The following is a 72,089-nucleotide window of genomic DNA, read 5'->3' on the forward strand; positions in this document are numbered from 1 at the left end:
CAAGACCACCGGAACCCTTAAAAACTCACTGTTCTGTCCAAAACCTACTGACCTGATGCTTTTGGAACAAACCAGTAGACCTGGGCTGTTCTCACCTTGATTTTTAGATAGAACTTTTCTAGTAGATAACTTTTCATATAAGACTCGTCTTAATCCGAGTTACGGTTTAGAGTCTACGGCCCTCCGAGCGTCACTATGTCCATTTACTTTTCTGTTTTCTGTGTACAGTTTTTGTTTTTCTGGTTTCTGTAACAGACCATTACACCTGGGCTACTGTAACCTTGATTTTCAGATAGCTCAGTTCGTGTAGATAACTTTTCATATAGGACTCGTCTTAATCCGAGTTACGGTTTAGGATTTATGGCCCTCCGATCGTCACTATGTCCTTTAACGTTGTGCAGAAATTTCTGACCTACTCGCACTTAGACCGTCGCCACGGTCAAACCAAGACGAGTTTGCTTCTGTAAATTTTACCACACTTAAGGGACTCATAGACGGAGCCATGGCCACTGGTCTCACCTTAATTCAGTAAGGGTAGAGGCCGTGGTGACTGACTGAAGTCAGACTTTATTGAAAACTACTTTCATAAACGAAACTTACTTTACGCCTTTTGTTTAATGATGATTGATGATGACCCTTAAGAACTTAAATACATACTTTTAAACCTATTAAGACGATTTACTGACTTAGTACTATTTGACTTAGGTTGAGGACTTCGGACCATTTACTTGCACACCTTTCCCGACTACTACTTTACCGCTACATATCATTGTGAGTTATAGCATTCCCTTTTTACTTTAACTTATTTTGGGAACTGAGAATACATGCGGATTTTATGTTTTACATACTAGGTACGAGTACTTAAACTTATATATGTGTGGGTTATACAATGGCATAAAGATTCCCTTTAGCTCGGTAACGTTTAATCATTGGTTTATGAACCGTGAACGCGAATCTTAGATATGGATCCATAGGGTTTGACATCCTCACTCGGGCTAGTCGCGCTAGCAGTCAACGAGTGTTTAATACTTCGTAAATATACGCACTCGCCAAGTGTACTTTCAGGGGGTATTTTAAACGTTAAGTTAGTTACCAAGTGCCCACGGTTAACATATACTTTATCATACTGTTTTGAAACGCTCTTTGTAGCACTGAAATCTCGTGGCCTACCTTACATACTGTTATACTTAAACTATAGCTCACCAACCTTTGTGTTGACATTTTTAAGCATGTATTTCTCAGGTGCTTGAGGTTGCTTCCGCTGTGTACTAGTCGTGCTGTAGAACCCGCTGCTTAGAGTTGTTATCGCATGACTACTTATCTTGCATTCAAACATTCGTACTTTTGAAACTATGTTATGTAACGACCTTTGGGGTCACGTACACTTATTTATCTGCTTCTACTTAGTGAAGCATGCTTTTGAAATGTAAAACATTTGATGTCGGTTATGACATCACCTTTTTTATCGCGAATGCAATTTCTTTAATTACAGCATATAGTACTTAACCTTGTAATGATCCTGTTGTTGATAATTCGTACACGATGGTTTTGTACGGGGCATCACAGTTTTAATGCTGAAAATGCATGAGCAGCTTCCTCTGACCAAGAAAACGCATTCTTTTTAAGCAATTTAGTTAACGGTTGGCTAATCGATGCATATCCCTTTATAAAGCGCCTATAGTATCCCGTAAGGCCCAAAAAACCTCTAAGCTGCTTGATGTTAATGGGCTCGACCCACTTCGCAATTGCCTCTAATTTAGCCGGGTAGTGGCCACTCCCTTGGGCTGAAATTACGTGGCCCAAATATTCAACACTCTTAGTCATGAAAACACATTTAGATTGCTTAGCATATAAGGTATGGTTTCGCATGGTCAGTAATATCATACGTAGATGTTCCATGTGCTCCTCTTCACTAGCACTATACACCAAGATGTCGTCAAAGAAAATCAAGGTGAATTTACAAAGGAACGGTTTGAAGACATCATTCATGAGTGCTTGAAATGTTGATGGTGCGTTAGTAAGGCCAAAGGGCATCACAAGAAACTCGTAGTGCCCTTCATGTGTACGAAATGCAGTTTTTGCAATGTCGTCTTCAAACATTCGAATTTGATGATAACCGGACCTTAGATCAAGCTTTGAAAACACTCTAGATCCACTTAACTCATCGATAAGCTCTTAAATCAACGGAATCGGAAACTTGTCCTTGATTGTATGAGCATTTAGTTGTCGATAGTTGATAATGCTAAAAACGAACATATATTTCATAGCATTATTCCTCAAGAAAGACAAGCTTTTAGTTGCAATTGTTCTATTTACAAGTGATATTCGTTTAAATAAAAAAAGGTGAAGACAAAAGACAGATTCGACGAATTGAAGACGCAAACGACCAAAAAGCTCAAAAGAACAAAAGACAATCAAAAAGGTTCCAATTATTTATAAGAAACGTCTCGAAATTACAGAAGTACAAGATTCAAAACGCAAAGTACAAGATATAAAATTGTACGCAAGGACGTTCGAAAATCCGGAACCGGGACTAGAGTCAACTCTTAACGCTCGACGCAACGGACTAAAAATTACAAGTTAACTATGTATATAAATATAATATAATATATAATTAATTATATTAATTATATAAATATTATATATATATATTAAAAACCGTCGGCAGCAAGAAACTCCAAGGGTGTGAGCTGTAAATACATCTCCGCGACTCGCGGAGTTTTAAGGGCATTTTGCCGCGAGTCGCGGAGCCCCAATTTTCAACTCTGGCTATAAAGCCAACCGAATTCTGATCAAATATCATCTATCTTTTTTCTTCCTCTTCATACGTAAAATTTATATTTATATTTATAATTTATATTTTAATTTTAATTTTAATTCTAATAATAAGGGTATGTTAGCGAATGTTGTAAGGGTGTAAGTCGAAATTCTGTCCGTGTAACGCTACGCTATTTTTAATCATTGTAAGTTATGTTCAACCTTTTTACATTAATGTCTCGTAGCTAAGTTATTATTATGCTTATTTAAAACGAAGTAATCATGATGTTGGGCTAATTACTAAAATTGGGTAATTGGGCTTTGTACCATAATTGGGGTTTGGACAAAAGAACGACACTTGTGGAAATTAGACTATGGGCTATTAATGGGCTTTATATTTGTTTAACTAAATGAAAGTTTGTTAATGTTAATATAAAGATTTACAATTGGGCGTCCCTATAGATTACCATATACACTCGATCGGACACGATGGGCGGGGTATTTATATGTACGAATAATCGTTCATTTAACCGGACACGGGAATGGATTAATAGCCACTAGAATAATTAAAACAGGGGTGAAATTACATTCAAGGGTAATTGGTGTAATTGTTAACAAAGTAGTAAAACCTTGGTTTACACGCAGTCGATAACCTGGTGTATTCATTAAACAAAGTATTAAAACCTTGTTACAATTCGAATCCCCAATTAGTTGGAATATTTAACTTCGGGTATAATAATAATTTGACAAGGACACTTGCAATTTATATTTATGACTGATGGACTGTTATGGACAAAAACCAGACGGACATATTAAATAATCCAGGACAAAGGACAATTAACCCATGGGCATAAAACTAAAATCAACACGTCAAACATCATGATTACGGAAGTTTAAATAAGCATAATTCTTTTATTTCATATTTAATTTCCTTTATTTTATATTTAATTGCACTTCTAATTATCGCACTTTTATTTATTTTATATTTAATCGCACTTTTAATTATCGTACTTTTTAATTATCGCAATTTTATTTTATCGCATTTTTATTATTCGCAATTTCATTATCGTTATTTACTTTACGCTTTAATTTAAGTCTTGTATTTATTTTATATTTTACATTAGGTTTTAACTGCGACTAAAGTTTTAAAATCGACAAACCGGTCATTAAACGGTAAAAACCCCCTTTATAATAATAATATTACTTATATATATGTTTGTATTTTTATAAAAGTAAACTAATATAGCGTTGAGCTTTGTTTAAAGATTTCCCTGTGGAACGAACCGGACTTACTAAAAACTACACTACTGTACGATTAGGTACACTGCCTATAAGTGTTGTAGCAAGGTTTAAGTATATCCATTCTATAAATAAATAAATATCTTGTGTAAAATTGTATCGTATTTAATAGTTTTTCCTAGTAAAATATAAACTATTTTATATACACCTCGCTTCACATCAAGTATTTTTGGCGCCGCTGCCGGGGACTATCTTAAAAGCCGGAAGCGCAACGCTAATATAAAAAGGATTTTTATCTACTTTTATTAAAATTCGTTTTTGTAAAAATACGTTTTAATTATTGAAAAATATAAAAAGAAAAACAAAAATATATGTATTTTTAAGATTTTGTTAAATATTTAAGTTTTATAAGTTTCTTTATTTCTATTTTAGTTTATAAAAATATAAGTTTTATTTTAAAACCTTTTATTTATTTTAAAAAAACAGAAAACATAAAATAAAAGAAAAAAAAAAAAAAAAAAAAACGCGTAAAAAGATAAATCTGTCAGCTCAAATTCTGAACCCCGCGACTCGCGGGGTTTTCCTCATTAATCACCGCAACTCGCGGAGGCCATCTGACACACGGACAAAAACCCTAATCAAGCATTGATTACGGGTTATTTTTAATTATTATTATTATTAAAACCTAATTATTATTATTATTATTATTAGTTTTAATTTTACTTTTACTTTTTATTTATATATTTTAGATAAATTAGTTTAATAAAATTGTAAAATTAGTAGTTTTATTAAATAAATAATATAAAAATAATATTTTTATAAAAATTGTACTTTTTACAACTTTTTGTATATTTTTATATTTTGTCCCTTTTTAATTGTTGTAGCGTAATATTTGTATTTTTTAGCTCATATTTAATTTTAAACTTAGTTTTTGCTATAGTTATTTTTACTCCTAGATTTTTAGGCTTTGCCGTAGAATTCCTTAAGTACTTTTTCTTTAGACTAAGATTTAGGTGCTTTAGAATTTTGCGACGCCTTTTTAAGTTTTAGTTTCTTTTTAAGTTATTTCCATTTGGGATTTAGTTTTTCCTGTAAGCTTTAATATTTTTAGACCGTTTACTATGTACCAATTATCATTCCAATTAGTAATTTCAATTTGCGATTATAATTTTAAGTTAGTTGTAGTAATAAGGTTAGGTTAGTTAAGTATTTTTAAGTTTTTATAAGTTTCTTTTATTTTTCCGTCACCTTTTATTTTTCAACCATTTTTTCTTTTTCGACCTTTTTCGACGAACTCTTTTTCTCTCTTATTTCTCGCTATTCTAGTTTTAGGACATAAATTTTTATTCTACTTCTTATCTAAATTTCTTAAAATTACGAAAATTTATTTTAAGTGGTTAAATTAATAGACATCAAAATTTTCTGGTTCGTAGTAATAGTTGGATTTGTACGTGGACCAGGTTATTGGAGCCAAACAGTCCTCAATTATATTGAGACCAAACGAATCCTGCCCCTCTGCTGCATCTTTTGGCTATTCGAAACGTGGGCAAAATCAGAAAAGTCTATTGATTGGATAACTTATTATAATTTTTCTTTCCTTTTTAAAACTAATAGGATATTCAGTGAATGCACCGAGCAAGACATTCATCACCTTTTGTACGTTCACCACCTATAACTCGATCAAGACATCGTTTAACAAATATAACCGCCGTTGATTTTTCTTTAGAATCGTCATCCAGTCGACCAAGTACTTCAGTTCAAATTTCCGATAATCCAGTTTTTGAAACAAACCTCACAATTGAGAATCCAGAAAATATTCAGGAACGGTTCGTAGATCCTGAACCATTAAACTTTCCTCCGGAACCACCAATCATTCAAACAGAGATTGTTGAGGAACGAACTATTAAATCAGAATCATCTAGTGATACCGAGTCAACAAATTCAATTATGGAGAATCTGGAACCTTTAAGTATGGAAGACCGAATGAGAGCTAAACGCACTGGCCAAGGTCACGCAATTACCCATCCAGACATTAATGCGCCAGATTATGAAATCAAAGGACAAATTCTACACATGGTGACTAATCAATGCCAATTTAGTGGTGCGCCGAAGGAAGATCCGAATGAACATCTACGTACCTTTAATAGGATCTGCACACTATTTAAAATCCGAGAAGTGGAGGATGAACAGATATATCTCATGTTATTTCCCTGGGCTTTAAAGGGAGAAGCCAAAGATTGGTTGGAATCGTTACCTGAAGGGGCAATCGATACATGGGACGTTTTAATTGACAAATTTCTTAAACAATTCTTTCCTGCATCTAAAGCCGTAAGACTTCAAGCAGAAATTGTTACGTTCACACAGAAGCCAAATGAAACTCTATATGAGGCGTGGACAAGATATGGAAAGTTGTTAAGAGGATGTCCGCAACATGGTTTAGACACCTGTCAAATAGTACAAATATTCTACCGAGGATGCGACATCACTACAAGAAAAGACATAGATATAGCAGCTGGTGGTTCTATTATGAAGAAAACCGAAACTGATGCTTACAAAATTATTGATAACACTGCTTCCCACTCACATGAGTGGCACCAAGAAAAAGATATCATTAGATCATCTAAAGCAGCTAGAGCCGATTCTAGCCATGACTCAGATTCCATTTCCGCAAAGATAGATGCTGTGGAGAGACGAATGGAAAAGATGACTAAGGATATTCACTCAATACGAATTAGTTGTGAGCAGTGTGGAGGACCACATTTGACAAAAGATTGTCACAGTATTGAATTAACAATGGAACAAAGAGAAAATATTTCATACATAAACCAAAGGCCTGGAAATAGTTATCAGAATAATTATCAACCGCCAAGACCGATTTACAATCAAAACCAGAATTATAACCGAAATATTCCATACAACAACCAACAAGGTCCTAGCAATCAACAAGTATCCAATAATACTTACAATCAGCAAAGACCAAATTTTCAAAACAAACCACCACAACAAACCGATGATAAAAAGCCGAATTTAGAAGATATGATGACAAAGCTAGTTGAAACTCAAACGCAGTTTTTCACATCTCAGAAACAAACCAATGAACAAAATGCTCAAGCATTTAGAAATCAACAAGCTTCTATTCAAAATCTGGAACAAGAAGTGAGTAACCTAGCAAGGTTAATAGGTGAAAGAAAACCGGGAAGTCTACCAAGCGATACAAATGCTAACCCCCGGAATGAAACAGCTAAAGCTATTACCACAAGAAGTGGTACAACACTTAAACCACCTGAAATACCTGTAACTTCTGATGAAACTATTCCTACTCCACAAGAACCACAACCTGATCAAGATAAGGAAAAAGAACCGGTAGTTGAAAAGGTTAATGAAGATAACACAGTTAAGGATAAACCTTATGTTAAACCATACCAACCACCACTTCCTTACCCAAGTAAAATGAAGAAAGAAAAACTTGAAGCCGAGCAATCCAAATTCCTGGATATGTTTAAACAGATAAATGTAAATCTTCCTTTCATTGATGTGATTTCAGGAATGCCAAGATATGCTAAATTCTTGAAAGATCTAATCACGAATAGAAAGAAAATGGAAGAACTCTCGGCTGTTACTATGAATGCTAATTGTTCAGCAGTGCTGTTGAATAAGATACCAGAAAAACTATCTGATCCAGGAAGTTTCACAATTCCATGTTTTCTGGGTAGTCTTAGTTCAATAGAAGCATTAGCAGATTTAGGTGCTAGTATAAATCTAATGCCGTATTCACTATACGCTAAACTAGACCTTGGAGAATTGAAACCAACCAGAATAAGCATACAACTAGCCGATAGATCAATAAAATATCCTAGAGGGATAATGGAGAACATGCTAGTTAAAGTTGGTACTTTAGTATTTCCAGTAGATTTTGTTGTTTTGGACATGGAAGAAGATTCTCAAGTTCCTCTCATATTAGGAAGACCATTCTTAAACACGGCTAAAGCAATGATAGACGTGTTCGGTAAGAAACTGACCCTAAGTATAGAGGATGAGAGTGTTACCTTTTCAGTTGATAGAGCAATGCAACAACCACAATCTGCAGATGATACATGTTATTATATTCAAACTATAGATGCACATGCAGAATTATTAGAAGAATTTCCAGAATTACAAGGAACAGGAGAATGTTCTTTAGGAGAAGGTAATGAACCAATTGATGAAGCTGAAATGTTAGCTACACTTATAGCTAATGGATATGAACCAACAACAGAAGAAATTCAAATGCTAAAAGAAGAAGACAGATATCGATATAAATCATCGATAGAAGAACCTCCGAAATTAGAGTTAAAGCCACTTCCAAACCATTTGGAATACGCTTATTTACATGGTGAATCTGAATTACCTGTAATAATATCGTCTTCTCTTACTGAAAATGAGAAATCACAACTCATTTCTGTGTTGAAAGCTCATAAACCAGCCATTGCATGGAAGATTCATGATATTAAAGGAATAAGTCCTTCGTATTGCACACATAAAATCCTTATGGAAGAAGGTCATAAAACGTATGTGCAACGTCAACGAAGACTAAATCCTAATATGCAAGATGTAGTTAAGAAAGAGATTATTAAACTGCTAGATGCAGGTTTGATATATCCAATTTCTGATAGTCCATGGGTAAGCCCAGTTCAATGCGTGCCTAAGAAGGGTGGCATGACTGTCATTACAAATGAGAAAAATGAGCTTATTCCTACTAGGACTGTAACAGGATGGCGTGTATGTATTGATTATAGAAAATTAAATGACGCCACCAGAAAAGATCACTTTCCCTTACCTTTCATAGATCAATTGTTGGAAAGATTAGCCGGAAATAGTTACTATTGTTTTCTAGATGGATTTTCCGGATATTTTCAAATTCCAATAGCACCCGAAGATCAAGAGAAAACCACATTCACGTGCCCTTATGGTACTTTTGCTTACAAACGCATGCCATTTGGACTTTGTAACGCCCCTGCAACCTTTCAAAGGTGTATGATGGCGATTTTTCACGACATGATAGAAGAATGCATGGAAGTATTCATGGATGACTTTTCAGTCTTCGGTGATACATTTAAATCATGTCTAGTTAATCTGGAACGAATGCTAATTAGATGCGAAAAATCAAATCTAGTACTTAATTGGGAGAAATGCCATTTCATGGTTAAAGAAGGCATCGTTCTTGGACATAAAATTTCAAAAGAAGGGATTGAAGTGGATAGAGCTAAAGTAGATGTAATTGCTAAACTTCCACATCCCACCAATGTTAGAGGAGTTAGGAGTTTTCTAGGGCATGCCGGTTTTTACCGACGTTTCATGAAAGATTTTTCAAAAATTGCCACTCCTATGAATAAACTCCTAGAAAAGGATGCGCCATTTATCTTTTCAGATGAGTGTATCAAATCTTTTAATATTCTTAAAGAAAAACTCACTAATGCGCCGATCATGATAACACCAAATTGGAATCTACCATTTGAACTAATGTGCGATGCAAGTGATTTTGCAATGGGAGCCGTTTTAGGACAAAGGATTGAAAAACGATTTCAACCTATATATTATGCTAGTAAGACATTACAAGGAGCACAAACGAACTATACAACTACTGAAAAAGAACTCCTTGCTATTGTCTTTGCTTTTGACAAATTTCGATCATATCTCGTTCTAGCAAAAACGGTGGTCTATACCGACCATTCTGCTCTTAGATACCTATTTTCAAAACAAGATGCTAAACCAAGATTAATCCGTTGGATCTTACTCTTACAAGAGTTTGATATTGAAATCCGAGATAAAAAAGGAGCAGAAAATCTCGCCGCTGATCATCTTTCTCGTCTTGAAAATCCCGAATTAGAAGTTCTGAATGAATCGGCCATACAAGAAAACTTTCCTGATGAATATCTATTGAAGATAGATTATAAAGAAATCCCATGGTTTGCAGACTATGCAAACTACTTAGTTTGTGGATTCCTTGAAAAAGGATTATCGTACCAAAGACGAAAGAAATTCTTCAGTGATATAAAACACTATTTCTGGGAAGATCCACATCTGTTTAAAAGTTGTCCCGATGGAATAATACGCCGATGTGTATTTGGAGATGAAGCTAGTAAAATTTTAAACCATTGTCACACAGGACCAACAGGAGGGCATTATGGGCCTCAACTAACAGCAAGAAAAGTTTATGAAGCTGGATTCTATTGGCCTACAATTTACAAAGACGCACACCTTCTTTGCAAATCCTGTGATGCATGTCAAAGGGCCGGAAAAATAAGTCAACGTGATGAAATGCCACAAAATGTCATCCAAGTATGTGAAGTATTTGACATTTGGGGTATTGACTTTATGGGTCCATTTCCAAAATCTCATAATAATCTATATATACTCGTAGCCATTGATTATGTATCTAAATGGGCGGAAGCACAAGCTCTCCCAACTAACGATGCACGAGTTGTAGTCAACTTTTTAAAACGTCTTTTTGCAAGGTTTGGAACACCGAAAGCTTTAATAAGTGATCGGGGAACTCATTTTTGTAATAATCAACTTGAGAAAGTTCTTAAAAGATATGGAGTAACTCATAAAATCTCCACCGCATATCATCCACAAACAAGTGGACAAGTTGAAAATACAAACCGAGCTTTAAAACGTATTCTAGAGAAAACCGTAGGATCAAATCCGAAGGAATGGTCCATTAAATTGGAGGATGCACTCTGGGCTTTTAGAACAGCCTACAAAACTCCAATTGGAACCACACCTTTTAGACTTGTTTATGGAAAAGCATGTCATCTTCCAGTAGAAATTGAACACAAAGCATTTTGGGCTTTGAAAACATGTAATCTTGATTTACATGAAGCCGGACGTCTACGATTAAGTCAACTAAACGAATTAGAAGAATTAAGACATGAAGCATACGAAAATTCGTTAATCTATAAAGAAAGAACGAAGAAATGGCATGATAAAAGAATCAGAAATTCAAAAGAATTTAAAGAAGGAGACAAAGTTCTTCTTTTCAATTCACGATTCAAGCTATTTCCTGGAAAATTGAAATCAAGATGGTCTGGACCATTCATAGTCAAAAGAGTTTTCCCATACGGAACGATAGAATTAATAAATTCAAATGGGATTGAATTTAAAGTTAATGGTCACAGAGTTAAACATTACATACATGGTCCGATGGAAGTCGACAACGAAGTTAATCACAATTTCGACACCACAGCTAACTAAGTGTGGGGAGAATCAAGTCTTTAAAGGATAATATGTATTTCTGTTAGAGTTAGATTGTCTGTTTTCGTGTAGTTCTCGAAAATGGAACACGTATGGTCTTTCCCTAGCAGACCCTAAAGAACTAGTCTTCTCCCCCCATTCTGAATTTTTATTTTTTTAGGTTTTTACAAAATGAAGACTGCCTGTGAACTAAACCATGGTCTAATGCTACACGCTTTGATCACTAAAAGAAATAATGACATACTACCGAGTGAATTAGTATCAGTAATCAGAGAAAGAATGGACGGAGTTAGAAAAGGATCCAGATGCGAAGATAATAAGTTACAATTTGGTAAAGGAAAATCAAAATCCGCAGCGAAAAGAAGAGCACGACACCTAGAACGATGTCACAAATGCGGAAAATGGTCACATGGAGGTAAATGTTCAAATAATCAAACCTATTCAAATACCGAATTTGTTACTTTATGCAGAGACGGACCGTTCATATGTTTAGAAGAAAAGACAATGAATGCTCGAGGTTACGCCTATGCAGCCATGGAAAACCAATTAAACCGACTATCTTATGAATATAATAGATCATATAACTAAGAAATCTATTTCACAGGTATGTATGTACAGTTTTTATTTTTATTTTTATTTTTAACCTTTTGATAATAAACGCTAATTTGTTCGCTAAAAAGTATTAAATTGGTATTAAATAAAATTAGGTTTGGCGACCGAAATTATTGATATCATTCAAAAATTTATTACATCACTGCGAAATTTAACGTTTATTCTTAAGGTATAAATATCTTTAATCAATCAACCCAAAATATTTCAAAAATTCGTCATGAGTTAAATTAGGTCTTGGAACCGAAATTACTTTACCGAAAAGAGGGGCGCATATTTTTGATAATATTTGATTAATTAAAGTGGGATAAAAAGACAAAAAGATTTTTAATTTTATTTTTACCATGTTTTTAAAATTAATATTTAAATCTTAAATTAATATTGTAAACTTTGTAAAAACAATATATTTAAAATTGTAAATATTTGAAAAATTAATATAAGTTTGGTATGAATTTATGAATTTTTAAATTAAGTTTGGTGTGAGTTTTTAATTTTTAAAATATGAAATTTTAATTTTATGCATTTCAAATTTTAAGTTTGGTGTGAATTTTTAATTTTTAATTTTTAATTTTGAATTTTATATTTAAGTTGTGTGAATTTAAAAACAAAAATTTACTTTATCTCATTAAGTTAAGAATATGATTTTTAAAATTCGTCGTAAGTTGAAGACTAGGTCTTTGAACCGAAATTGCTTTACCCAAGGGAGGGACGAGAACTTTTATTATCATTATTTTTAATCTTATTAATTTAAAGTATGCCAAAAACATTTAAAAAAACCCAAAAATCTTAGCTTTTAAAACAATCGCTACAAAAAGACAAATTTTAAAATTTTGTCGAAGGACGGACTAGGACATCGATCCGAAACGACCTCGTCCTAAATAAAGGGAAACAAAATTTTAAAATTAATTACTAAATTGTTTTAAGAAGTTAAAGATTATAAAAAAAAAAAAAAAGAGTAAACTCCGCGACTCGCGGAGTTTGAAGTACAAAACCTCCGCGACTCGCGGAGGGACCAAAACTCAGAAAAAAAATAAAACGCAAAAACTGATCAGTTTACTCCCCAAAACAAAAACATACTGCAAAACTGCACGCGAAAAGCTCCGCAAAAACACGAAAAAAACCCCCCAAAATCTCAATTTTTAACCGTTAATCACCAAATTTTTTGCTAAAATCATGTTGAGAAGGATGCTATCTAAGAATTTCTCAAGAAAAACGGTAAATTTCTACACCTAAACACCATTAATTCGAAATTAGGTGTTCTTGAGCTATTTTTCCCCAATTTGATTTTGATGCTTTTTAGTGTAATTAGACTTAAATTGTTTATGTATTATGCTTGTATAACCTAGATTGATGCTGTTTAACATGATTAGAAGCCTTAAACTTCAAATTTTGAATAATCTAGGGTTTGTGTTCTTGAGCAATTTGGGGCTTTTTGATATAAACAGGTTATGGTCGATTTTTGTCATGAATTGTTGCTAAATTGAGTAGTATAACATGTCTAGGTAGTTAAATGATCCAAACTTTGAGCCTAAACATGATTTTGAGAATTAAAGTGGACTTTTTCAAGTCTAAAATTCATGAACTTGGTTTTTGAAAGATAATGCCATTTGAGACTTGTTTAATTGCTAGTAATGATTATTTTGACATGTTATTTGAGTTGAATGCTTATGAACTTGGCGAAAATTTTCGTATATGCTTATTTGAAAAAGTGTAGATTTGATAAAAATGTGAAAATAAGCTTAAGTTTGATATAAATTGATAATGTCATTGTAATTATTTTGATTGATGATTTTGCTGACACTAATGCATATTTGGATGCACAAAATTTGTGTTTGATGTGTTTTGCAGAATGAAAGGGGTGAATCTTCATCCCAAGCCCGCCATGCTCCTGCTGAGAATTTGGAACAACAGGAGGTGGATAACTACTACAAGCAGGATGTACCTCATCCAGTCATGACCTTTTCCGATATGCATTTGGAAGAATTGCACCCGAACCTGAGATTTGACAGACTTTGGATAGATTATCCAAAATATCAACGGGGTTTGCATACTCTTCACTCTAAGGTTGTTGAGGTACCGAGGGTCATAGAATGGGGACCCTTAGAAGCTGTAGAATTGGCCGGGCCAATTAGGGAATTACTTGTACAGAGGTATGGTAATTCTTCTTTTAATGACTGGATATGTTTATTCACCATACGCAGACCTGTATATAAAGTATGGTGTGAAGAGTTGTTATGTAGTATAGAGTTGAATGATCGGGTAGCTAGTTTAACCGATCGTTCTTTTATTAGATTTTTGTTAGGCGGTTCGATGCGCCACATGTCTTTACTGGACATGGCTCAGGCTTTACGTATATATACGCCTGAGGAGTTAGCGTCTGCCGATTGTAGAGGATTGATACTAAACGGTAGAAGGATAGATGAGAATTTTGATACACACGGTGTGTGGAGTCAAATGACAAGCCATCACCGTTTCAAAGGGGGAAACTACTCTTATTTGGATATAGATAGAGCCGAATTAAGAGTAATACATAGGTTTTTAGCTAATTCGATTACACAAAGGGGTAAAAACAAAGAAAAGGTAAATGAACAAGATTTGTTTTACCATATGTGTATTCGAGACCCACAGAGCGCTGTAAGTATACCATATTGTGTGGGTTATTATTTATCAGCTATGGTTCGGGGGATGCGACCACATAGCATAATAGGAGGTGGTATTTTTATTACTTTGATTGGTGAATATCTCGGTGTGGATATAAGTCGGGGGGGATTATTACTAGAAGAGCCGGAACCCCGCGACACTATAGGTTTAAATGTATACCATGGTGCGAAAGTTTTGAAGCGGCGAAATAACGCCGCAGTACGATACCATGGTAGACATCCACAGGTGGAGAGAAACCAGGAACAAGGTAATGTAGGAGGGGGGAATGAGATGCAAGAAATGCATAGGTTTATAGCTTCTCAGGAATACGAAAATGCTAGACAGAGAGCATTTGAAGATTGGCAAGTTCATCAGAACCAGATCATAGCGCATTGCCAACATATAGGTAGAAACTATATTCCTACACCGAAACCCGTCTTCCCTCCTTGGTCGATAGAGATGCAGCCACCATATCCTACGTATGATCCTGCCGAAGCATTCTATAGCACTTATGGTTATGCGTGGAACCCCTATTGGTACCAATATCATCCTTAGTTTACTTATTTTTTTTTTATTTTGTAATTTGTAATTATTGATTTGTTTAATACTTTTGTTAATATTGTAATCATTTTTATAATTATCTAACTTTTATTCTTAGATTTTAATAATTTTTGAATGTGGGGTAATATACCAAACTTCAAAAATATGTATATATGTTTGCAGTTTATCTTATGTACACAACAGGGTAAAACAACGCATTTTCAAAGACTGGCATTAAGTTCAGCAAAAGCAACTAATTTTGACGACAAGATGCAAAATATATGTGAAATAACAACAAGACGGGATGAACAAATGATGTGCACCATTTATCATTCAGCAAACAAACGCCAATATATTTGGAGACTTTGGTAAAAATTTAATCATTTTCACACAAATCACCCTCAATAATTTAAATTGTTACTGATTTCTTGCAAATGAGGGCATTGCAAGATCTTAGGTGTGGGAAGGGATTAAATTCTTTCGGATTTTAAAAATTTTTACTTTATACACTTGGTTACCATTAAAAATACTAGTAAAACAGTAGTTGTATTAGAATCTAGTGCTCTCTGATAAAAAAGAACAGCCCTAGTCTTATATACTGACTACCCAATTCTAGTAAAATTTTTCAAAATTTTCAATTAAATGAATTCAAAATCATGTTTATACATATTTATGAACAATAAAACTAGGTTTTAAACACCGAAATTATTGTTACCTCAGAAAGGACATAAATTGAGAAACAAACTAAAATGTTAAAATTCATTTAAAATGGAATAGAGGACGATAAAAAGGAAAATAAAAGCCAAGTGTGGGAAAATTTACCAAATTATTTTAAACATATGTCACATATATCTGTAACAAATAACTGAAAATACTTTTGCTTTGGACTAAACTAAACTGTTTTACCCGATGAAAGAAAAGAAGAGATGGATCTACACGATGAATCAATTCCATCATTAAAAGGAAGTAAAGTCTTCCGAAAAAGAAACGCGCTTCTTGATTTAGGTCATGAAGTTGTCGTCCAGACCAGCTGTAGGTTGACGAAAAATCTAGAAAAGTCATCACTAAAATCAGCAGGAAATCCACGGACCTCAGCATTAAATAGGGTCGCCAAGTGGTTAGATTTATCCTAACCATGAGAAGGATTTATCTCGTACAATGGGGAGGCACCGTGCAAATTAGCTTGATAAGACTAATGAATCAGATCCCCAGAAAGGATAATCTCCTTAAAGATTAAAAATCAGCTTTTAAGACTGATATTACTCAATCCTAGAGATTGACCTTAAAGATTGAGAATTCAAACTCATGGAATTCAATGATATCTAAACTCGAGCTTAAACGAGAAAATATTTTGATCAAAATTACAAACCGATTTGTTTTCTGAAAACCCTATTTTCAATGCGTTCATTACCATTGAACGTAAAATCCTAGGAATTCACCTGGAATTCATTAGGTCACCTGAACTAAATCGGGTGTCAACCGTAAGAACGGTGGTTGCATAGCATGGTCAAAGACAGGACCTTGTGCCAGACCAAAAAATTATAAGGGTGAGCTTTACTATTGCTCCTACCAAGGATAGTAATTGCGTCCGACACGTTATAGACCATAATTAAAAGCATGTCACGGGACATTGCCTTAACAGTTGCTTGTTCAACGCTTTCCTTTACAACCGGACGGTAGTTTGCCGAAAGGTAATATACGGAACAAGTAAACTGGACGTGTTGCTTTCCAAATACAAGGTTAGCAAGTGGGTGACACAAAACCGCAAGTTTTGAGCTAAAATTTTCAAATCTGAAACCCACCAAACCCACAAAAATATTTTGCAAACACCGGTAAAGGGTTATTCCGGAAAACTTATCTAGGGTAAAAACTAGATTTTCAAAAGATCAAATGTTTTCATAAAGATCCAATTTCCTCAATGGATCTAAATTTTTATAGTCATGTGGGACTGTAAACCATATCGTTACTACCATTGTTTATACCGCCGTATAGAAATCACTGATGTACAAAGTGTGAAGAATAAAGAAGTGATTCTAGTATTTCAAGACGATATTGCTTGAGGACAAGCAACGCTCAAGTGTGGGAATATTTGATAATGCTAAAAACGAACATATATTTCATAGCATTATTCCTCAAGAAAGACAAGCTTTTAGTTGCAATTGTTCTATTTACAAGTGATATTCGTTTAAATAAAAAAAGGTGAAGACAAAAGACAGATTCGACGAATTGAAGACGCAAACGACCAAAAAGCTCAAAAGAACAAAAGACAATCAAAAAGGTTCCAATTATTTATAAGAAACGTCTCGAAATTACAGAAGTACAAGATTCAAAACGCAAAGTACAAGATATAAAATTGTACGCAAGGACGTTCGAAAATCCGGAACCGGGACTAGAGTCAACTCTTAACGCTCGACGCAACGGACTAAAAATTACAAGTTAACTATGTATATAAATATAATATAATATATAATTAATTATATTAATTATATAAATATTATATATATATATTAAAAACCGTCGGCAGCAAGAAACTCCAAGGGTGTGAGCTGTAAATACATCTCCGCGACTCGCGGAGTTTTAAGGGCATTTTGCCGCGAGTCGCGGAGCCCCAATTTTCAACTCTGGCTATAAAGCCAACCGAATTCTGATCAAATATCATCTATCTTTTTTCTTCCTCTTCATACGTAAAATTTATATTTATATTTATAATTTATATTTTAATTTTAATTTTAATTCTAATAATAAGGGTATGTTAGCGAATGTTGTAAGGGTGTAAGTCGAAATTCTGTCCGTGTAACGCTACGCTATTTTTAATCATTGTAAGTTATGTTCAACCTTTTTACATTAATGTCTCGTAGCTAAGTTATTATTATGCTTATTTAAAACGAAGTAATCATGATGTTGGGCTAATTACTAAAATTGGGTAATTGGGCTTTGTACCATAATTGGGGTTTGGACAAAAGAACGACACTTGTGGAAATTAGACTATGGGCTATTAATGGGCTTTATATTTGTTTAACTAAATGAAAGTTTGTTAATGTTAATATAAAGATTTACAATTGGGCGTCCCTATAGATTACCATATACACTCGATCGGACACGATGGGCGGGGTATTTATATGTACGAATAATCGTTCATTTAACCGGACACGGGAATGGATTAATAGCCACTAGAATAATTAAAACAGGGGTGAAATTACATTCAAGGGTAATTGGTGTAATTGTTAACAAAGTAGTAAAACCTTGGTTTACACGCAGTCGATAACCTGGTGTATTCATTAAACAAAGTATTAAAACCTTGTTACAATTCGAATCCCCAATTAGTTGGAATATTTAACTTCGGGTATAATAATAATTTGACAAGGACACTTGCAATTTATATTTATGACTGATGGACTGTTATGGACAAAAACCAGACGGACATATTAAATAATCCAGGACAAAGGACAATTAACCCATGGGCATAAAACTAAAATCAACACGTCAAACATCATGATTACGGAAGTTTAAATAAGCATAATTCTTTTATTTCATATTTAATTTCCTTTATTTTATATTTAATTGCACTTCTAATTATCGCACTTTTATTTATTTTATATTTAATCGCACTTTTAATTATCGTACTTTTTAATTATCGCAATTTTATTTTATCGCATTTTTATTATTCGCAATTTCATTATCGTTATTTACTTTACGCTTTAATTTAAGTCTTGTATTTATTTTATATTTTACATTAGGTTTTAACTGCGACTAAAGTTTTAAAATCGACAAACCGGTCATTAAACGGTAAAAACCCCCTTTATAATAATAATATTACTTATATATATGTTTGTATTTTTATAAAAGTAAACTAATATAGCGTTGAGCTTTGTTTAAAGATTTCCCTGTGGAACGAACCGGACTTACTAAAAACTACACTACTGTACGATTAGGTACACTGCCTATAAGTGTTGTAGCAAGGTTTAAGTATATCCATTCTATAAATAAATAAATATCTTGTGTAAAATTGTATCGTATTTAATAGTTTTTCCTAGTAAAATATAAACTATTTTATATACACCTCGCTTCACATCAATAGTCGACACACATGCGCCACGATCCATCTTTTTTCTTAACCATGACTATTGGTGCCGAAAATGAGCTTTGACTTGGTCTTATTACTCCGGTATCTAATAATTCGGCTACCATGGATTCAATCGCATCCTTTTGGGTTGCGGATGCCTATAAGGTCGAATATTTAACGGTTGTGTTCCTTCTTTCAAAGGTATTCGATGATCAAATGTCCTCTTTGGCGGTAAACTCGTTGGAACCTCGAAAATATCATTGAATTCATTTAGTAAGATTGTCAACCCTTCTGATTGTTTTTCTTCCTTTTGGACATCTATATCCATTGAACACAAAGTAGTTGGATATACACAGAGATACATGGCATTCAAATGAGCTTGTTGACTGCCCACTGACTTGTTAGTTTTCTTACCATTTAGCCATTGAACCATTGATTTACGCATACCTCTTAACTTAATTCGCTTGCCTTTATAAGTAAACAACATTGTTAACGCCTCAAAGTTCCATTTGATATCCCCTAAGGTCCATAACCATTGAATTCCCAATACCATTTCACACCCTCCTAACGGCAATAAAACCATGTAACTTTCAAAAGTTTCTCCATTTATCTTCCACTTCAACTTTTGGCATTCGGGTGTACTTTTGATTTGATTACCTCCAGGTATAACCACATTCATAGGCATAATCGACTTAACGGTACACCCTATTCTTTTTGCGGTTTCAAGATCCAAAAAATTGTGTGTACTTTTCGAAATCGATGAGTATGTGAATATGATGTGAATTAATTTGGCCCGTGACACGCATAGTTTGGTAAGTGTTTGTTCCTGTTAAGGCACTTAACGAAATATGTGGGATATATGGAGACATTACATCACTAGGTACTACTACCTCATTGGTCATTTCACCCTCAACAGTTTCATCTAAATCACAATTTCCTTCCTCTTCTTGACCAATTACTTCAATGTTGTATATTTGCCCAGTACACTTATGACCGGGTGTGTAACGTTCATCACAATAAAAGCACAAGTTTTTTCAACCTTTTTTCTTCATATTCCTTTTGAGATAATCTCTTTTTAGTTACATTTTGGTCATTTGCTTTGAAGGTACTAGAATGAGGTGTATTGGTTAAGGCTAAATGTGTATTGGTAGGTGGTAAAGTAACAGTATTTGCACTTGTCGACCCATATTGCATATGTTTAACACCATAACTAGTATTATTTCTTGGAGTTGGTAAAATAGCGTTGTACCTTTTCTTTGAAATGGCGATAGTATCTTCTTGAAATTTTGATAATCCGTAGGCTTCTTCCAACGTTTTTGGCTTAAACATTCGAACCGTTAGCTCAATTTCTTTTTGAAGTCCACCAAGGAACAAGCTCACTGCTTGTTTGACAGTCAACTCTACCTTGTTTAATAATGCCTCGAATTCCTCATAGTAGCTATCAATCGAACCGGTTTGCCTTAAGTTCTTCAATTCCGCCATAGGATCTTCGATAGTAGTACCAAATCTTTTCAAAATTGCTTGCTCATACACCTCCCAATCAACTTGACCATTGAGCTTTATGAATTGTTGGTGCCATGTTAGGGCTTTTTTGTACAAGTGAATCGATACGATGCGGATCTTTTCTTCGTCTTCTAAATTGTCGATCTCAAAAAATTGCCTGCATCTATACAACCATTCCTTCACATCACTACCGTCAAACCGTGGAAACTCCACCTTCGTAAACCTCGTCAACTGTGAAGAACCATGCCGGTTGCTAGATCCTTCGCCGCCTTTCAATTTTGTTATTTCATCCGTGAACCATTGATGTTGTATCAACACATGATCTATTCTGCCATTAATCGTCGCTATTGCTTGATTAAATTGCGTCATCACAGTTTTCATATATTCCGGCATGTTCTCGTTGCCGGCCACCGCCGATCTGGTAGAAGTCACCATTTTTTCCGATGAACTTGTGTTACTGAATCAATCGCCCAGGAAAGAGCTCTTGATACCACTGTTATTGTACGATCTGGAACTTAATCGAAATCACACAATTACACAAATCAATCTAATAGCTCAAGCTAAGAAACAGAGCTATGGAATTGAATCGTATTTACAATTGGATTGAACTGAGTTTAGGTTTTACAAGAGAGAAGAATTATTAACTGAAAAACTAACTGATTACAAAGTAACTGTACTATTTAAGCTACTAATCAAGTAACAACTTCTTGGCTGTAAAGACGGTTAGCAATTTCTGTTATGAAACGACTCCAGCAGCTCTCGTGTTATGAAACGACTCTAGCAGCTCACGTGCTAAGCTTGTGACTTAATGAACAAGTGCCAGGCACGTTGATCCTGTAACAATTCAAAGATCTAATTTAACTACATAGTATTTGGAAACTAGTCGGATCGAATAGGCAACGATCTAATTGATCTACCCAGTAATGAAAAACACTAAGCAAACACCAACAAACACAACCGAAACATCCAAAAATCGCGTCTTCGCACAACTTCAGCCAAAAGATTTGCCATAAAGTTAAACGCCAAATTGGAATTGTAGGCGAGAACTTGTGACAATTTGATGAAAAACGGGAACCAAACCTAAACAACAAGAACCCGTAAAACCCCTAACCTGTCGAACGCCTACACACAAAATAAGAGTGACCACCAAAAACTTAACACAGTTGAATTAGCCGAAACTCAAAACTCAATAGTACCCAAACAAATTTGAATATGTGATAGTAGAAAGCTAACTCCGCCTGAAATTTCAAGAGAGAGAAACTTCAAGGACAAAACAAATTAAGAGATGTATGAAAACTCATAAGGGGTGACATAAACTCACCGAGCAAAAGAATGCAGAAGAGAATGCAGAGTACCAAAGAAACCAATAATAGTGATAACGCATCTTAACCGGGTTATTTTTAATGAAAAGAATTTGGGGTCGCACATTATATATCTTTTATTCTCTGTATTTTATTATATGGTAGTTATCTTTTATTTCAGATTACGACGGATTTTATTTAATTATTCCGGTGTTGAACGTGTTTGATTTTTCACTCATTTATATGTTTTCTAACGCGTGAATTGTATTAGGCAGTATTATGTGTTGTTGGTATGAATGTGCATTCGATTCTTAAATTGTTAGATTGTAGACATATATGCTGCACTTCTTCAAAGTCTGTATACGTACTTGTATAATGTATTCTGAATTGAGTTTTAAGGTCCTCTAGGAATTGAAGTGTTGAACATAAAATTTTGAATTGAGTTAGTGATTAGGGTGTGTTTGGCGCGTAGCGTATTGGAGCTTATGGAAGCTTATGGGAGCTTGAGCTTATGATTTTAATAAGCTCCAAGTCATAAGCTTCGTTTGGTAGACAAAAAAAGTAGAGCTTATGAAAATCATAAGCTCTGAAAAAATAAGCTACTTGTAGTAGCTTATGAAAAAAAGTAGAGCTTATGAACTGAAAAATAAGCTCCAGCTAGTTTACCAAACATTTATAAAAAATAATAAGCTCTAGCTACCAGCTTCAAAAATAAGCTCCAGCTCCTGCTCATAAGCTCCAGCTCCAGCTCCAGCTACTTTCGTCCAAACACACCCTAATCATTTTTCGAATTTAACTTGAGTAACACTTTCCCCCCTCCACTTTCTGTTCTCCAATTTAAGTCCTTGTCCAATTTTATTTTTTTCGGTTTAAGCCCATAACATTGGTTCTATTTATCGAGTCAACATCAAACGTCGATTTATTGGCGATTTAACCGTCGTTTGAAACCTAAATTGAACTTTCAGACAGGTTTAAACCCATGCAAATTTGATTCTACTATTTTCATGCGTTTCACATTTTTTTAACTTACTTATTGACCGGAGATTCATTCGGAAGCAATCTCTATCTATAATACATTAAGATGAAGGACTTTCTCTACTCTCTACTCTTAAATGTTTTTACTCTGGTAAAGAATATAAAATGATTATCTACATGTTAACTCCCTCGTATCCATCCAACTTTTGTGGTACTATTGTTGTTTGTTGTAAAAAAATATAAAGATAAAACCATAAAGTCTTCATTCAATTTGTCTATCAAACCAAAACCCAAAAACCCTCCCAAACCCCCTTGCCAATATCTTCTTCAGTCTTCATAATCATATCCTAACTAAAAGCTCTGTACACCACCATACTGATAATGGCGTCCGTGACTCTCACCACAACCCCTTCTCATCTTACTTCGTCATTTCTTTCTTCTACAGGTTTTCCCCATCACTCGCCCTTATCTGTTTATATATCGCAATTGACGATTTACTACTTCGTATAAATAAATAACAAAATTTTAGAATTTCAATTGCAGAATTTTGTGGGTTATCTCGGAGCTTTCAATTGCCACATAAGCAGGTCAGTTGTTTTTAATTGGTTATTTGATATTATCTACTCTAACATCCTGCAATCATACACGGATAAAGTTGATTGCTTTTAAACAAGGGGATTCTGCTAAAGGTGTTCGATGAAATGTCTGAGTGACATTTTATTTTGTGTATTCGGGATTGAGATGATTATTCATGGCCAAGTAACTAGTTTTTACCAAGTAAGGTATTGGTGCTATATTTGGCATGTCCAACTATGTATGCATTTGTTGCTTTTAACCTAAGGCTTGTTTACAACATTTAAGTGATTGTGCCTATATTAATAGTGATATAGTTAAAAGGAGATTTTGATTGATTTAGAAACATGTAAAATTTCTGTTCTAGACTTTATCAGTTGGGGTGTATAAAAGTAACTTCTCTTAGGTGATGTTTGATTGTGAAATATGTGAAGTTTTCGGTTAGACTTTCAGTTGAGGTGTAGACTATCATTGTTTGAGATGATGTTACAAAAGAACTCCCCTTATGTTAACTTCAAGCTTTACTCAAACTTATAAAAATGTCTCTTGATATAAACTGAAAATGTGAATGTAGCTCAAGTACGACCATTTTGAAATTTGTACAGAGTACATTCTTGTAACCTTTTTTATGAGATTATAATTGCACTGATTTCGATATTTATTCTCATTTTTGATGATATAATATGTATGCTAAAGAAACGGTGTCTTAAGAAATCGGTTCCTGCGAAAATATCAGCCAGTATTGATCTGAAGCCGCCTCCTTATGAATTGGTACGACTACTACATTCATAAACATCTCCTTATACCCTAAATGTGTAGAGTAACCTCAATAATCATTTTGTAACTTGTATTCTTATATCCATGTGATAGCATGCTTTAGAACCACATATGAGCCAAGAAACATTGGAATATCATTGGGGAAAACACCAAAGAGGTTACGTTAACAACCTAAACAAGCAAATCGAGGGAACCAAATTAGATGAAATGACATTAGAAAGCATAATAGCCGCTTCATACAACAAAGGTGATCTTCTTCCTGCCTTCAACAATGCTGCACAGGTTTGGAACCATGAATTTTTTTGGGAGTCGATGAAACCTGGTGGTGGTGGAAAGCCTTCTGGTGAACTTTTAGAGTTGATAAACAGAGATTTCGGTTCATTTGAAGGCTTAATACATGAGTTTAAGGCAGCTGCTACTACTCAGTTCGGATCTGGTTGGGCTTGGCTTGTATGTAAGTATTTTTTTTCCAGCCAATTTTTGATCCTAAGGTTGGAAATAGGTTTGACTCGTATTTTGACTTTATTTATTTGCAGATAAAGAGCATAAACTTGATGTACCAAATGCTAGGAATCCACGTCCATCAGAGGAGGACAAGAAGCTTGTTGTGGTGAAAAGCCCTAATGCAATTAATCCTCTTGTGTGGGAGTATCATGTGAGTAACATTAATATTTTTGCTTTTGGGAAAACTTAAAAATTGCTATGTAATTTTTTTTTACTTTTGTAACCATTTATTGATAACGTATATTATCATTACCGAAATATGTTAGTTTGTTGTATTAAATTGCAAAAGACAAAAAATCTGATAAGTCTGTTGCAATGTTGTTGAATGGCTAAAAGAATGGTGATTGTATTGCATTAAATGATCACAAATTGCATATGTTGACAAGAATTGTTAGCATGTTTTACTGGTTACAAAGAAAGGGGTTGCATATATGTCATTAAAAAATGAATAACTTCATTGCATTTTCTTGCAGTTTGCCCCATGTCGTCTTATCTTATCTTAGTTGTTTTGATTTGATTTGAATTCTTATCTATGTTGTTTACTCTCGATTAACCTAAAAATGGTCTGTTTTTCTTCTATTTTGCAGCCTCTTCTAACTTTAGATGTCTGGGAGGTAAAAACATTTCCATTTCCATTTCGATTTGTATTTCCATTTTTTGTTTGTTCATGACATACTAAAGCAACTTTTAATCTTTATATGTGATTGCAGCATGCATACTACATTGACTTTGAGGTAAGAACTTGATTATTAGATACTTCAAAAGAATATCCAAGCAATCCCTTTAGCCCATTGTATCTCCATTTCATGGTTTACATATGCACATAATGTGATGATTATGCTATTTGTTATCTATGTTTTTACAGAACCGTAGGCCTGATTATGTATCAACTTTCCTGAATAAGCTGGTATCATGGGAAACGGTGAGTTCCAGGCTGGAAGCAGCCAAGGTTCTAATAGCAGAGAGGGAAAAAGAAATGGAGGAAATTGATGCAATTGATGACCTGGACACAATAGAACCAGAAGATACAGATATCTACTTTGAAAGTGAGACAGAGGATGGTGAGGATTTTCTGGATGTTGAATGATTGATATTCTGATTCTGGTTTTGTCTCGAAGATTAATTACAAGTTAATTGTGATGTTATTGTTGTTAGCTCATGTAAAAAAAAAAAATTTGTAACGTTTAGGATTAGAATATTAGAAAAATCAGATGGTGTTGTATTTATTAGCAGCTGTTAGTCTGTTACGAGATTAAGAAGGTTTAGAAGGAAATTATTTGATTCTACAAACTCCGGTTTTTGTTACATGACACAATATGGATTCACAAAGGTAGTTGGGGATGAAAAAATTTTGTTTCAAGCTTTAGGTGTACTCGCAGCCCGGTAAACATCCATCTTAATAACTATAACCATCACTAATGAAAAAAATAACAAGATGTTAACTGACTATATTCAACTTTGTCCTTGCAAGGTGCAACAAGATTTCTGTAGATGCTGTTTCTTAGTCCCATCCAGTTTGGAACCCAAGCCAATTAAAACTTTTTATGTCTCCAAGGACAAAGTATGCATAGCCTACATGGTTATTCAAAAAAATTCACTAAAACCATCTTAACTATTAAAACAGCTCTAATATAGTTTAATTGAGGAACAAGAGCTCATTTACAAGATGACTTGGGTTCTTTAACGATTTCATCATTGATCCATTTTCACTCCTTTGATGACAAAGAACTATAAAAAAAATGCAACAGATGTACAACATTCAAATTAAGGAATTACAAGGCAGAGGTGACAAATTTGACACATTACTTTGAATCGAGTTATAATTTCTCTCTGGGGAACTAAAACAAAACATCTACGAAAGATGTAATGGTTACAACTTATATATGATTTTATTAAATCATATTTGACACACTAATTATTTTACGGAGTTATAACATTGGACGAAGTGTTTCAAGTTAACCAAACCAGTTTGACCCATACCAAAAAATCCATCTTTTTGTCACTCATTCCACCTATATGGCCATGTCAACTGAAGATCTTCAACAAGGCAGTTGTATAGCTTACTTGCAATGCTAAGATGAGACGGATGAACGCTTTCCCTCTTGCATTAGCATCCGAACCAATAATCAACTTTTCGTTAAAACAAAGGCTTCTGCTTTCATTGGTAGCAACTTTTGTAATCGTATCGAGTAATCGACCATATTGGGGATCCAAGCTATTCCATTTAAAAGAATCTAACAAATTAAAAATCATGCAACTTTAAGATAAAAGTGTTGCCCTAGGAAAACATGACAACAAAAACGGCTAACCTTTTCTTCACTGTCATTTTCATCACACCTGTTGCCGTTCTCAACCAAGACAGCAGGAAAATAATGAGCCTGCAACAAGCAGCAATAACATTAAGAATGCACAAGAGGTCATGCTTTTAGCCTCCTTTGAACATCTTATTAAATGGGTCGACTTGAGTTGCTTGTCTCAAATGGGTCAAATCAAAATGTTAACTAAAGGTGAATGTGTCAAGTCACACAAACGGGTAAAGAAAGGTGTGTTATCCAAAGTCTAGCTTTAATGTATCCTACCTACTATATTGATCCATATAAACATTTATATTCAGATTTACAGAAGTATTTTGATCTTTTTATCAAAATTAACCAATTAAGTCAATAACTATATACAGGAAACTGCTTTAAAGAAAGGTGTGAATGATATTCACTTTCTTAGACTTCTATAAAGAATTTTAGAACTTCATGTGGAGGGGGTAAACTTCTAGTTAAACTGAACAAATAAGGAGCAGCATTCTAACTTAATTCCCTGTTAAACTGAATGATTTATTAAAAGTGATACATACCCATAGAGGGAGTGGTAGATGTAAGGCAGTGTATCAATGAACTGTCATGGAGCACTTGAAGCCATAATGCACCTAATAACATTACAGGTATCACTTCAAGTAGTTTATAATTAGATGTTACACTCCCAGCCAGAGCTTCATATGTGTTCAACAAGTTCTCATATACACTTGAATTTTCGTCACCAATAACCTTTGCAGGAGCAGTATCCATTCTTAAAATGATGAAAGCGACTAGAATCCCTCAATATTACCTCATGTTCAATTATCTTAGATATATACATGATGGCAACGTGACAATCGCCACATACACGCAAATTTTTCGTGATCCTAATCGGTACACCAGGAGCTGTTGTTAAAATCCCATATGCAAGTGCCAATTTTTCACTATGTTCAACAAGAATATCACCTTTCTCCTCATCGTCTACATCATGTAGAGCAAAACTCATATCAGGAACATAACCAAGTGCTTTAATTTGATGCATCAAATCACCAAGAAGATTATACATCTCGTGAGAAAGTGGGTGAGTTTTATCCCCAACATAAAACGTTGCAGTACCCGTTTTCCCCTGAACCCAACTACACCCGGGTCGCTTCCTAATCCCTGTATCTTTCATCAAAAACCTAACTTTAGCTACATCTTTCCACCGCCTAGCATTGGCGTATATATTGGACAAAAGTGTATATGTTCCATCGTTTTCACACCCTAGTTCTAATAACTTATTCGAAGCATATTCCCCTAATTCTACATTTGTATGAACCCTGCACGAACCAAGTAAAGCCACCCACACAACTGGGCTAGGTTCCATAGGCATGTTTTTAATCACCTCCATAGCTTTCTCTAATTGACCAGCCCGACCCAAAAGATCAACCATACACGCATAATGTTCGACCCCAGGTACAATCCCGAATTCCCGTGTCATAATGTCGAAATACTCCAACCCTTTTTCAACTAAACCAGAGTGGCTACAAGCATAAAGCACAACAATAAATGTCACACCATCTATTGGGAGACCTGCATTTCTCATTTTGTTAAAGAGCTCGAGGGTTTCTAAACCACGACCATGCATTCCATACCCGGTCAATAAAGATGTCCAAGATACAACATTTGTTTGGTTCATGTTATTAAATACAACACGGGCCACATCAACATCACCCGATTTAACATACATGTCAATAATACAGTTGTCAACAAATAATACATCAGATTTTTCATATCTACTGCGAATTACATACCCATGAATCTGCTTACCAAGTCTTAAAGAGGCAAAACGAGCACAGGCCATTAAAGCACAAGATATTGTAAAAGCATTTGGTTTTGTAGGCTTGTTTTGTTTAAGCATATGTGAGAAAAGTTCTAACGCATTGTTAGCGTCACCATGTTGAGAATATCCACCAATCATGGCTGTCCACGTCACTACATTTCTATCTAAAGGAGCAACAGAATCAAAACACTTACGTGCAAGATCACCAGCCTTGCACTTGGCATACATGTCTATCAGAGAATTAATTACCATTTGTTCATCTCCAGGATCGTTCTTGTCTATATTTAGAATCTTTTTTATGCAATAACTGTGAATCTCCTTACCTTGAAGCAATGTCCCTGCGCATGCACAGCCCGATAGCAGTGAAACAAGGGTCACAACATTGGGTTGGGACCCAGAAACAAGCATCTGCCTGAAAACGTCAAGGGCTTCATAACCATAACCTCGTTGAGCATAACCAGCGATCACAGCACTCCATGTAACCACATTCAATTCAATGTTTTCCTCACGCATCTTCTCAAATAAACCAAGAGCATCTTCACATCTACCTATCTGTGAGTACCCTGTAACCATTGCATTCCAAGAAACCACATCTTTCACTTTCATCTGCTCAAAAACTTTGTTTGCATCATCCATCAACTCACATTTGGCATACATGTCTACTATCGCGTTACCAACAAACAGATCCTCAGCGAGCAGCGTTTTTAACGCATAAGCATGAGCCTCCTTGCCTTGCATCGATGCACGAACAGACGCAAACGCAGGAAGAATATTAACAAGACTAACAGCATCAGCACAAATCCGATAATTTGTCATATGATAAAACATCTGAATTGCTTTTTTCGAATCACGATTCTGCATATAAGCAGCAACAATCGAGTTCCACGAAATAACATCCGCAACCTTTCTACAAAGCATTTCATCGAACACTTGGCGTGCACTACCGATATCACCACAACGACCGTACATTGCCACTAAAGCATTACCAACAAAAACATTATCCTCATAACCAAGCACACAAACAACTCCATGCAACGAAACACCAATTCGAAACGCCGAAAGCTCTCCACAAGCCTTGAAAACAAAAGGAAACGTGTAACCATCAGGACGCCAACCAAGCACGTGCATATCACGAAACAGGTCAAGAGCATGATGGAGTAATCGAGAACGAACAGCGCGTTGAATCAAAGAGTTCCAGTAGAAAGCAGATGAGGGTGATGGAGGTAAACGAGTGAGGATAGCAAGGGCTTGTGATGGGTTGCGGGAGATGTACATATCTATGAGTTGTGGTGATTGTAGGCCGTTGACTGTGAGTTGTTGGTGATGAAGTTTGACTTTGGTCAATGAGGAACTGCATTGTTGAGTACGTGGTGATATAGTGGTGAAGAAGGACACAGGAAAGTGTTTAAAATGAGGTTGTTGTGGTGATGAGGATGAGATTGAGAAATTTAAAAGGTGACGTGGTGGTTGTTTCCTCATGGAATGGAAGTTATTATGGATTATAGATGCAATCGATGAACTGGATTTAATACAGACTGAAGATTCATATATGTAATGTGAAAGTAAGGCAGAAGAAGGTGACGATTTTATTGATGATGAATGATGATTTGCGGCTACTGTGACATGAGTTCTGTATCGATGATGAATCAATAGATGGTGATGGTGTTTGAACTTTGTAAGACTCTATTTAACCCGGCGTGGTGGCCTGGATATACACCCCATCGCGCCACCATCGCGCCATAGTGGGGCGTGATGGTGGCTTTTTCCCTCCGGCGCGATGCCTCCATCACCAAGCGTGACCGACGAGTTAAACGAATTTGATTGGAGGAGAGGAGGTAACGGTCGGATATTGGATTCGGTTTTGGGATTATAGCCGTTGCAAACGGCTCCAAATAATAAAAATAAATAATTTAAATAAACTCTATAAATACACCCCAAATCACTCCATTTTTATACCACAAAACACACTCAAGCGACAGCGACGACGAGTAGTAATTGTTATCCTTTTTTTTTTATTAATGTGTGTTTTAATTTGTAGGAAATTAATAAGGTAATTGTATTAGGAATTTTTAATTGTCGTAATTTTTATTTTTTAGGACTTTTATAAATTGTATGCGTTTGTTTTTAATTAATTTATGTGTGTTTTTATAAAATTTTATTACTTATATTTATGTTAAATATACAAATGAAAATAATAAACTCAAACAAAAAATAAAAAACAAATAAAAATGTGGGACCAATAACCTTCATCACACCCTCATCACGCCTACTATTACAAAATCCATCACCCTATCACCCCCATCCCCTTTGACACATCAGCACTATACCAAAAAAAAAAAAAAAAAAAAAAAAAAAAACCCATCAACCCCCCTCACCACTAAAAAGAGTAAGGGTTTTACAAAAATATTGCTACTAGTCAATTGGTGACGGCCAACTTAGAGAATAAGTTTATTTTATTACTGTATTATTTATCTTTCACAAAGTTTAGCATAAATTCATAAAATTTCTAGAGTTTTAGCTAATAGCAATAACATGAATGACTCTAGATTTTTTTCCTTTCATAACTTCAATTAATAACTTATTTGAATATCAAACACAACTCAACTCAAAACCAACACGGCAGTTTTTGGTCAGCATTTAGACTCGAGTTATTTCGTTGGGCCTAGTCGCTTTTTCTTGTACCTCTATTTAGCTCGTTTCTTTCTCGAGAAATGAGCTCGTTTAATAGTTTTCATTATTTCGCCAAAAAAGAAAAAAAAAAATTAGACTCGTAGTTGACCTGATTAAAGATACGGTTACTTGAGTTGAATAGCTGGTTTTGAGTTGAGTTTAAATACTCCACCCGATTTTACTATCAGGCTTGGTTCAGGTAGACCAATTCCGACATGAACCACTTTCAAATATAAGACACTGAGTTTTCATTTTTTTTCATTACATATATATTCACATTCGCAGCCTTTTTTTTTTTTTTTTTTTTTTTTTTTTTTTTTTTTTTTTTGTTATACTTGAGTATCCGATTCATCATCATCTACATTTATAAAAGCGGAAAACAGTACTAGTTCTGACAAATCTCCTAAACTCACCATGTCTAGTGAATATGATATTGCAGGGTCTCATATACTGCATTTTAGCACTATATGCTTTTTTGGTCTTTTTTGTATCTAGTCTGAGACTCTGAGTACTAGTTCAATTTGGTTAAGCTAGAACTTAACAGCTGCTACTTGGTATAAATTATAAAATGGCCAATATCAGTTTCTGGTTCAGAAGTGAATTCGAACGCCTTAAAAAGAATACAACAAACTTGAAGATTCAAATCGACTACGTTATCTTGACTTTTAAATAGCCAGTTTTTTGTCCCATACTGTTTGTAACCAAAGTCGAACCTTATCAAACTAAAAACATAGCTTCAAATTTTCAAACTAAAACCTCTAACCGTGTCTGGTTCAACATCCGGTTTAGAGACCAAACACCTCAACCAGATCCAGTGTTTGCTTCTCATAATTATTTGAAATTTAGGTTGGCGCCTAAAGAACAGAGGTGCAACAACTAGAAATCATACCTCCTGAACATGAACAATGTAACATACCTATTGAAATTTGAATACATGTTAAACACCACATAATTATTGAATCTACAAAAATGTCTATTATAATAACACCAAGATTTTCCAGATTACAAAAAAAAAAAAAAAAAGAAACAAATATTACTGCCACAAAAACCATCTAACTCAACAATAAAAACATATTTTAATCGAGTAACAAGGGTTCATTCCCAAGATGACTTGGGCGCTTTAGCGATATCATCCTTAATGCATTTTTGAACTCCCTTAACGACAAAGAAGTACTGTATAAAGAAACAGATGTAAACCGATCAAATTAACAAAGTACCGCACACGGGTGGCAAGTTTGACAAAATAATACTAATTTACGCATGGGTTAATTATCTTTTCTCTTTAGCGGTGAAATAAAACAAAATAGGTACAAAAGACGTAGTTCAACATTTGTTTTTTAAGCATAAGTATCCTAATTCAACATGTCCAATTATCACTCCGTCCCAAATATATTGTTCACCTTTCTATTTTAGTTTGTCCCAAAACTCTTGCGCACATAAAAAAATGTAAGTTTCCCATTCAACCGAGCCAAAGTTTGACCTGTACCCAAAAAACATTCTATCTTAACTAAGTACACATCCCACCCATATTCCCACTGCTATAGATGAGTTTAAAAAACAAAGTAGTGTTGTAGCTTACTTCAAATGCTAAGATGAGAGGGATGAACATTTTCCCTCTCGCATTAGCATCTGGGCCATCAATCAACTTTTGGTCAACCAAAATACTTTTGCTTTCATTCGTAGCAACTTTTGTAATCGTATCAATTATATTCGGGATCCAAGCAACACCATTTGGAAGAATCTAACACAAAAACAAGAAAATAACAAGTAAATTTAGATAAAAGTGTTGCTTGACCAGAACATAACAACAAAAACGACTAACCTTTTCTTCATTATCATTTTTATTACACCTGCTGCTGTTCTCAACCAGTACAACAGGAACATTATGAGCCTGAAATAAGCAACAAAAACAACAACATTAAGGATGTTAGGATACACAAAAGATCATACTTCTTTGACCAAGTTTGACTTTGACCGATTTTGACCAATTTTAAGGAATTATTGAGGATCTATACCAAACTTTCACGTCTCTTGAACCGAGCTCCCGAGTCCAAAACTTTAAGTATAGCTTCTGATCGTTTTGCAAGGAATTCCTCATAACCAAGACAATCGGGTGGTGTAAGTTGAGCATGTGTTAGCACTACAACTCCTTTACGCCATATTTCTTTACCGAAACTCTCAGTTATGGCCTTAACAAGCTGCTTATCCAAGTTATCCACTCTATACGAATCCAGTCGGTCCACATATAGCAAAACGTCTATTGTTTTGTTCAAAAGAAACCTGGTCATTCATAATCACAAATCTTTATAAGAGCCTACAGTGTCAATTTCAACCTATGTACCTATGGAAATATCAAATAAACTTATATTTAATATTCAACTTTAAAAGGTAGCATGATAAAAAATGGCTACAAATAAAATCAAATGGGTTCATAGGTCGAAAGATGGAAGTGGCCCAAAATCCAATATTAATGCATAACCTCCTAGGAAACTTTATGATACATTTAAGACTATTGTATAAAAAACATTTTTTTGCAATGAAAGCTCTATTTGAACTGTAGAGCTTAACAAAAAGACGTACCTGCCCAAACCAATTGCGGTCCGATTCGACCCGTACCACAAAAAGACCCGTTTTGACACATTACATACTATTTCTCCCCTGCCGTTTTCGAATTCTAAAATAGCTAACTTAGCATAATAATATAACAAAATTATCAATGTGGTACTTGTTCATCCCAATAGATGCAATATCTCAACGAAATTGTTTTGAGCTTTGACTATTAGCATCTTAATACGATCAACATACCAAAACCAATGAGTAAATTTGATTGAATGCTAGTATTAGCGCGCACACACACACACACATTGCTGGTAACACGACATGATATTCTAATTTTACATATGTATATACAATAAGTCAGTATAGACCTTTTGATGAGATCCAGGACCTGATTGTTGACATAACCTCCTTCAACAATTCCAGGTGTATCAATGATGTTCAAAGTGAACCCTGACCGCTCACGTGAAACCATCACCGGTCGTGGCACATCTGACTACAAAATCAGATCGATAAATCAAAACTTCTTAATTGAGAACATCATCCTTACAGGTAAAAAGATGAAAAAGTAACCATGTTGGGCAGAGGTCTCAAAGGTCAATTCAGGTTCGGTTCAAAAAAAGTAAAATCTCAGTCAACGTGGGTCAGGTCATGTTAGGCTGGGTAGGCCCCATTCGCCTTTTAGGCTTTCACATTTATAATTTAAAAGGTTGATTTGAGTAGCTAAAAAGGCTGTATGGATTTTAATAAATACACGTTGGGTAACCTTCTACCCGTTAGACCCATTTATAAGCATACGGGTCGCAAATGACCGTTTTAAACTAGAACTACAAGAATATAAAAAATACCTGGAAAGCACTGACGGGAACTGCACGTTCCCCGAGAATAGAATTCACGGTTGAAGACTTCCCGACACCTCCCTTTCCCATTACAAGAACCGTCAAACTCTGCCTCTCCTGTCACATTACATATCATCATTCAATTAAACAGAACGTATAATACTTCAATCAAGTTATACCCTTTTCTATTTAACTTACGTTTGTGAGGTAATTTTGAAACAGCGCCATTATTTAAGAAGCAGATAATTAAATTAAACAAACATATTTAGTTGCAAAAAAGAGCCTCCTTTATAAGAAACACTCAAGAATTCAATCAAATCTATACAAGTCCAAAAACAAGTATTCATAATGGCATTAACCAAATGTAAATGGAACAATTAGGGATAAATTTAGACCTTCTCCTTAAATTCTCCCAGTAGCTCCAGTAACTTGGTCTGGGTAGCAACAGGAAGCTGCTGAATCCCACTCCATTCACGCGCCATTGAACCTGAAAATATCATAAAGTAAAATGCCAGAGCCATAGCCTAAAATCACTATTCTCAAAATCTCACCATATAAATAACATAAAAAAAACAATGTAAGATAAAACTTTAGACATTATCCACAAAAACGAAAATGATTTTTCATAAATTGAGATCTTAAGTTCAAGTTTAACATTGAATTCCATGATAATACTTTAGACATTGAGTATAAAAATGAGTAACTGTATACAACTTTTGACACAAAGCAATTAAACTACAATATAACTAACACAAGAGCATACATTTTGGAGCATACCTTATTCTTATTAAAAATTTGATATTTGGAACCTTGAACTGTGAGTAACGAAAGTGTTACGAATTTAGGGACGTACAGAGAAACCCTAAAGTCTCTCGTAACGATTGCAATTGAACTGGCAACAGAGGTTTTATTAACAACAGGGATTTTGCAGTTGGTGAATCTATATAGATTGTCCTTTAACTAATCTCTAAATACACTTTCAGTCCTTAAACTTTTACAAAGAGATACTTTCAGTTCTTAAATGCTTTATGACTCAAATTTTTAGAGTGTCTACGGTTTAGCCATAGAGCTAGTCATGGTTAACCATGACTATGTCGCTCTTTTAGTAGACTCGGCTATGTCATGATTAATATCGATCTTTTAATAGACTCGTCTATGAATATTACGAAGAAATGAATGTGGGCCTCTTTTTTCACAATTAAGCTTATTTTCTTAATGTCAAGACTTTCTCTTTTATCGAGTCTCAAACTCGTGATCCTTCTTGAGTTTGGGTTTAATTGGATGATTCTATCAAGTCGAGGTCAACGTACGGGCCATGTCACTGAACCTTTCTCTAGCCAAAATTCCATTATTGATCGAGTCGAGGTGGATCCAATTCATTGGCAAATGAAAAATATGTTGTGTCTTTTCATGTTGTCACCTTGCCCTTCTACTTAATGGTTTGACTATTTCGAAAGCTTCACTTCGACGAATGATTGAACTAAAATATTACTCTTTTTTAAATTAGAAGTTACACTCCTTCCTTCCATGTTACGCTGTCAACACTTCACAAAGTTCGCATCGAGTATTTGTCATATCTTTAGGAGAAGGGAGAAAAAGAAACAGATGTATTCAAGTTTATTAGAATACACATTCAGCTTAAGAGGTTGTACGCTAAGTTTAGTTAACATAGGTAGCATTTGTTATGATATATAGTGTTTAGTTATGAGTTAGTTATAATGTTTTGGTGCTCATGTGATGCTATTGTAGTAAAAATTATAATATTTATTGTATAAATAATCTGGTACAAGTAAAATGAATAAACAATGAGGTTGTTCTTATTCAGGTCATTTGGTGAAGACAAGTTTTTTTTACTCTGACCACTCAATGTTTACTTAGAATGATTCAAACCTGAAACATCTCGTGAACAAAATGACAGTTTTGTGAATACAAAAAGTATGCAACTAAAAAATCGCACAAGTTATACCATATTTAAGCAAAAGAAAACGAATGTAGTATAAAACATGCAAGCAAATAAACCAAAAAGGTTAACAGGCTAGATTTGTAGCTTCTTCCAGAGTCAATACTCAATTGACTAACTTTGTAACAAACCCATTCTAGTAAGGATATTTGTAGCAAATAAGAGCACAGTTTACATGTAACAATCTAGAAATTAAAAAGCAATTCAAGAATCTTGGACAGTCAATACAAATTCAGCCATATATTGCAGATTGTATGTATATTTTACATGCTCCCAGGTATTAAGGAAGCTTGCTCTCACTGGTCTTGTTTCCCCTAAATGTTGAAAGAGAGAATAATGATGACCTTGTTGCTGAAAAAACAGAAATAGCACAAAATTATACAAAATTGTTAAAGCTGTGAGTTTACAAATAACAACTCAGAACCCACCCACGATGTCAGAACCCACCCACCCGATTATTTGGTGGGACGAACATTACAGTCCTACTGTCCCTTAAGAAGAAACCCCCACGGCGAATCCATACGGACATCGCGCGTGGTAAAACCCACTCAGGTGAGGCTTGAACATAAGACGTCCAAGACCTCTGAGGCCCATGAAATGGGCAGGTAACCTCGAGGGAAATATTTTTGAAGCGGGAGTCGAACCCCTGGGAAGTCAGGTCACCACCAATGCACCAACACTTTTGACGTTATTATATTGAGGTATGTTGCATGATGAATAATGTTTGGAACATGTTTTTGCTTGCATTTTAAAAAGTACAAGAAAACAAGAAAACTAGCTAGCACAATTTACTTAAAAACTTTACCTTTTGTTGCGTCCATGGAAGCCGAGACCTCTGGTACATTTGGACGATTCTGGTATGTAAATTCACTCGTATTTGTACCAAGTGTTGACCCGCCCAGCCCGCCCATTTTACCACAAGCACTTTTCTTATTACCTTTAACTACTTCACCATCATCTCCGTCCAAAAACACTGATGCGCTAGACCACCTAGTTGGATGAAAATCAGATTTATTTTTTCGAGCCAGCTTCAAGAGTTTTTTAAGCCCCTTTGGTGAACTTTTTTCGTAAATCAAAACTGGCAGGTGTTCAACATTTCCCCACTCACCAATATCAGCTTCTTCACTGCTATCTTCTAGAAGCATTTCAGACAAAGACCGACGAACTTGTAAACTTGAAGTGCCAGCTGACGCAACAACATTGACCGGAGACACAATCTGCACTGGGCTTTCTGTGTCGGAGTTAATCTCTGGTTTAAAACTGTCACTGCAACTGTTATTTGTTAATTCTGTACATTTGGTGGGGCCAACCGCTTTGGATTCCGTTATTTCAGGAGTCATGACAACCTCATTCTCCTCGTTTTGGGTCAGTGTTTCAGAGATTCTAGAAGCTTTGTCAGTTTGACCAAATACTTTTGACTTGAAGATATCGTGTCCAACACCAGGTCCGATCCCGCAACCCTTACGAATAAAAGGCTTTGTTTCTAGTGGAACCACGCTACTTTTCTTAGTAACCTTGTTACAAAAACTAGGCTTAACAGCAGCGTTGACTTCACGGGATTGTATATTTGCTTTAGTTGACTTTGTGATTTTGGTCAATGTTGACTGGTTCTTCCCAGTGATGGTTTTAAGAATCCTGTTAGCGTCTGTTGGTGTTGCCTTCAGAGTCTTGGTTCGTTCACTTTTCGTGGTTGAACGAACAGTTGATGAAGCAGACTTGGCCTCTCGACCAGTTCGGTTGGTACCAGGTGATGTCACTGTAGGTCTTGGTGATGTCATCGATGACCATGACTTGCGAATAGCAGGCAAAGATGTTTTAGATGTAGCTTTCTTTAAAACGGAAGTTTTTGAAGCGTCCCTCCCAGAGTTTGACAACGGATTTGACTTCTTTTGACTTTTCTGTTGACTATTAGCTTCACTCACTTTCTCGCCTCGATTTCCGACAGTTTCCTCGTCGAGATTTTCGGCTCTCATTCGCTTTGGAAAGTTCGTACCGTTGCTAACCGGTTTATTTTCCATCATTTCAATGAACATCTGGTTCAATTCGGCTTCCCTTTCTTGACTCCATTCAATCGAGGCTGGATGCTTTTCAAAGCGTTCTTCGTTTTCAGGTTCGATAGGGTCCACGTTCACACCTAACGGCTCGAGTGGTTCGATGTTTTCTTCAGCCTCAGCAGAAACCTGACTTTCAAAAACTGTAGTATCAGATTCGGGTCCCGGTGCTACATTTATGGGACTAATTGAAAAAGTCTCGGGATTAGTATCGGGATTTTGGGTAGCAATTACACCCATTCCCGAACTCCATCTTCTCAATACAGTTTTCTTCGCACCATTCGTTTTATTAAACAACATTTTTGTTTTGGGAACATCCATTTTTTGGTCTCTTTGTTTGCTTTCAAACAAATTGATTTTATCTTGCACACTCATTCGTAACACGCTTTGCTTCGTGGGTCCCTCTGGGCCATCCTCGTCACTGCTTTTACTAGCTTGCTCGCTTGGAAACAATACTTTTTCCCTAACGGGAAACTGATTGAGGCTTTTGATAGTTAATGCAGCAGCCTTACGCGATCCTGACCGTCCAATTTGTACTCGCCGCATAGGAGATGATGATCTTCGAGGTGTTGATAATCTTGTTGGAGCCCGACCCGTTTCAACAGACGGTTGGTCCTCTTTACTTGAACAAGAAGATATTTCATCGTCTGGTGAGTTTTTTAGTTCACTTTGAACCACGATATCATTTCGATTGGTATTATTGATGTCTTCAACTGTTGGAAAAAGGCTCATTTCTACAAGCTTCTGTAATGAGTCCCTGAAAAAGATATGGTTTTAGTAGGTGATGATCTTGCTTATAGGTAGCAAATTGGGCGGGTCTGGCAGGTTGAGTAACAGATTTATTTGGTTGACCCGAAATACTATCAAAATTTATATCATATGTGAAGTTACAAAACATATTTGTTTTAGATAATCAATTTTTATGAGTAAAAACTACAATTTGGGCTACTCAACCCTTTTGTGACCGCTATTTAATTTGATCGTTTGACCCATTACAGAGAAAATTTTACCCATTCATACATACATGTGTCAAAATTTTATATCATAATACCTTGTATCTTTGGCTCCTAAATGATGTGCAAAATTTTCCAGGTCAGATATGTCTTTAATTGAGCATCTGCCATTAGTAGCCTGGTTGAATGTAGCAACTATTTCATCTTTTAATGACATGAGCCTTAAATCAACGGCTTTAAGTAGTTCATTCCTATCATAAGCCACAACATATGTTCAAGGAGTCATTAACAGAACAAAATCGGATTTTAATTAACGAATGGTAGATGATAAAAAAGAACACATACTTCGAATCGACTGACGATGTAATATTAACATCAGCCTTGCCAGACAATGAAAGTTGGAACATTTTAGTCTCCTCTAATTGAATGATCTCATTTCCTATACCAACGATGTCTCGCGAACCAATAATATGCAGAAATCTGACAAATTTTAGTTATAAAAAATTTACAAAAAATATAAAAATAATAACCAGAAATAGACCAATGGCCTGTAAAATGAAATGGACCTTGTAAACGTGGCTGTTGTAAACCACTCAGCATCATTGACATTATCAGGTGGCAAAATCTTGAAATTTGTATTCGACCCTTTAGACAACAAATCTTTTACTTGAGGTGAATGCAATAATAACCGTTCTAACGCTCCTGATGCTACCTTTTCTGACCTTTTGTTACTACATACAAATGCCTCATACCTGCAAAACGATATGAGAAAACTTACTCAAATTTGAAATCTAATTTATTCATTTTGCATTATCTCAATGCTACAAGTGATGACACCAGCAAAAAAAATCATATTATTTCATACCAAGGACAAATGAATATGAATATATATACAATTAAACCAATGTCAGAATATTTTGTGGTTTCACACCTCAGATACTTAGCCAAACAAACCAAAATTATGAAACTTAAATACTAAAAAGTGAACACAATGTCATCAATAGATTAAATTGATATACATATATATTTTATATGGACATAAGGATTAAAGACCTGTTCTGGCTTGGAAATATCTGAAGTTCAACATAATCAAGTGAAGCATCTGGATCAATTCTTCCAATCATTGTCATCAACCTAAATCAAAAAACCATAAAAAACCCTAATTTACACTTCATTACAAATAAAAAAATAATCGATCTTTTTAGTAAACACAATAAAAGTAAAAGCATTGCGAATTTAAATATCTTCATCTTCAACAGCAATTAAAATTTAACATTAAGTCTTACAAGAACAAAAAGCTGATGAACAAAGGTGGACGTATGTGTGTTGTTTCTGTCCGATTAGTTGCGGCGGTGGCTAACGGTGGCTGACGGTGGTGCGTTTAAAAGTGTTACTGAATAGTACAAACTAGAAAGGACAAAGTGAGAGAATTTGAAATTGTAGTTAAATGGCGCGTGGTATCACTTTCTTTGTTTTGAATGAATGAAAACAAAAGTGGTGATTTTATATTATTTTATTTTAGTTTATTTTGAATTGAATGAATAAAGGCGTGAAGAACTTTGGGTTGTTAAAGCGTTACGATAGAATATTGTTTTGGAATGAAATATGTTTCGGATAATTAAATGCAAAAACCATGGAGTATATGTTTTAAGTTACTTCATTTGTATAACGTAAATGATTTTAACAATGGTGGACGTAACTTTTATGATTAAATTTAAACTTATTATATTTGCATTTATAAATGCATAAGTGATACTCACACACCACTTATTGATCCATACACACTTTTGTACTATAAACTTACAATTATATCTCTGCATTTATCTAAGGAGTTGAACTTTTATTATTATTCTAAACATAAGTAAGGGGGTATAATAGTTAATTATGTGTGTATGGATTAAAAAGTAGTGTGTAAGGATCCTTTTTATACAGTAATGATCAAATATAAATATTCTTTTTTAAAACGACTTTTCTTATTTAAATCTGATATAATTTATTCAAGACAACTGTAAATATCTAAATTTGATACTATAATTTATCTACTGGATGATACAGCCTTGACGTTCTATGTCACAAGAAATATGTTAACATATACTTTTACACATTACTCAATAATCTAAAACCCGTAAATTTTTTACCACTCCTATTGGTCTATATGGGCGGCGGTTACTGTTGAAACCGCACACCAGTCCGACCCGACCCATTTTTCCGTTAAAAAACCTAATTGCTTCAATTCATTTCTCTTTCACCGCTATCGATTGTTTCCGTCTCCTTCGCTTACTTCTCCATATCCGTCTCCGGTACGCCTATTGTTGACTCTTACACTGTTTCCTTACTAGCTCATTCAATTACTTGACGGCTAACATGTGTTAATTGTTTTTTTGCCTTTACGTCCATCGCTTCCATCTCCTTCGTGGGTGTCGATGTTTTCACGCTCTGTCTCCGGTACGCCAGTTGTTGTTTCTTTTATTGTTTCCTTCAATTTTTAATTTTTTTTTAGGGTTTTTGGTGTCGATGTTTTCCGGCTATCTCTCCGGTATGCCAATTGGTGTTTCTTTTACTGTTTCCTTCAATTTGAATTAATAGTTTTTGTTGCAATTATTTGGGTGCTGGCTATGTTTAATGTTTATATAATGGTGTTTTTCAGTGTGATTTCCTGTGATTCGTAGCATCCGAGCGTGCATCTTTGGTTTTGGTAACATCTATTTTCGGTTTTTTGCTTTTCGTTTAATTTCTTTTAGTGTCTGTTGATATGCAAATTAAGTATTTTGCAAGTTAAGTTTTGGGTTCTTTCTTTCGTTTTTGCCTTCTTTATTTCGTTTGGTTGTTTCTTTCTTTCCTTTTAACTGGTATTTTAACATATACCCTCTGATTGCAGTATTTTACCATAACGTGTAATGGAACATAACGTGTATTTTACTATGTATTGTTGAAACCATGTGTGTTGTGGAACATCTGTCGAGAATTGGGTATCCGATTCGTTTTTGTACGATTAAATCCTATTGGGTTCTATATTTCAGTGTATATAAGATATATCTTTTGGCCTTTTATTGTATTTTATCATTATGTTAACGTATGACACAGAACAGATGTTACTAATATTTGTAAAATGTGTACGCCTGTTTGTCTTTCTGTTATGGAATATCAGTAATTGCTTAGACTTTGTTCTGCACTTTTGGTAATTGGTTAGATTATAGTTTGCTGTACTAAATAACATTTTTTTATTCTTTAATTAATACAGCGTATAAGTTTCGCCTATTAACCGACCGGCTTTGGTACATCAGGCCAATAATCGAAAATAATGTCAGATTGTGAAACTTCAAGGTATATGCCATTCGTTGTTTATGATGTTTGTTTATAAGTTTTTATGCAATGGTTTTACTGATTATGTATCGAATCATTTATCCTGTTATGTTATTAGTGATGATGACAGGTACATCGAGATGGATGTCTTCTACGACGGCCACTTTTCACTTGGACAGAAGTCATATGTGAATGGAAAAAAGAAAAGTTTTAAGCTATGCGAGTCGACTATCTTTTTCCTTGAGTGGCTGCATGATTTACTTAGAAAAAAATTTCGTCTGAATTCTCTTCAGTTATGTATTTTGATTATGGTGCAAAGATGTTCTAGTTTCTTTGTGTAGAGGCACAACTTGATTATATAAAAAAACAAGTGGTACAAAAGGATTCAAAAATTATATTGTATTTATTTTATGAAGATAGTTCAAGTGATGACCGATGTAAACTGCTTTGCAATTTGTAACATAATGTAAAATGTTATTATGTATAATGAATTATAAATTTTGTCTTTCTATATTAGCATTCTCTATTTATGTAAAAGTTTTATTAGAAATATGTGAATATACAAATGTATAGAAAATAAGTGCTTACAATTAGCCCAATTGTATAGGTCAGATAATTCAATTTCATGCATATTGTAGCATAGTATATGGATACCAATATATGTATACTACATGAAATACAATTTGTATAGAACAATAGAGAATCAACTAATTGCATGTTATCAATTTATTGATAATTTAACACAGGTATACATATTATACATATTAAAATTGGAAAATGTGATTATATGTTTTTGACAAATATTACTAAATACTGCAACTTGACTATTATTTTCTTTCTTTCTTAGCATTGCAAAATCTTCTATTTTATTGCCATTGTAAAAAGTTCTTCTCCATTTTTTTCTCTATCAACATCAATTCACACATATAAGGTATGTTTATATCTCTTTGTTATTGACTTTATGTATTTGTCTAATCTTTCTAATTTGCTTACATCCATTCAGCAAATTATTTGGGTTGCTTGTAAGTTTTTAATGTCCTTTATTCTTACTCCTTTGGTCAAATATTTGCATGTAGTTTCTCTAATATAATTGTTATATATATATATATATATATATATATATATATATATATATATATATATATATATATATATATATATATATATATATATATATATATATATATATTACGTTTCTTTATTAGGGTTATAATGGCAAGTGGTAAAAGGATTGTTATTGATAATAATGGTTCGAAAGATATTGTTCCTGACGTAAGTTCATCGAAGCGGCGTAAAAGACGGCGTGGAAGTTTTTCAGTTGGTGTGGGTGAAAATGGAATGTTATTTACCGGTAAAAGGCGAGGCCTGCAGCACCAAAACTTATTGTTGTCCACTATTGATGGCTCAAATGCAGTAGAATTTTCATACTTTAATGACAGTCAGAATTCTAACCAAACGGGTCTGCAGTTTGGATTAATGAACATATTAATGACTGTTTTTTACCAATCTTGGTATCTAATTTTGGATTTCTTTCTTCACCGGCGATAGAGAACATTTCAGGATACAATAGCTAAATACATTCATGATTCCTAATATGATACATACTTCTAATACATATGATGGTATATTTCTTTATAGTTAGTTGGTTAATTTCTTATCTTCAATTGATTCTGCATTGTGCTAAATTTTTTTCTTTCTGTATCTTATTAGGAGTGAATCCATTTTATCGTCACTTGGGTGGTTATGATAATGTTTGTGTTCATTGTAGTGCCTATTTTTTGGTGATATGGCCAAAACGGGCGATTTTATTTGTGCAGTGTCGTTAGATCGCAGCACATCAGCTCTGACTATCAGAAGAGAGTAATGGTTTTATTATTTATATTTAGCTGGGGTTTCCTAGCTATAACTCACCTACTTGTCTTCCTTTTAACGAGTAAGTGGTAAATATAACTCAGGTTCGTATTTTTGTATGTTTGTTCAGTAATGTGGGACAAAAGTGCCTATATAGTTAACCCAAGTGACAAGCGGTGGTAGATTAAGATTAACTATGATTATATTAATATAACTATGAGGATAAAGATAGATAGTTATGAAGAATAGAATTCTGATGGAGAATTATCACAAGAGTTTAACTTCCTATGAAAGGACCCGTTCATATACATTATAAACGATTCATAATAGTTGATTACATCGCGAGGTATTTGACCTCTAAATGATACATTTTACAAATATTGCATTCATTTTTAAAAGACAAACTTTCATTTCAACGAAAGTTGACAGGCATGCATACCATCTCATAATATATCCAAACTATGAATGACTTATTATCAATCTTGATGAACTCAATGACTCTGATAATGCTAAAAACGAACATATATTTCATAGCATTATACTTAAAGAAAGACAAGCTTTTAGTTGCAATTGTTCTAATTTCAAGTAATTATCGTTTAAATAATAAAAGGTGAAGACAAAAGACAGATTCGACGATTTGAAGACGCAAATGACCAAAAAGCTAAAAAGTACAAAGTACAATTCAAGTGGTTCAATTTATTGATGAGAAACGTCTCAAAATTACAAAAGTACAAGCCGCAAAACGCAAAGTACAAGATATTAAATTATACGAAAAGGCGTTTGAAAATCCGGAACCTAGACATGAACCAACTTTCAACGCTCGACGCAACGGAGCTGAAAGTACAAGTCAACTATGCACAAGAATATAATATAATATTTAAATAATTCATAATAAGAATAATATAAATAATAAAAAGTTTTTAATTGAGCATAGTTAAAGGGTCATAAGTGAAAATTTTAAATCAATAATTTGCAACGAGATATTATTGATTCAACTTTGAATGGTAGCCAGCTAACATTCCACCTACAACAGTATCAATCATTTGCCTATAAAAGCAAGGCACGGAGTAATGAAGAAACTACACCTTTTTCTTTTCCTTTCTCATATCATATACGATATATATATATATATATATATATATATATATATATATATATATATATATATATATATATATATATATTTTATAATTATAATATTAATTTAAGTTTAATAATAATTGGGTTATTGTAAGAATGTTTTACGGGTTTTAAATCGAAACTATGTCCGTGTAACGCTACGCTATAAATAATCATTGTAAGTTATGTTCTTCCTTTTTAAATTAATGTCTCGTAACTAAGTTATTATTATGCTTATTTAAGCCGAAGTAATCGTGATGTTGGGCTAAATATTAAGATTGGGTAATTGGGCTTTGGACCATAATTGGGGTTTGAACAAAAGACCGACACTTGTGAAAATTAGACTATGGGCTATTAATGGGCTTTATATTTGTTTAACTGAATGATAGTTCGTTAATTTAATATTAAGATTTACAATTTGACATATCTATAAATAACCACATACACTCGATCGGATACGATGGGCGGGATATTTATAAGTACTAATAATTCTTCATTTGACCGGACACGGGGATGGATTAATAGTCAATGGACTCATTAAAACATGGGTGGATTACATACAAGGAAAATTGGTGTAATTGTTAACAAAGTATTAAAACTTTGTTACAGTTTAAGTCCTCAATTAGTTGTTATATTTGACTTCGGGTATAAGGGTAATTTGACGAGGATACCCGCACTTTATAATTATGGCCGATGGACTATTATGGACAAAAACCAAATAGACGTATCGAATAATCCAGGACAAAGGACAATTAACCCATGGTAATAAATTAAAATCAAAACGTCAAACATCATGATTACGGAAGTTTAAATAAGCATAATTCCTTTATTTTTGGCGCCGCTGCCGGGGACACTTTTTGTGTCTTCACGGGGTATTTAAGTTTTTTTTTTTAGTTTTTGACTGATTAAAGATATATTAATTTAAATATAATAATTTAATAAATATAATAATATAATAATATTGACATAAAATATAATAATATAATAATAATTTTGAATCAAATTTGAATCGTAAAGTTTTAAAAAGTCGTATTTATTAAATATACTCCAGGGTATATTATGTAACTTATAATTAATAATTTCTATCACGTCGCTTTCATGTGAATAGTAAATTAATTAATTTCGTTTCATTTACTATTCAATGAATAGTAAATGAATTAAAAAAAACAATTAAATAGTTTTTGCTTTTCTACTTTTTTTTAAGTTAAAAAAAATTGAAAATAAAATTGAAAAATCAAAAAAAATTAAAAAAATAATAATAAAAAAAATCTCATTTTTTTTAAAATAAAAATTAAATAAAAAAAATTTTAAAAAATATTTAAAAAAAAAAATAAAAAAAAATTTAAACTTAAAAAAATAAAATAAAATAATAATTTAAAAAAAAAATTATTAATTTCGTAAAAAAAAGAAAAAAAAATTAAAAAAAAAATTTAAGTTTTATTACCTTTAGATTTTTAGACTCTAGTCACAACTTTTAGTATTAAGTTTAGTTTTGACATAGTTATTTTTATACTTTTAGATTTTTAGGCTTTACCGTAAAATCCCTTAAGTGCTTTTTCTTTAGACTAAGATTTAGGTGCCTTAAAATTTTGCGACGCCGTGTTAAAATTTTAGTATCCTTTTAAGTAATTCCCGTTTTTGTTTAGAATCCCTTTTTAATTTTCGACGCGCTACAATTTTCTTATTTTTCGACCTTTTATTTTTCGACGCGCTCTTTTTTTTTCTTATTTCTCGACGCTCTAGTTTTTAGGACATAGATTTTTATTTCAAAATTTCGATGAAAAATTGTTTTAAGTGATTAAATTGATAGACATCCAAAACTTTCTGGTTCGTAGTAATAGTTGGATTTGTTAGTGGCGAGTTGTGAGCTTCCGATTTAAAGGGTCCTGGCTACCTGCTGCATCTATTGGCTATTCGAAACGTGGGCAAAATCAGAAAAGTCTATTAATTTGATAACTTATATAATTTTTATTTTTATAACTAATAGGATATTCAGTGAATGCACCGAGCAAAACGTTCACCACCTTTCATACGTTCACCACCTGTAACTCGATCAAGACATCTAGCCAATATTGTCGCCGTTGATTTTTCTTTAGAATCATCATCTAGACGAACAAGTTCTTCAACTCAAATTTTCGATAATCCATTTTTTGAACCCGACTTCAAAATTGAAAACCCAGAGGATATTCAAGGACAACTCCAAGATCCTGAACCAATAATCATTCCTCCTGAATCACAAACCGTTAAATCAGAATCTTCTAGTGATTCGGATTCAACAAATTCAATTATGGAAGTAACGGAACCTCTAAGTATGGAAGACCGAATGAGAGCCACACGCACTGGCCAATGTCACGCCATTATTAAGCCAGACATTAATGCGCCAGATTATGAAATCAAGGGACAAATTCTACACATGATAACTAATCAATGCCAATATAGTGGTACGCCGAAAGAAGATCCAAACGAACATCTTTGAACCTTTAATAGGATATGTACTCTATTCAAAATCAGAGAAGTTGAGGATGAACAGATCTATCTCATCTTATTTCCCTGGACTTTAAAGGGAGAAGCCAAAGATTGGTTAGAATCGTTACCTGAAGGGGCGATTGATACATGGGATGTCTTAGTTAAAAAATTTCTTAAACAATTCTTTCCGGCATCTAAAGCCGTGAGACTTCAAAGAGAAATAGTTACGTTCACGCAAAAGCCAAATGAAACTCTATATGAGGCGTGGACAAGATTTGGAAAGTTGTTAAGAGGATGTCCTCAGCACAGTTTAGACACTTATCAAATAGTACAAATATTCTACCAAGGTATCGACATTGCTACACGAAAATACATCGATATAGCAGCTGGTGGTTCCATTATGAAGAAAACCACAACTGAAGCTTACAAAATTATTGATAACACTGCTTCCCACTCGCATGAGTGGCACCAGGAAAAAGATATATTTCGTTCATCTAAAGCGGCTAGAGCCGATTCTAGCCATGACTTTGATTCCGTTTCCGCAAAAATAGATGCTTTCGAGAGACGAATGGAAAAGATGAATAAAGATATTCACGCAATACGAATCAGTTGTGAGCAATGTGGTAGACCACACTTAATGAAAGATTGTCACATTGAGCAAACGATGGAACAACGTGAGAATGTTTCCTACATGAACCAAAGGCAGGAAAATAATTATCAACCGCTAAGGCCAAACTTCAATCGAAATCAAAACATTCTTTACATTCCAAATGGTCCTAACAGTAACTCGTACAACCAACAACGTCCGAATAACCAACCAACCAACTCAAAATAACACTTTCAATCAACAAAGACCTGGTTTGTATAAACCACCACAACAACCGAAGAGAAAAAGTCAAATCTAGAAGAAATGATGGCAAAGCTAATGGAATCTCAAACACAATTTATTACATCTCAAACCCAAACAAATGAGATGTTTGATCAGTCATTAAGAAATCAACAAGCTTCCATTTTGAATCTAGAAAAACATGCAGGTACTCTTGCTAGCATAATGAGTGAGAGAGAACAAGCAAAGCTACCAAGTAATACTGAAGTAAATCCTCGGAATGAGAATGTTAATATGGTGTCAACAAATTCTGAAAAACCAGCTCCAGAAGATGAAGATTTTTGATGTGAGTAACAATGAAGAAGTTACAACACCACCACCCGAGTATGTAAAGCCAGTGGTGGCACCATACAAACCACCCATCCCGTTTCCAAGAAAAGAAGTTGAGTATGAGCAAGTAATAGGTAATAAAGTTTGTGATACCTCTGAAAAGAAGAAGAAGAATAAGAAAGTACAAGAAACAAAAACCGTAAAGATAAACCCGGTGAAGACAGTTCCACCAAAACATCCACCCAGGGTGGGTGATCCGGGTGAATTTATTGTTCCTTGTCTACTTAGTGATTGTGTCATGTATGATGCACTAGCAAATTTAGGTGCGAGTGTGAGTGTTATGGCTCTTTCATTATATAAGAGATTAGGAGTAGGTGAGTTAAGTCCAACAGAGATGAGTGTTCGACTTTTTGATCAAACCATTAGGCACCCAGTTGGAATTGCTGACAACCTACCCGTTCAAGTAGGTAATTTAACCTTTCTAGTCGAATTTATTGTCATTGACATAGAAGAGGACTCAAACGTTCCTCTAATTTTAGGACAACCATTCTTAGCGTCCACCGGGGCGTTATTTGATGTAAGAGAGGGTAGAATGACACTTAGTGATGGTGAAAAATCGATCACCTTTGTGATTCGAAAGACCAAGTCTCCACCAACCAAAACCGTTGAACTGATTGGTAAAAATACCAACTCCAACGGTAGTGCTTAACAATAATAAAATGCCTAAGTGTGGGGAAGATGAAGCAACACCTAATGATGACCTGATAACAAAGAACCCCGTTGTTGATACGAAATTAAATGATCCCGTTATTAACAATTCAATGAAGAAACTTATTAAACGGATTCGCGATGCTAGATCCAATGGGAACTTTAAGTTATGTAACCGATTAGTATCCAATCTATCGCCTAAAGAAAAGGCAAAACTAGTTGAATTTGTAGATATTACACAGGAATCCGACCAATGGCTTAAAGCAAAAGTCACAGATATGCAAGTTGATTATGGTCCAAGAGAAATTGACGATGAAGTTAATCACAATTTCGACACCACAGCTACCTAAGTGTGGGGAGACTCAAATGTTCTAAAAAGAAAATGCTGTCTAGAGTTAGTTGTTCTGTTCTCGTGTAGTTCCGAGAATGGAATCCGATTGGTCTTTTCCACTAGCAGACACTAAAGAACTAGTTTTCTCCCCCCCATTCTGAATTTTTGTTTTGTAGGTTTTGTATGAAATTAATATGCATTTTTTTTTAAATTTAAGTTTTGTGTGAATTTATAAACAAAATTTACTTTATTTCATTAAGTTTAAAAATGATTTCTAAAATTCATCGTAAGTTGAAGACTAGGTCATGAAACCGAAATTGCTTTACCCGAGGGCGGGGAGAAAAAATTTTGTTATCATTATTTTTAATTTTATTGATCTAAAGTATACCAAAAAAATTTGAAAAAATTAAAAAACCAAAAATCTTTACTTTTAAAACAATCGCTTTAAAAACGAAAAATTTTAAATATTGTCGAGGGACGGACTAGGTAAACATACCGAAACTACCTAAAGTAAAAGGAAAATTTTTTTTAAAAAATTATTCATTTAAATTGTTTTAATAAATAAAGGTTTATATATATATATATATATATATATATATATATATATATATATATATGTTTGTAGTTTATCTTATGTACAAAATAGGGTAAAACAGCGCATTTTCAAAGAATGACATTAAAGTTCAGCAAAAGCTACTAATTTTGACGATAAGACGCAAAACATATGTGAAATTACAACAAAAAGAATGAACGATGAGGCGCGCCATCTATCATTCAACGACCTTAGTAATTACAAACTGGGTATTTTTAATCACTTTTCTACACTAATCACCCTCATGAATTTATAATTATAGTCTGATTTCATGCAAATGAGGGCATTGCATGATCTCAAGTGTGGGGAAGGGTTATAAATTCTCTCGGGTTTACACTTAGTTTATTTGCCAAATTTTGTGAAAATTTGAAAAATTTTCAATAAAATGAATTCAAAATCATGTTTATACATATTTATGAACGATAAAACTAGGTGTTAATGCCGAAATTATTGTTACCTCAGAGAGAACATAATTGAAGAAACAACCCAAAAACATTAGAATTCATTTAAAATGGAATAGAAGAGAATAAAAAGGCAAAGAAAAGAATAAATAAAAGCTAAGTGTGGGAAGAATTTACCAATTTCTTTAAAACACATATCACATATTTGGTACAGATTATTGCAGGTACTTTTGCTTTGGACTAAACTAATCAGATTTACCCGATTTATTGTAATACCTTTGAAAAAAAAGATGGATCTACACGATGAATCAATTTCATCATTAAAAGGAAGTAAAGTCTTCTGAAAAAGACACGAGCTTCTTGATTTAGGTCAAGAAGTTGTCGTCCAGACCAGCTATAGGTTGACGAAAAATCTAGAAAAGTCATCTCTAAAATCAGCAGGAAATCCACGGACCTCGGCATCAAACAGGGTCGCCAAGTGGTCAGACTTATCCTAACCATGAGAGGATCTGTCTCGTAAAATGGGGAGGGCGCCGTGCAAATTAGCTTGATAAGACTAATGAATCAGACCCCCAGAAAGGATAATCTCCTTAAAGATTAAAAATCAGCTTTTAAGACTGATATTACTCAATCCTTGAGATTGACCTTAAAGATTGAGAATTACAAACTCATAGAATTCGATGATATCTAAACTCGAGCTTGAACGAGAAAATATTTTGATAAAATTACAAACCGATTTGTTTTCTGAAAACCCTATTTTTAATGCGTTCATTACCATTGAACGTAAAATCCTAGGAATTCACCGGGAATTCATTAGGTCACATGAACCAAATCGGGTGTCAACCGTAAGAACGGTGCTTGCATAGCATGGTCGAAGACAGGACCTTGTGCCAGACCGAAAAATCATAGGGTGATCTTTACTATTTCTCCTACAAAGGATAGTATTTGCATCCGACATGTTTTAGACTATGATTAACTGCATGTCATTAGACATTGCCTTAACAGTTTCTTGTTCATCGCTTTCCTTTACCGAAAGGTAATATACGGAACAAGTAAACTGGATGTGTGCTTTCCGATACAGGGATAGCAGTGGATTACACGAACCTAAAAGTTTTAGCCAAAATATTGATCCACAAATATATTTTGCAACACCGATGGTGGGTCAAATCAGAAAACTTATCTAGGGTAAAAGCTAGATTGAATTTTCAAAAGATCATATGTTTTCATAAAGATCCGATTTCCTTAAAGGATCTAAATTTTCATAGTCATGTGGGACTGTAAACCACATCGTTACTATCATTGTTCATACCGCCGTATTGAAATCACTGATGTACAAAGTGTGAAGAATAAAGAAGTGATTATGGTAAAGTTATATTCAAGTTCTATATTGCTTGAGGACAAGCAACGCTCAAGTGTGGGAATATTTGATAATGCTAAAAATGAACATATATTTCATAGCATTATACTTTAAGAAAGATAAGCTTTTAGTTGCAATTGTTCTAATTTCAAGTAATTATCGTTTAAATAATAAAAGGTGAAGACAAAAGACAGATTCGACGATTTGAAGATGCAAATGACCAAAAAGCTAAAAAGTACAAAGTACAATTCAAGTGGTTCAATTTATTGATGAGAAACGTCTCAAAATTACAAAAGTACAAGCCGCAAAACGCAAAGTACAAGATATTAAATTATACGAAAAGGCGTTTGAAAATCCGGAACCGAGACATGAACCAACTTTCAACGCTCGACGCAACGGAGCTGAAAGTACAAGTCAACTATGCACAAGAATATAATATAATATTTAAATAATTCATAATAAGAATAATAATAAATAATAAAAAGTTATTAATTGAGCATAGTTAAAGGGTCATAAGTGAAAATTTCAAATCAATAATTCGCAACGAGATATTATTGATTCAACTTTGAATGGTAGCCAGCTAACATTCCACCTACAACAGTATCAATCATTTGCCTATAAAAGCAAGGCACGGAGTAATGAAGAAACTACACCTTTTTCTTTTCCTTTCTCATATCATATACGATATATATATATATATATATATATATATATATATATATATATATATATGATTATAATTTTAATTTAAGTTTAATAATAATTGGGTTATTGTAAGAATATTTTACGGGGTTTAAATCGAAACTCTGTCCATGTAACGCTACACTATAAATAATCATTGTAAGTTATGTTCTTCCTTTTTAAATTAATGTCTCGTAACTAAGTTATTATTATGCTTATTTAAGCCTAAGTAATCGTAATGTTGGGCTAAATATTAAGATTGGATAATTGGGTTTTGGACCATAATTGGGGTTTGAACAAAAGACTGACACTTGTGGAAATTAGACTATGTGCTATTAATAGTCTTTATATTTGTTTAACTAAATGATAGTTCGTTAATTTAATATAAAGATTTACAATTTGACGTATCTATAAATAACCACATACACTCGATCAGATAAGATGGGCGGGATATTTATCAGTACTAATAATTGTTTATTTGACCGAACACGGGGATGGATTAATAGTCAATGGACTCATTAAAACATGGGTGGATTACATACAAGGAAAATTGGTGTAATTGTTAACAAAGTATTAAAACCTTGTTACAGTTTAAGTCCTCAATTAGTTAGAATATTTGACTTCGGGTATAAGGGTAACTTGACGAGGATACTCGCACTTTATAATTATGGCCGATGGACTGTTATGGACAAAAACCAGATAGACGTATCGAATAATCCAGGACAAAGGACAATTAACCTATGGTAATAAATTAAAATCAAAACGTCAAACATCATGATTACGGAAGTTTAAATAAGCATAATTCTTTTATTTTATATCTCATCGTACTTTCATTTATCGTCATTTTATTTACCGTACTTTAAATTATCGCAATTTTATTTTTACGCTTTATTTATATTTTTAATTATTGCACTTTTATTTGTTGTCATTTACTTTACTCTTTAAAATAAGTTATATTTATATTTAATATTTTGCATTAGGTTTTAACTGTGATATAAGTCTCAAAATCGACAAACCGGTCATTAAACGGTAAATCCCCCCAAAGTTACCTATAATTACTATATATTACTAAATCTAGTTTAACTACTTAATTAACTAATTTGACCTAGTAAGACACCCAATAATAGTGTCCACGGATCGACCTCCCGGACTTTACCTTACCTATATTATTACACGATAGGTATACTTGCCTTTTGTGTTTTAGTTTAATTTAGGTGATTTCTTGTAGTAAATAAATATAAAACTGATAGCCGTTTCATACACACCCTCCAGAACACATCAGACTCGAATGCAACGTCTTTTGAAATATGCCATGAATGAGTCCAAGTAATATCTTTAAAATAAGCAAATGCACAGCGGAAGATTTCCTTAATACCTGAGAATAAACATGCTTTAAAGTGTCAACCAAAAGGTTGGTGAGTTCATTAATTTATCATAAACAATCATTTCCAATTATATAATAGACCACAAGATACTCATATTTAGAAAACAATCTGTGCAGGCCTACTCCTACTGTAAAATCATTCATATGAAGAACACCGGAACCTTTCAAAACAACTAACCAACGGTAGCTAATGCATCGTGCAATGCAAAATCATCTCATCGTGGTAGTTAATGCAATACAATTTCACCTACGGTAGCTAATGCGTCGTACAATGCAAAATCATCTCACCGAGGGAAATACAATACATATAACGGTAGCTAATGCATCGTGCAATGCAAAAATTTCTCACCAAGGGTAGCTAGAATGGTAGCTAATGCGTCGTGCAATGCAAAATCATCTCACCGTTACTAACTACTAAATCGAATACAATACAATATAATACAACGGTAGCTAATGCGTCGTGCAATGCAAAATCATCTCACCGAGGGTAGCTAAAACGGTAGCTAATGCGTCGTGCAATGTAAAATTATCTCACCGTTACTAACTACTAAATCAAACCATTTCGGTAGCTAATGCGTCGTGCAATGCAAAATCATCTCACCGATGGTCGATAATACAATCTTTATAGAAATCGAACCTCTGAATCCAAATAATTCTATCATAGAATGTAGTTTTGAATACTTGTGTCTATTTCGTCAATCATTTATAAAAAAAAAGTTCATGTATTCTCAGTTCGAAAATATATCTCAAAAGTATTTAATAAAACAGTTATAAAAACAGCGCATGTATTCTCAGTCCCAAAAATATAAAGAGTAAAAGGGAATCAAATGAACTCACAATACGATATTTTGTAGTAAAAATATGCATACGGCGAAACTGAACAATGCAAGATTGGCCTTGGATTCACGAACCTATATCATTTGTATATTTATTAATATACATAGTTGTAATCGAATAATATATATATAAATTTATTAGTTATATCCTTTTTATATTAATAATATATATATGTTTCATATATTCATTTTGTTATATAAAATATTAATTTTCGTTATGTTATATGTATTAAATATATTTTTAATATATTTTTAATATATATATATATATGTCTATATATATATATATATATATATATATATATATATATATATATATATCATTTGTATATTAATAATAGTTAATAATAGTAGTTATAATAAAACCAAAATAATATTAATAGTGGTAAAATGATAGTAATTAAAATACTTAATATTACTAATGAGATAATGATGTTAATAATTCTATTAATGATAATAATAATGATATTAATAATTATAATTGTAAAATATTAATTTTACTGTTAATGATAGTTATGCTACTGATTTTAGTAATTACATAATAATAATACTCGTAGTAATATAAATAAAAATACTTATGTTAATATTAACAATTTGATTATTTATAAAAAGATACTAATACTAATATTTACGAAAATAATAATAATTTGTATTATTTTCATAATGATAATAATCATAATCATAATTTTGCTAATAATACTAAAATGGTAAAAAAATAAATATGTTTTTAGTAATACTTATAATAATACTAATGATAATATTAATAATATAACTACTTAATAATAATACTGGGAATGATAATAATATTAGTAATAACAATAATAATAATCATATTTGTAATTATAATTATGACAATAATAATAAATGGTAACTAATACTTTCATTGGTAATAACAATAATAATTTTAACTATAATACTAGTGATAATTATAATACTTAGTAGTAATAGCAATAATTAATAATCAATAATAATAATGATAATATTAATAATAATAATAATAATAATAATAATAATAATAATAATAATAATAATAATAATAATAATAATAATAATAATAATAGAAAAATAAATTAATGAGTATACCCTTTAACACCTCCTCTAAAAAGAATTACCCAAGTCGGGGCTCGAACCCGTGACCTCCTGATCACCAGCAACACTCCCAAACCATCACACCATCTGTTGTTTTTCTGATTAATTCCCCACCTAAATCTATATATCTATTATCTCAGTCTGTCTCTCATCTCTTTCTTCTTCACCCACCACTAGTCAACCAGGGATATGATCGATCAAACAAACAACAAAATTAAAGGTTTGTTTTGAACATGATTAATCGTTCATGGATAATTGTAATCAACAGAAAACGAAAAATAAAAAAATTAATAAAAATCAAGCTTGCTGCTGTCGCAACTTTATAAAAAAAAATATATAATGATTTTGAATTTAAGAATGTTATAGCCCAAGATTATAACACGAATTAAGTTTTAAATCACTCCTAGAATCTTTTACAATCATCAATTGAACCGAAAACATCAAAACTAATTCAAATTTCACGAAGAACGAATCTGTTGACTTTTTAAATTTAAACTTTGACTTCAAAATTTGAGATGAATTAAAGGAATTAATGACTGAAATTTAGCAGATAGTTTAATGGAAGGATTCCTAACATTCCTACATTAATATATTTTGGTGTTGATTTGAATTTAAATTATGGGTTAAAACAGGACACGAAAGAAGAAAGAAAAAAAAAAAGAAAAACAAATATTGGGTTTGTTGCTGTGAATCTTTTGTTCTTCAATTAGCAGTAGTTGGATATTTAACGTGTCAATAATCGATTGAAAGAGTAACAATAATTGAATAAAGGTTGTTTTGTTGTGGAGATTGTAGGCGACAGGAAATCACGAGCAAGGGGAAGGAACAGATAAAAAAAATAAAGCTGATTGTGATATATATCTCGCGTACTATCTGTTTTATATATTATATATATTTAATATTAATAATTAATAAATAGATATATTAATAATTAATAATAATAATAATAATAATAATAATAATGATATTAATAATAATAACCCTAAATGATAATTTTAGTAATGATAGTAAAAATAGTAATAATAATAATAATAATAATAATAATAATAATAATAATAATAATAATAATAATGATAAAACTAATAATAACAATAAAAATAAAAATAATAAAAGTAATGAAAATAATTATAATAATAACAAATTAATATTATCACATAATTATTTACATCGAATGACATATTATAAAGTTCTATAGTATTTATAAATTACCTATATTACAATAATCATATAAATAATTATATATAGAAATTATATATATTACATATATATTAACCTACACTTGTTTATATATATATATATATATATATATATATATATATATATATATATATATATACATATATATATATACATATATTTTCTTATGATCGTATTTACATTTGCTTAATCACAATCGAACGTCAAACGAGTGTTACTGTTGTTTACTAAATAAATTCGAAATCGCGTATATATATATTTAATATACTTCAGTTAAATATATTGATATATTTTAAATAATAATTATTATAATATCATATTTTATTTTTATCATACATAATAACTTATAATAATTAAATCATATAATATTTCAAGTTATATTTCAAATATATATATATATATATATATATATATATATATATATATATATATATATATATATATATATATATATATATATATATATATATATATATATATATATATATATGTATGTATGTATGTATGTATCTATTTACAAACAGCTGTTCGTGAATCGTCAGATACAGTCAAAGGTTAAACGAATTTAATGAAACAGTTCAAAATTTTTGAGACTCAAACTTACAGACTTTGCTTATCTTGTCGAAATCATATAAAGATTTGGTTTAAATTTGATCGGAAATTTTCGGGTCGTCACATCCTAGAATAAACACTAAACCTTTATCAATTGTGCTTAAACCTAACTGATTTGTCACTAAGAGTTTAGGCCTTGAAGATTCTGGCTAAGACGGATATCCCTACTCCCAACGTTAACCTAGAGGGTTTAAACGACCTTATGGATAGAATCCTAGGTACATGAACAAAGTGGTATATCCCTAAAGGAAAGTCTCAGCTTTTCTTAATCGTAGTCGGTCTAACTAAAGTAATATTCCACCACTTAATACTAAGCTATGCCATAACATTAACAGATGTGCAATCTTAGATATTCTAAGGTACTGCTAATTGGATTAGAAGTCTCTCCTTTGCGATCACTTATTCAAACCCGGATCATCTTACAACATCTCAAGAACGTTGCTTCTGACGCGAATCATGCTTCTAAGTAGACTAGTGTTCACTGAACTCTATATTGTCTACTCTAACCACAACCTAAATGGGCAACTCTCCTTTGATGAATAAATGATTATTCATACGTAGGTATATCCCTATTGTGATGTTAAGCACACATAACTACTTACCTGTATTCTAGGGTTGATCAAGTCCTAATATATAGGTTATAGCCACATGAATAAGCGGAAAGGGTGATCCGTAAATTAAACTTCTAAACCGTCAAGGTTTCAGCATAACAATAGCATAAGTTTCAGATAAAATATTTAACATATAATAAACATTTGCAACGGATAGATAGGCATGCAAGATGAAAGCAACTTAAGATAACAAGATGACTTTATTAAATTAAGGAAAGCGTTCACCATTTACAGAAGAGATCCAGACCATTACAAGTGCTGACATCCTCTAGACTGCTCCTATTACAATCTGTGGCATTCGCCTCCGGGTACTTAATTTCCCGCTCAGAGGTGAGAAGGCCTTGAAAGGTATAGTGAGAGAAAGTGTATTGTAGTAAGAGAGTGAAGAGAATTGTGTTGAAATTGGATGACAAAAAGCCTTTAAATAGACTTGGATTTTCCCTGCAAATGGCTGGCAGGCCGTTTGGCAGGCCGTTTGCAGGGGCCGTTTGCCAGACCAGCCCGTTTGCAGGGGCCGTCTGCCCTGGCCGTTTGGCAGACCATTTATGAGCCAAGAAAGCCGTTTGGCAGGCTGTTTGGCTTGCCTGGTCAGCTGATTTTCCTGGATCGTAACTTGATTTCTTGTCTTTCACCGTTTTCGCTCTAGAATCTTCGTTTTAGCTCTGTTTCTCTTGATTCTTTTTGCATCGTCTTTGTAATTACTTTACCTATAAATTTAACTGAAAAAGCAATTATTTTGCCAGCAAAGTTTTGAACTTTATGCTTTCGGGACTCAATATCGGGGGGAAAAACATGACTTTTTAGCCGATATCATTTGGCATCAAGAAAAAGTTATGCGTTCATTCTCAGATGCTCGGGTTCACTATCATCAATGCTGCAGTAATGGTTGTATTGTAATTCCTTTACCAATGGATCCACCAGATTTGATAAAAGTGTGACGATCGCTCCAAATCCATAAGGACGAACACGTCATTCATCGATTTCATTGCGAGGTATTTGACCTCTATATTTTACGTTTTGTAAACATTGCATTCTTTTGAAAAGGCACACCATAAATGTATATTTATATCAAAGGTTTTCGACATCTGATGATTTCTACATATAGACAATCACCGTAATAATAGTTTACAATAGTACTTCCGTTGACAATGCAGTCAAAATAAGATACATGGTGATAATTTGGTAAATGCAACATTTCCTCGAAAAATATGCCATATAAGACTCCATGCACATAGCTTGTATAACATATACGCAAACAGCGAAAGACATCTAGGAAACCTGAGAATAAACATGCTAACAAGTGTCAACACAAAGGTTGGTGAGTTCATAGTTTTATTGTTTCATATAATCTGTATATAAAGGCGGATCACAAGATTTCAGTTGTTTCATCTAGAAACGTTTATCAAAATATTCTACAAGATTGAGCACCCTGATAACTAAACTTTAACATTATAATAAGTACCCTTGTTTTAACATACATGCAACCAACATGTACAATACACGCAAACTAACGTGTACTAAACTCAAATAGCATACGTCTGTTTTATAGTTCAGTCTAGGGTTTCTATACCTGGAACAGACGGGGATGCTAAGCCCTATGGATCCATATACAACTACTCGCGCCCACCAGTTTTTATAACTGGCAGTTACTAGTTACCAAAGCTAAGGGATTTTTGGTTCAAACTCAGTGTAGAATTTAGTATGTACTTGTATCCATTGCGTTTAAAATAAAGTGCATGTATTCTCAGCCCAAAAATATAGATTACAAAAGCAATTAAAAAGGGAGCAAATGAAACTCACCTTAGCAGCATATAAAGTTGTTCACCAAAATGTGACCGAAACTCAGATTACCAATTAATCGTAGATCTCAACGTATCAGTATTGAGATTCAATATTGTAGGAAAGTACGTAGACGTAACGGAGATGATAAACACTAGGTTTGATTCACAAATATACCCCCGAACATTACCCATAACCTCCTTGGCAATAACCCATAATTTCCTTAGCTCTATCCCGCTTGAAAACCATTTTGAAAGTGACACGCTCATAACCTCGTCGTAGTATTTTATGTATAATACTAATTAATAATATTAATAATAATAAGATTAATAATAATAATCTTAATCTTAATAATAATAATAATAATAATAATAATAATAATAATAATAATAATAATAATAATAATAATAATAATAATAATAAATAAAATAAATACGGAGTAATATATGATTAGAGAAAGAAGTGTGTGAAAACTGAGCAATTTATAGAACCTTTTCTGAAAAAGTACCTCATGCGATCACATGGGATTTGTGCTTCAAGGCCATGCGATTGCATGGCCCTCTGATCCAGCTCACAAAGTTTTAACTTTTTGTTTGTCGACATAATTTTATATAATATATTTAATTTATATAATTAATTATATATTATATTAAATTCACATGCATAGTTGACTTGTAATTTTTGTTCCGATAAGTCGTACGTCATCACTCGACTTTTGTCCCGGTTCCGGTTTTTCAAATGTCCTTTTGTACGCTGAGAAAACTTGTATTTTACATTTCGTGTCACGTACCTTTGTCAAAATATAGCCTTAAATTATCCCTAAACTATACCCCTCAAAGTATATCTTAAACTTTCGAGTATTTTGGTCATTTACTTCTATAAATTATTGTCTCGCTATTTGTTAATATATATATATAATAACAATTCGTTTTTATGACCAATTTAATGTTATATTTTATCGTATTGTTAAATATATATTTTCAATATTAATAAACACGTTTTAAAATACATATCGCAAGTTATTCATATATTTAATTCCAACAGTTAATATTCCTTATTATTGTATGTGTCCAAATTACGTTATTTAAACAAACACTTTACCATTTATTCCGAATACCGTTAAGAATGGATGATTTCCCAAATCAACGTGAACCTCACAACAGAGACCCGTAATAATATCATAATCCTTAAGGGACTCATTAAATATTTTTTAATTCAATCGTTTGACATAATCTTTTAATTCCGTAGTTGAATATATATCAATCAGATAATCAAACCAATAAGTTTAATGCACAATATCATTTACTTAACACTTTGTTACGTTTTCAAGTTATAGTATATGTATCTATTTACATATAATTATTCGCGAATCATTGAGAACAATCGAAGGGTAATTAAATAATTCAAAATTTTGAGATTCAACTTCATAGACTTTGCTTATCGTGTCAGAAACGTTAAAGATTAAGTTTAAATTTGGTCAGAAATTTCCGGGTCATCACAGTACCTCCCCGTTAAAGAAATTTCGTCCCAAAATTTGAGTGAGGTCGTCATGGCTAACAATAAAAATGTTTTCATGACGAATATGTGTTGATAAATAGAATTTTTATCACCGTTGAATAATATGGATAAAACAATCCAATTACTCGAAGCGTATGAGAGAAGTTATCGTAAAAGAGTAAGATGAAAGAATAGAGATTCGTCTTAACTTTTGACGTAGTTACGATTGATTTCCGGAATTTAAGGAATAGAAAATCTTCATAATCTAAATAAAATTTGATTCTTCGGAATTTGCGGAAATTAGGATTTTCTTTGATTAAATGCGTAATCTGCGTCGATTGCTATGTCTGATATTTCGCTATAAATTGACCTCTTCCGTTTCATTTATTTTCACCACTCCTATAATCTTCTTTCTTATTTCATACATCCCAATAGATTGTGAAAATGCTTAATCCAGTTCTGATTCTTGATATTTTCCTGACTATCGTATCCTTCATTCTTCTTTTTCATCTGCGACCAGAGGAAGTTATTTTCTTCTACTATTACATTGGGGTTATAGTGTTTTTCATTCTCCCGTGTCTTTATATTGCTATATGCATTGATATACACGGTTTGTAATTTCGGGGTTGTTATCGGGCTTTATATTCTCCATTATATTTCGGAGCTTCATGCTTTCGTTTTCTCTTCCCGACCTTAAGTCAAGCGGATAATGGTCCAGAATTCGTAGGTATGAAGTTTCAGATGAACATAACTAATGTTCTAACAAATAAATGGTAATAGTACAATCTGACTTGTCAAATTACCATAATACCTCGAAAAAGACCGAATCATCAAGAAATATATTTTCTTGATATATTTAGAGATTATATAGAATGAAAGAGTTATGTAACATGGCTCATGATGAGGGTGGGATCTGTGAACCTTTATCACGTTCCATTAGAAACTCAGCATGACTTACTGTAATATAATTACGTTGATCAAGTGTCATTATATTATACTAACTCATGCTTCAGTTCCCAACATTACTTCAAAACATCCATTTTTTCGAATTTTTCAGATTTTAGAAACTAAAATAGTTTCTTTTATGATGTAACACAGATAGTGCGAAGAGGTAATGATTTCAGATAAGAATGGTTTCGAAAAATATCTTCAGAAATACGGAGGATATTTATAATGGGAGATACGATGATATTTTAGAATATTTAAGATAAGATGATGATGAAGAATATTGTCCGCAAAGGTTTTAGAGTAAGGAGCAAGGTATTCGCTAATGATTTCAGCAGACACTGAATTATTTGGATTCTTTGAAGGTAGATTTCGTCTTTGTGATTTGTCCACAGCCTCCTTCATGGTCTGCTCAATCCGTTTTCCAGTTCCAAACCTTCTCTTTTTCTCAGCTTTACCACCATACTATTCTTTATCATCAAACTTTTGACTGTTAAGGTCGTTTACAGTTTTTGCTGCTTCATCAACATTTTTCCAAAATTCGGAGAACTAGTTTCGTAGTTTAAGATGTTTTTCGGAAACTTCACATTCGAAGTATGTAAGTCCAGGAGGTAGACGTTATATGTGCACATATAACTGTTGGCGTAGACGTGCTACAAGATTTCAAAATACTGATTGCTAATTCCCGATAGTTGGTATGTCAATTGCCGTTACAAGATGTGGATGAGTACATGATACGGTTTCAATGAGTATAAGGATTTTTCGGAAGGTCAAAGATCAATGAAGTTGTTGGTAAATTTACTACTAATGTGGTGGAACATGAAAGGTTCCCCAGTAACAAAAACGTATATATCAAGGTTATAATAAGGCTAATCTGAAAAGTCGAGGTTGACTGGTTGGAAGTGGGGTAAAACTGGATACTTTGAAAAAGAAATTGCAAGGTTATTTTTGGTAAAAACAACGCTAAAGGATCTTGCACAGTTTTGAAGTCAAAGTAAAGATTTGAAAGATGTAGAGATCTAAGAATGATGTCACCGGTTCAGAGTTATGACTTGGATTCTGATCCGTCAATATCAGAATATGTAATTGAATTTGTATGGAAACGATTGTATATCGCTGTGAGCATAGTTAATAATTTTTGAATCAAAGTTGAAGAATGTACAGTATAACATATTAATTGTGAACTTATATATTTCCCGGGAATTACCTACCCGTTAAATATTTCACAAGTAATATTTTGTACAAAAGAATTTTCAATACAGTCTTTATGAAAATATATGTATGTATATTTCTTCAGATGTAATACGGATTTAATGAGTTAATATCATATTAAGCTCATTTGATTTTCGGCTTGACTTAGAAATGATTAATCTCTAAAACACTAAAGATTACATAATCTTTGCAGAGTTTTTCACTAATGAAATCTACACTTCATTATTTATTCTTATTGATATTCCTCAGTGAAGGATGTTGGTGCTCGTGGAATTTTCGTGAACTTCATAAGATATAAATGATGTTTTCGAGTACATCGAAGATAAAAGTGTAAAATCAAACATGTAGTTGATTAATACACTAAGTTTATTATGAAATTGAATTCATTGAGTTGAAACAGATATTGTAGTTAACGATGGTTAAGTCGTTAACGAAGGATGTATATCATAGTATATTAGTAATATGAATTAACCGAGTAGTACCTACTAGTTAAGATTCACACGTAATAGCTTAGTACGAAAAGATTTATTTTGATTTTAAAATTCATATATATTAAATATACATAAAATTTCTTCAGGGAAAATGAGTTAATACTTCATCGGTTATTGTTGCTGGTATTTCTTGGTAACTACGGTACGTATGACGTTGATGCTCGTGGGATAGATTGTGAAGTTGAGGTTTGCGATGTGGATGTTGTTGGTGGTGGTAATGGTACTGTTGGTGTTGTTGTTGGTGGTACTGTTGATGTCGGTGATGCTGCTGGTGCTTGTAACCTTTGTACCATATTCTCTAAAGCCATTACCCGAGCGCGAAGCTCGTTGACTTCTTCTACTACACCGGGATGATTGGTGGTTCGGACGAGCGGATGAATAAGATCCAAAATTTGAGATAGTATATTATCGTGACGAGATACTCTGGAAATGAGAGAGAAAATGGTGTCTCGAACAGGTTCGCCGGTAAGTGCTTCAGGTTCTTCGCCAAGAGGGCAATGTGCTGGATGAAAGGGATCGCCTTCTTCTTGTCTCCAATAATTAAGTAGGATACGAACCCATCCCCAATTCATCCAGAATAGGTGATGGCTGATTGGTTGATCCATTCCGGTTACACTGTCTTCGGAATTCAGGTGAATATCCATATCGGAATAGCTGTCGGAGTTTAAGGAATTTGAACTAGATACGGGATCCATCTTGTATAATTAGGGAGATGATTTTTGATATGAATTAGATTATAGAATTTAGTTTGGTATTCTTCAATACATAATTTACATATGTATATATAATACCAAATTTCATAAATCACGGAGAAATTTTCGGAAGATGTCAGGAAAAGCTTACCGTAACAGATACTCTAAGATATGAATTTTTGTTTATACACTATTTATGCAATAAATGCAGGAAAACGTGTCTAGACTTAAGAATGATAAGCATGTAATTTTCGACAAGAAATGATAAGCAAAACTTTTAACATGCAGACACGATCGAAGTCCAGACTTACTGATGCATCCTAACAACTATCAGTTAGACACACTCATGCAAGACCTGGTTCACTAGGACCAACGCTCTGATACCAACTATGACGATCGCTCCAAATCCATAAGGACGAACACGTCATTCATCGATTTCATTGCGAGGTATTTGACCTCTATATGATACGTTTTGTAAACATTGCATTCTTTTGAAAAGGCACACCATAAATGTATATTTATATCAAAGGTTTTCGACATCTGATGATTTCTACATATAGATAATCACCGTAATAATAGTTTACAATAGTACTTCTATTGACAATGCAGTCAAAATAAGATACATGGTGATAATTTGGTGAATGCAACGTTTCCTCGAAAAATATGCCATATAAGACTCCAGGCACATAGCTTGTATAACATATAAGCAAACAGCTAAAGACTTCTAGGAAACCTGAGAATAAACATGCTAACAAGTGTCAACACAAAGGTTGGTGAGTTCATAGTTTTATTGTTTCATATAATCTGTATATAAAGGCGGATCACAAGATTTCAGTTGTTTCATCCAGAAACGTTTATCATAATATTCTACAAGATTGAGCACCCTGGTAACTAAAATTTAATGTTATAATAAGTACCCCTATTTTAACATACATGCAACCAACATGTACAATACACGCAAACCAACGTGTACTAAACTCAAATAGCATACGTCTGTTTTATAGTTCAGTCTAGGGTTTCTATACCTGGAACAGACGGGGATGTCAAGCCCTATGGATCCATATACAACTACTCGCGCCCACCAGTTCTTATAACTGGCAGTTACTAGTTACCAAAGCTAAGGGATTTTTGGTTCAAACTCAGTGTAGAATTTAGTATGTACTTGTATCCATTGCGTTTAAAATAAAGTGCATGTATTCTCAGCCCAAAAATATAGATTACAAAAGCAATTAAAAAGGGAGCAAATGAAACTCACCTTAGCAGCATATAAAGTTGTTCACCAAAATGTGACCGAAACTCAGATTACCAATTAATTGTAGATCTCAACGTATCAGTATTGAGATTCAATATTGTAGGAAAGTACGTAGATGTAACGGAGATGATAAACACTAGGTTTGATTCACAAATATACCCCCGAACATTACCCATAACCTCCTTGGCAATAACCCATAATTTCCTTAGCTCTATCCAGCTTGAAAACCATTTTGAAAGTGACACGCTCATAACCTCGTCGTAGTATTTTATGTATAATACTAATTAATAATATTAATAATAATAAGATTAATAATAATAATATTAATCTTAATAAAAATAATAATAATAATAATAATAATAATAATAATAATAATAATAATAAATAAATAAATAAATAAAATAAATACGGAGTAATATATGATTAGAGAAAGAAGTGTGTGAAAACTGAGCAATTTATAGAACCTTTTCTGAAAAAGTACCCCATGCGATCGCATGGGATTTGTGCTTCAAGGCCATGCGATTGCATGGCCCTCTAATCCAGCTCACAAACTTTTAAATTTTTGTTTGTCGACATAATTTTATATAATATATATAATATATTTAATTTATATAATTAATTATATATTATATTAAATTCACATGCATAGTTAACTTGTAATTTTTGTTCCGATAAGTCGTACGTCATCACTCGACTTATGTCCCGGTTCTGGTTTTTCAAATGTCCTTTCGTACGCTGAGAAAACTTGTATTTTACATTTCGTGTCACGTACCTTTGTCAAAATATAGCCTTAAATTATCCCTAAACTATACCACTCAAAGTATATCTTAAACTTTCGAGTATTTTGGTCATTTACTTCTATAAATCATCGTCTCGCTATTTGTTAATATATATATATAATAACAATTCGTTTTTATGACCAATTTAATATTATATTTTATCGTATTGTTAAATATATATTTTCAATATTAATAAACAAGTTTTAAAATACATATCGCAAGTTATTCATATATCTAATTCCAACAGTTAATATTCCTTATTATTGTATGTGTCCAAATTACGTTATTTAAACAAACACTTTACCATTTATTCCGAATACCGTTAAGAATGGATGATTTCCTAAATCAACGTGAACCTCACAACAGAGACCTGTAATAATATAATAATCCTTAAGGAACTCATTAAATATCTTTTAATTCAATTGTTTGGCATAATCTTTTAATTCCGTAGTTGAATATATATCAATCAGATACTCAAACCAATAAGTTTAATGCACAGTATCATTTACTTAACACTTTGTTACGTTTTCAAGTTATAGTATATGTATCTATTTACATATAATTGTTCGCGAGTCATTGAGAACAATCGAAGGGTAATTGAATAATTCAAAATTTTGAGATTCAACTTCATAGACTTTGCTTATCGTGTCGGAAATGTTAAAGATTAAGTTTAAATTTGGTCAGAAATTTCCGGGTCATCACAAAAAGCTTTGTTAGACGACAGTCACTTCGTGAATAATATTTGGGCATATTATCAAAAGTTTAGCATGACATCGCTTGGAGCGCATATTGATGAAAGTATTAACCGTCGAGCTGGTCCTTATGTTTTCAAAATTATTCGGTCAAATATATCACTGGATAGGTTCACTTTGTCCAGATGATTGACAAGTTCCCAAATTCTTACAGCTTTATATCTATGATACAGAACATGAGGTTGAAAATAGGATGTCTCATTTTGGAGGAATTGAAGGTGGAGATCTATCACCAGAAATAGTAACACAATTGATAGAAATGCTCAACTCACATAATGAATTAGGTAAATTGTTTAGAATCGCACGAGATAAAATGTCAGACAATGAAATACCACCATTTCGTATCTGATTATTCAATGTTTTTGGTAACCCCCAATATGATCTTCTGACGTCAAATTCAATAGGTGCCATAGTTTTTGATAGTGGGCCTAAAAATATTGGTGATTATGATGTTATAATTGAACAGAAAGGTGGGTTTCCTCAGAGAATTAACAAACTGCATCCCCACTATATGTCACTTCAGTACCCACTTGATTTTGTTTTTGGCGAATAAGGTTTCAATACCTTGATGACACTAAGAGAGATAACCAGAACCAGTAGTGAGAAAAGGAAGAAGCTTACTATGAATATGTACTATAGTTATCAATTACATGGTAGAAACGGAATGTATGACCTATTGTTCAAAACAGGGAGGTTGTTTCAATAGTATGTTGTTACAACATACTGCAGCATAGAGCTAGATAGAATAGATTATATAAGAAACAAATAACAAGATATAAGAAATGACTACTTATCAGGTCTTTACGATGGTATTAACATAGGAGGTAAAAGTGGGTCAGATATTGGATCTAGAATGATACTTCCAGCATCTTTTACAAGAGGTCTAATATGACGTCCTCCAGATAGGGCCTGGAAGAATAACGTCACTAATTATATCAAATCACAGTTGTATAAATGAGAACGACTCTATATGAGACGTTTTATTGATTTTTGCAGTGAAAGATAAATAGATTACATTGTATTTAATGAACAACGCATTAAATGTCTTTAATTGATATGATATGAAATGAAGACTCCAAGCATGGCAAGCAATCATCATCAAAGCAGTAGATATACAGCGGAAGCAATATTTAAGTACCTGAGAATAAACATGCTTAAAAAGTCAACACTAGGTTGAGTGAGTTCATAGGTTTGTCATAAATAATGATTTCAGTAATAGTGTTAGACCACAATATTTTTGTTCATAAGCTTGGTCTCGCAGGGACCAATTAGTAGATCTTGCAGATCCAAAAGTTATTCATAAGCTTGGTCTCACATGGACCAATTAGTAGATCACACAGATCCAAAAGTTATTCATAAGCTTGGTCTCGCAGGGACCAATTAGTAGATTACGTAGATCCAAAAGTTGTTCATAAGCTTGGTCTCACATGGACTAATTAGTAGATCATGCAGATCCAAAAGTTGTTCATAAGCTTGGTCTCGCAGGGACCAATTAGTAGATCACGCAGATCCAAAAGTTATTCATAAGCTTGATCTCACAGGGACCAATTAGTAGATCACGTAGATCCAAAAGTTATTCATAAGCTTGGTCTCACATGGACCAATTAGTAGATCACGCAGATCCAAAAGTTGTTCAAAGTTTGCCCTAAAGACAAGTTGTGTTTATACTTGTCGGTTAGGGACTTAGTCGGACATAGCCGGGTATAGCATAGTTTAAAGTTGGTACTTGTGTCTAGCGTGTAAAACAGTTATAAAAGTTGTGCATGTATTCTCAACCCAAAAATGTAAAGAGTAAAAGGGATCTATAAACTCACGAAAAATCAGTTTTAGTATTTGTATTCATTTCATAAAAACAGTTATAAAAGTAGCGCATGTATTCTCAGCCCAAAAATATAGATAAAAAGGGAACTATGAAAACTCACGAAAAATCAGTTTTAGTATTTGTATTCATTTCATAAAAACAGTTATAAAAGTATCGCATGTATTCTCAGCTCAAAAATATAGATAAAAAGGGAACTATGAAAACTAACGAAAAATCAGTTTTAGTATTTGTATTAATTTCATAAAACGGTTATTAAAGTAGCGCATGTATTCTCAGCCTAAAAATATATAAAAAGGGAGCTATGAAAACTCACGAAAAATCAGTTTTAGTATTTGTATTCATTTTATAAAAACAGTTATAAAAGTAGCGCATGTATTCTCAGCCCAAAAATATAGATAAAAAGGGAACTATGAAAACTCACTAAACAGTTTAAAAAAGGGGACTATAAACTCACCTTAAATAACAGTTGAAGTATTCCTTGAAAGGAATGAAATGAATGAAAATAAGTGACCGGGATCTCAACCTAGAGATAGAATGTACGATCAGATGTTGTCTAATAGACATAAGTATGGTAACTATACCAATGATAATGTTTTCTGAAAGAAATTCCATTTTCGGAAAGGTTACTATCTCTGAAAAGTTTCCACTTTTAGTAAGTTTCCATGTTTAGTAAGTTAGTGTTGAATACTAGTGAGTTGTTCTTAATAAGTCCACTACTTATTAAGTGTGTAAGTGACTAAGTGTTGTTCACTTAGTGAGTGTATGATTACTATAGTCGAATTTGATATTGTGCACCATACCCAAACATCTATGCCACCGCCGAGTCACTTGAATGATCTATTTTTACCGGTTGTCCCAGGATTTCTCGACCAAAATCTAAGTTTGGCATTCGAAATCCACAAGCGTCCCATAGTGGTACCAACAATCACCCTAGGCCTTAAGTAGCGTTGAGGTTCATATATAGTGCACGTTATCTTGATTATAACCTTGGTGATAATAACGATAGTAATAATAATAATAATTGAAAATGGAAACATCACTCACGTATCAATATTGTGACTCAATATTCCAGGAAAAAGTACGCAGATGTAACGGACATTACAAATGCTAGGTTGACCTCACGAATAATACCCATAACCTCCATAGCTATAACTCATACTTTCCTTAGCTCTATCCCGCTCATAAAACCCGTTTTGAAATGACCCACTCATGACTTCGTCATAGTATTTTATGTATAAATAATAATATGTTATAATTCAGTAGGCTTATAACTACCTTTAGTGGTTTGATTATGTTATAATTCAGTAGGCTTATAACTACC

General features: G+C 33.2%; 7 protein-coding genes across 7 annotated transcripts; 1 reads left to right on the forward strand and 6 right to left on the reverse strand.

The window, feature by feature from the left end:
* Positions 1 to 19,199: 19,199 nt before the first annotated feature.
* On the reverse strand, positions 19,200 to 19,766 carry LOC139840820 (uncharacterized). The gene has a single exon (XM_071831064.1). The coding sequence runs from the start codon at positions 19,764 to 19,766 to the stop codon at positions 19,200 to 19,202; it is 567 nt and encodes a 188-aa protein (XP_071687165.1).
* Positions 19,767 to 20,092: 326 nt separating this feature from the next.
* On the reverse strand, positions 20,093 to 21,019 carry LOC139840822 (uncharacterized). The gene has a single exon (XM_071831065.1). It carries the CDS (start codon positions 21,017 to 21,019, stop codon positions 20,093 to 20,095), a length of 927 nt encoding a protein of 308 aa, XP_071687166.1.
* A 2,162-nt stretch (positions 21,020 to 23,181) lies between these two features.
* Positions 23,182 to 26,074, forward strand: LOC139840325 (superoxide dismutase [Fe], chloroplastic-like). The gene is made up of 8 exons (XM_071830593.1): positions 23,182 to 23,305; positions 23,404 to 23,447; positions 24,130 to 24,204; positions 24,304 to 24,664; positions 24,747 to 24,865; positions 25,302 to 25,328; positions 25,425 to 25,448; positions 25,580 to 26,074. Exons 1-8 carry the CDS (start codon positions 23,242 to 23,244, stop codon positions 25,799 to 25,801), a joined length of 936 nt encoding a protein of 311 aa, XP_071686694.1. The 5' UTR covers positions 23,182 to 23,241; the 3' UTR covers positions 25,802 to 26,074.
* A 1,518-nt stretch (positions 26,075 to 27,592) lies between these two features.
* LOC139840823 (pentatricopeptide repeat-containing protein At5g16860) lies at positions 27,593 to 30,303 on the reverse strand. The gene has a single exon (XM_071831066.1). It carries the CDS (start codon positions 30,301 to 30,303, stop codon positions 27,742 to 27,744), a length of 2,562 nt encoding a protein of 853 aa, XP_071687167.1. The 3' UTR covers positions 27,593 to 27,741.
* Positions 30,304 to 32,537: 2,234 nt separating this feature from the next.
* On the reverse strand, positions 32,538 to 35,782 carry LOC139843801 (translocase of chloroplast 34-like). Its single transcript, XM_071833955.1, has 8 exons — positions 35,667 to 35,782; positions 35,285 to 35,376; positions 34,899 to 35,006; positions 34,422 to 34,546; positions 33,510 to 33,774; positions 33,317 to 33,385; positions 33,074 to 33,235; positions 32,538 to 32,667 (listed from the first exon to the last, which is right to left on the reverse strand). The coding sequence occupies exons 2-8, from the start codon at positions 35,369 to 35,371 to the stop codon at positions 32,590 to 32,592; spliced, it is 894 nt and encodes a 297-aa protein (XP_071690056.1). The 5' UTR covers positions 35,372 to 35,376; positions 35,667 to 35,782; the 3' UTR covers positions 32,538 to 32,589.
* Positions 35,783 to 37,097: 1,315 nt separating this feature from the next.
* Positions 37,098 to 39,512, reverse strand: LOC139845440 (uncharacterized). The gene is made up of 2 exons (XM_071835697.1): positions 37,787 to 39,512; positions 37,098 to 37,200 (listed from the first exon to the last, which is right to left on the reverse strand). Exons 1-2 carry the CDS (start codon positions 39,444 to 39,446, stop codon positions 37,130 to 37,132), a joined length of 1,731 nt encoding a protein of 576 aa, XP_071691798.1. The 5' UTR covers positions 39,447 to 39,512; the 3' UTR covers positions 37,098 to 37,129.
* A 97-nt stretch (positions 39,513 to 39,609) lies between these two features.
* Positions 39,610 to 41,256, reverse strand: LOC139840824 (uncharacterized). Its single transcript, XM_071831067.1, has 6 exons — positions 41,140 to 41,256; positions 40,907 to 40,987; positions 40,420 to 40,605; positions 40,199 to 40,333; positions 39,952 to 40,104; positions 39,610 to 39,760 (listed from the first exon to the last, which is right to left on the reverse strand). Exons 2-6 carry the CDS (start codon positions 40,981 to 40,983, stop codon positions 39,610 to 39,612), a joined length of 702 nt encoding a protein of 233 aa, XP_071687168.1. The 5' UTR covers positions 40,984 to 40,987; positions 41,140 to 41,256.
* Between the last annotated feature and the right edge of the window lie 30,833 nt (positions 41,257 to 72,089).

This window comes from Rutidosis leptorrhynchoides, chromosome 4, assembly GCF_046630445.1.
Source record: "Rutidosis leptorrhynchoides isolate AG116_Rl617_1_P2 chromosome 4, CSIRO_AGI_Rlap_v1, whole genome shotgun sequence".
Lineage (NCBI taxonomy): Eukaryota > Viridiplantae > Streptophyta > Magnoliopsida > Asterales > Asteraceae > Rutidosis > Rutidosis leptorrhynchoides.

Excerpts from the sequence above, each read along its gene's own strand:
- LOC139840820 (XM_071831064.1), bottom strand. The coding sequence starts at position 19,766 with ATGCCTATGAATGTGGTTATACCTGGAGGTAATCAAATCAAAAGTACA.
- LOC139840822 (XM_071831065.1), bottom strand. The coding sequence starts at position 21,019 with ATGGTGACTTCTACCAGATCGGCGGTGGCCGGCAACGAGAACATGCCG.
- LOC139840325 (XM_071830593.1), top strand. The coding sequence starts at position 23,242 with ATGGCGTCCGTGACTCTCACCACAACCCCTTCTCATCTTACTTCGTCA. Across the intron at positions 24,665-24,746 it reads TGGTTGGGCTTGGCTTGTAT|ATAAAGAGCATAAACTTGAT; the intron begins GTAAGTATTTTT and ends ATTTATTTGCAG. Across the intron at positions 25,449-25,579 it reads CATACTACATTGACTTTGAG|AACCGTAGGCCTGATTATGT; the intron begins GTAAGAACTTGA and ends ATGTTTTTACAG.
- LOC139840823 (XM_071831066.1), bottom strand. The coding sequence starts at position 30,303 with ATGAGGAAACAACCACCACGTCACCTTTTAAATTTCTCAATCTCATCC.
- LOC139843801 (XM_071833955.1), bottom strand. The coding sequence starts at position 35,371 with ATGGCGCGTGAATGGAGTGGGATTCAGCAGCTTCCTGTTGCTACCCAG. Across the intron at positions 33,775-34,421 it reads GTCCTGGATCTCATCAAAAG|GTTTCTTTTGAACAAAACAA; the intron begins GTCTATACTGAC and ends ATGAATGACCAG. Across the intron at positions 33,236-33,316 it reads AAAATGATAATGAAGAAAAG|ATTCTTCCAAATGGTGTTGC; the intron begins GTTAGTCGTTTT and ends TTTTTGTGTTAG.
- LOC139845440 (XM_071835697.1), bottom strand. The coding sequence starts at position 39,446 with ATGCGGCGAGTACAAATTGGACGGTCAGGATCGCGTAAGGCTGCTGCA. Across the intron at positions 37,201-37,786 it reads TGATGGTGAAGTAGTTAAAG|CAACAAGGTCATCATTATTC; the intron begins GTAATAAGAAAA and ends CTGTTTTTTCAG.
- LOC139840824 (XM_071831067.1), bottom strand. The coding sequence starts at position 40,983 with ATGACAATGATTGGAAGAATTGATCCAGATGCTTCACTTGATTATGTT. Across the intron at positions 40,334-40,419 it reads ACAACAGCCACGTTTACAAG|ATTTCTGCATATTATTGGTT; the intron begins GTCCATTTCATT and ends AAAATTTGTCAG. Across the intron at positions 40,105-40,198 it reads ACATCGTCAGTCGATTCGAA|GAATGAACTACTTAAAGCCG; the intron begins GTATGTGTTCTT and ends GGCTTATGATAG.